The sequence below is a fragment of the Leptonychotes weddellii genome, chromosome 6 (genome assembly GCF_054177405.1).
Source record: "Leptonychotes weddellii isolate Sample4059 chromosome 6, ASM5417740v2, whole genome shotgun sequence".
Classification (NCBI taxonomy): Eukaryota; Metazoa; Chordata; class Mammalia; order Carnivora; family Phocidae; genus Leptonychotes; species Leptonychotes weddellii.
In genome coordinates this window covers 85,503,303-85,570,834 of record NC_138374.1, presented here as the reverse complement: position 1 = coordinate 85,570,834, position 67,532 = coordinate 85,503,303, and the positions used below count along the sequence as shown (strand labels likewise).

At 43.4% G+C, this 67,532-nt stretch overlaps 2 protein-coding genes and 1 non-coding gene across 4 annotated transcripts; 1 reads left to right on the top strand and 2 right to left on the bottom strand.

The window, feature by feature from the left end:
• Nucleotides 1–16,961: 16,961 nt before the first annotated feature.
• On the top strand, nt 16,962–33,709 carry TADA1 (transcriptional adaptor 1). The gene is made up of 8 exons (XM_006741115.3): nt 16,962–17,193; nt 21,929–22,020; nt 22,288–22,353; nt 26,498–26,595; nt 28,263–28,472; nt 29,737–29,888; nt 31,869–32,031; nt 32,481–33,709. The coding sequence occupies exons 1-8, from the start codon at nt 17,120–17,122 to the stop codon at nt 32,631–32,633; spliced, it is 1,008 nt and encodes a 335-aa protein (XP_006741178.1). The 5' UTR covers nt 16,962–17,119; the 3' UTR covers nt 32,634–33,709.
• Nucleotides 33,710–35,897: 2,188 nt separating this feature from the next.
• POGK (pogo transposable element derived with KRAB domain) lies at nt 35,898–50,855 on the bottom strand. Of its 2 annotated transcripts, none has more exons than XM_081824513.1 (6): nt 50,690–50,855; nt 49,119–49,252; nt 43,395–43,521; nt 42,296–42,394; nt 39,481–40,971; nt 35,898–37,704 (listed from the first exon to the last, which is right to left on the bottom strand). In XM_081824513.1, exons 2-5 carry the CDS (start codon nt 49,248–49,250, stop codon nt 39,500–39,502), a joined length of 1,830 nt encoding a protein of 609 aa, XP_081680639.1. In that variant the 5' UTR covers nt 49,251–49,252; nt 50,690–50,855; the 3' UTR covers nt 35,898–37,704; nt 39,481–39,499. The 2 variants fall into 2 exon arrangements, with proteins under 2 accessions (XP_081680639.1, XP_081680640.1); XM_081824514.1 differs by lacking the exon at nt 50,690–50,855 and adding an exon at nt 50,513–50,652.
• LOC115943552 (small nucleolar RNA SNORA52) lies at nt 47,996–48,113 on the bottom strand. Its single transcript, XR_004078131.2, has one exon. It is a non-coding gene; the product is annotated as a small nucleolar RNA SNORA52 (small nucleolar RNA).
• Nucleotides 50,856–67,532: the final 16,677 nt, after the last annotated feature.

Below are 67,532 nucleotides of genomic sequence, written 5' to 3'. Positions count from 1 at the left end.
ACTCCAGCAACCCTCAGTTTGTTTCCTGAGATTAAGAATTCCTCATATCAGTGAGATCATATGATACCTGTCTTTCTCTGATTGACTTATTTCGCTTAGCGTAATACGTCGTTGCAAATGGCAAGATTTCATTTTTTTCTGATGGCTGCATAATATTCCATTGTGTATATATATATATATATATATACCACTTCTTCTGTATCCATTCATCTGTCGATGGACATCTTGACTCTTTCCATAGTTTGACTATTGTGGACATTGCTGCTATAAACATTGGGGTGCACGTACCCCTTCGGATCCCTACATTTGTATCTTTGGGTAAACACCCAGTAGTGCAATTGCTAGGTCGTATGGTAGCTCTATTTTCAACTTTTTGAGGAAACTCCATACTGTTTTCCAGAGTGGCTGCACCAGCTTTCATTCCCACCAACAGTGTAGGAGGGTTCCCCTTTCTCCGCATCCCCGCCAACATCTGTCATTTCCTGACTTGTTAATTTTAGCCATTCTGGTTTCACCACTGAACTTTTGTGGTGTTTTTATTCCTCTGTTAGTGCACACCATGTTTTCTGCATCAAAGAGGGCAACACATGATTTGACACATCAACTGACAACTAAGGAGACTATTTGAAAATCAACGACAAATGGTTTTTGCAATTATAGTATTTATCATGTTGTATCGAAATTGCTTGTACATGCCTGGGTGGTGAGCTGCACAAGGACACAGACTGCCCCTCTTCACTGCTGTATCCCCCATTCTAGTCCAGTGCCTGGTGACTGTTAGCTCCTTCCCCACTTACTAAATAGGACAGATATCTCTCCCTGGATGCGGCAAACATTCCTAGGAGAGGAAGAATATGGACCAGTTATAGATACTGTTCTTTTCCCTTAACCTCCACTCCATTTTGCTTTATCAAAACTTTCAGAATGTTTATTCCTATTCAAGGTATATCTAATTGATGACAATGAAAATTGTCACCGATCATATAGGGTTTTGCATTTTGACAGAGTTCAAAGTCTCAAACTAAGAAGATGAAACATAAGGGCAGAGGGAGAGACATCTTCAGTTAGAGGGAAAACATTCATCAAGCAGGAAAGTTTTCTGGAGTCTCTGAAAGCATACCTCATATGGGTACTACTTAGGGTGAGACTAAGTTATTTCAAAAAAAACACTGTACTATACCACTTTTGAAGTTTGGTGGTTTCTTACGAAACTAAACATAATCTTACCATATAATCCAGCAATTGTACTCTTTGGTATTTACCCAAAGGAGTTGAAAACTTATGTTCACACAAAAATCTACACACACATATTTCCAGCAGCTTTATTCATAATTGTCAAAACTTGGAAACAGCCAAGATGTACTTCAGTAAGGGAATGGATAAATAAACCGTGGCACACCCAGACAATGGAGTATTATTCAGAGCTAAAAAAGAAATGAGCTATCAAGCCATGAAAAGACATTCAGGGAACTTAAATGTATATTTCTAAATGAAAGAAGCCAATCTAAAAAGGCTACATACTGTATATCCCAATTATATAACATTCTGGAAAAGGCAAAATTATGAAGACAGTAAAAAGATCAGTGGTTGCCGGGTATTAGGAGGTAGGGAGGGGATGAACTGGCAGCGCACAGAGGATTTTTAAGGCAGTGAAACTATTCTGTAGAGTACCATAATGATGGATACGTGTCATTATGCATTTCTCAAAACCCACAGAATGTACAACACTAAGAGTGAACCCTAATGTAAACTATGGACCTTGGCTGATAAGGGCAAGTACAATGATTGTTACAAATGTACCTCTCTAATGCAGGATGTTGATGGGGGGTGGGACATTATGTACATATGGGGGCAAGGGGTATTTGGAAACAGTATATTCTGCTTAGTTTTGCTGTGAAGTAAGACTGCTGTAATAAAGTCTACTTAAACAAACATACACACACTAGAATGAAGACAATTCTGTCCATGCACTTCTGAGGTGCTTGAGGGAAACACAGACCTCTACACTGTCCCAGGCTCAGAAGTCCCCTGAATACCAAGGTGGGTGAGGTATTGCACTCATTGCACTGATCACACTGACCACAGGCATTTACTCATTCATCTCCTCTGGGACTGTGTTTGGTTCAATGTTGCCTTCTCATTTGCCTGGCACAAGGCCTGGCATCTGTTTGCTGTTTAATGCACATGTGCTCAATCAATGAATCAGAGAGTGTGGGCAGCTACTTAGCTATGAAATTTTATGCAGTATGTCTTTACATGGAAGGATGTGAATGACATATAAATTAAGAAAAGCAAATTGCAGTACTATATAAATCCCATTTTTGTAAGAACAAAACACTGTAATTGTGCATATGCAAAAATGCATATTTGTATCCTTCTTGTCTGCATATAGAAAAAAAACTGAATGTAAAAAGTATCTCTGGGCATTGCGTTGGAGAAGTAGAGAAAAGGAAACTCCTGCTGTCAGTTTTTTAAATGTCATATATGAAACATGTATAAGATGGAAAATTTATCAAGTAAAATATATAAAATGAAAGTGAAAGTTTCTTTCCTTTTCTTCACACCAGCTCACATCCCACTGATAACTGTTTCCTGTAATTTATTGCCAAAAATATTTTAATGCACATAATTCATGTCATATATACATCTGTGTATTCTTGTAAAAATGTTACACACTGTCCTGCAACTTGCTGTTTTGACCCTTGAGGATATAGAACTATTTTATTCTTTTCTCAGGGCCATCCTTATTCATCATATGCGTTTACTGTAATTTAGTTAACTTGATGCCTATTTTTGAATACTGAATGTTTCCAATCATCTGCTGCTTCAAAACAATGTACCAATAAACATTCTAGTACATACATTTTCCTAAACATTTGCAACGATATATATTGGGTAAATTTAAAGCAGAGGGATTAATGGTAAAAGAAGATAGGCATTTTTAGTTCTGACAGATATTGTCAAATTATCCTCCAGAAAGAGTGCACCAATGTACACTTTCACCAACAATTTATGAGAGTGCTCATTTTCTCCTCAGTCTTGCAGAAGTAGTCATCAGTAAACATCGATACTTGCCAATCAGATCAGTGAAACATCTCATCTCTTTACTCACTGTAGCTTATTTGCATTTATTTAATTATGAGTGAGGTTGTACATCTTGTCATTTGCCTTCTGGACTATTGTTCCTTTTTTTCTGCAAACATTAGTTTCTTTTGACCATTTTCCTCCTGGCTTGGTCATCTTTTTCATACTGATTCATATAAACTCCTTGATAATTAAGGAAGTTCAACTTTTTACCATTTTCTTTGTAAATACATTCCCCAGTTTTTCATTAGTCTTTTGGCTTTATTTATGGCATTTTCCCCCATGCAGCTTTAGAAATGTTTACATGGTCAAGTATATTTATTTTGTTTCTTGATGGCTTCTGGAGTTTGCTCTTGAAATGATCTTGCTTATCACAGATTATAAATTCTTCTAGAACTTTTATAGTTTTTTTATGTTTAAATCATTGACCCAGCCAGAATTTATTTTGTAAGGAGAGGAATGTTTAACTTTGTAGGCATCTATATTGTTTGAGTGGTCTAAAATGAGGATGTGTTTGCTTTGGCAATTTAAACCTTCCAGTAAAGGGAAAAAAAAGAAGATAAAGCATAAAACCCCACAGGACAGAGCCTGGAGATGGAAATATCAGGTAAGAGCTATTTTAATACATTGACCACCTATTATTTGTCAGGCCCAGTGCTAGGTACTGAAGACATAGTAAGGGCCTGGATTGCAGAATTGACAACAGTAATAGGAAGAAAGGGAAGGATTGATGGAAGTGTTTAGCTCATAGAATGATCACCATGGCAACAGGAGCCTGAATCATCACTATGGAGACAAAGTGCTTGAAATTATGACTAGAGGGATAGTGTGACTCTGTTGGCAAGGATTTTGAAAAACGTAAATAGGTGGTATGTTACAGATGTTTCAAAATGACACTGTTTCTCTCAGTAGAGGTTATTGACTTCTTTTCCCCCAGTGTTTTATTTCAGGGAGGCTAGAGACAAAATATTCAAAGATAACATGGATTATGACAAGCACAAGCTTTATTTGGTCATTACTAGTCATGAATGCACCAGCCAGGGAACAGCCTTTTATTCAAAGAAGTTACTATCTAATATATGATGTTTTATATATAAAGTGTCCTGATGTCTTAGAGCTCTGGTCCCCAGGATACCTTGTTGGGAGAGAATGCTAATGCACTTTCTTCCCTGCAGCAACCAGAAAGATGTCTAGCCAACACTTAAGGCCAAAGAGACACTTACGTATGTATGGTTGGGAGCGGGGCTTTGTTTTAATGGGAAATTGGAGTAGGGCTTGAGGTATACTCCTGAATTATTGGATGATACCAATATGTGGCAGGCTTCACCTGCTCCTCAGTACAGGCTATTGTCAATCCCCAAATAATAATGCCTCTTTGCCCATCTCTCCGCCCCCGCCCCTTCATATAGAACTTCCAGCCTCACTTTCAGTGGTGATGGGGACTTGGGAAGTCTCCAGGGCAGAGGAATTCATGCGCCAGGTGCTAGTCAGTCTCTGACTCCACTATATCTCTGCCACTTCTGGCTCTGGACCCTGCTCCTTGCCCTGCCTGTGATCTTTGTTCATGCTAGTGCAGACTCTCCTGCAGTATCCAGCCACCTTATCATCCTAAACAAGGCTCTTGCTCATCTTCTACCAGTCCAGCCTTAGACTCTTCCCTGATCCCCATAGCACAGCCCAAAACAGATGTTCACTTTGGGTGTGCATTTACTTTTCTTTTCATTGTGTTATGTTAGTCACCATACATCATTAGTTTTTAATGTAGTGTTCCATGATTCATTGTTTGCGTATAACACCCAGTGTGTATTTTCTTAAAGTTCAAGGATAACCAAAAGGCAGCTTATAGCTGGTTATCAGATGAGACTACTTTTGGGGCCAAGGCCCAGGCTCAACCTCCATCATGTGACAGAAGCCAATTTACCTCCATCCTGGAATGCCCTCAACACGTCTATATTCCTCTGTATAAAGTGATCCTACAAAATTGATATCTGATTTGATCTGTAGCAAACATATTGGAACTTGCCTCTTTTAATTCAGTCAGATCAGCATACTCTCTCCAGAACATTTGAGGTTCCCAGCCCACCCTCTGCCCTAAGAGGTGCTGTAGGTGCCCTGTACTGTAAGTCACTTTTAAGAGGAAAACTATGAAGAATGGATGCACACTGACATTACCTGGTTGGGGGGGTGGTGAGGGGCTTTCAAAAATACTGATACCTGGGTTACATTTCCCAGACCTTCTAACTTAATCAGTCTGGAGTGTGGCTTGGGTGTGGAGTTATTGAAAATGTCCCCAGGTGGTTCTAACACCAAAGTTGAGAAACTACTTTTATCAAAGCTATATTGGGACAAATTAAACAGAAATAATTCTCTGTTAGAGAAAGCAAATTCCAGTAATCTTTGGCCATATCAGGTCCCAGAAATGGAGGGTAGATACCCTTCATGTCTTCCGTGGGCCCCCATTGGGCTCCCCAGAGTAATCAACTGGAATTAATTCCATTACCCTGGCCTGGTTGGTTCCTAGGAATCCCCTACATGACATGGAAGCCACTGGACTAGATTGGATATTAGAGTAATTTGTGTGGACATATTAAGTGCTTGGTAAATGTTTATTAACATTATTATCTGATCAGAAGCTGGCTGTGCTGGCCATGGAACACACAGATAGTGCCCTCCCGTCCTCCCGGCCGCCCAGCAATACAATAGGTACTTTGGGGTGTGAAGCTGCTCAGCAGTCCCTCATAGCTAGTAAAGAAGTGACCTCCAGTTACTGTCCATTTGGTATTAGACAGACATCCCTCAAAGTCACTGGCAGCCAAATTTTATGAATCTGGTTTACATTGGCTATAACCTTCTCCACACACAAATTTAAAGTCATAGGGTCCCTACAGATCATAATGATGGAGAAGTAGCAAAAGGCACACTTCTGGCATTTTTGTTTACTTGTTTTAGTTTTTGGTTTTTGGTTTTGAAGTCCCAAGCCTCAAGAACCCTACTGGGGAACAGTAAGAGTAAAGCCGGCTGGGTCAGGCTGTACCATACAGATTCAATACCACGATGTTTATTTCAAACAACACAGAGAAATGGTGGCAGTCCTACTTCCACGTGGGAGAAGCCTGGGTGGGACCTGCCTCATGTTCCCAGACTGAGTCAACCATTCAGATATTATTTTCTAGGTTCGGACTCTTCAGTACACTTGGTAACAGGGGTGGGAGGGTGTAGGCAATAAACTCAGGCATCAGACATTTGTGCAAAACAGAGAGAATGAAAAGACTATTCTGCCTAAATCTCTTAACCTAGCTGTGTGTGCATATGATGAGGCCAGTGCAGTGTGTAGAGGGGTCTCTTGTAACATGGATTCAGGACATGCATGACGTCTGTTCCCACAGTGCACAGGAATCATGGGGTTACAGGGAATTGTAGTATAATGTATAATGCAGATGGTTGAAAGGATGGCATCAGCTATAGTGGTTGGAGGGCATGAGGGCATCAGGAATTTTCACTCTTCCTTAGCTTATCTCAGATGAAATCCTTGGGAAGAGTTGGCCTGAGGCATCTGTAATAGGGTGAGCACTAGAACATGGTAGCTAGTTTATGTATGCACTTTGGTGTGGGACTCCCTGGGCTCAACTCCAACTATACCAGTGATTAGCCATGTAACCCTAAGCAAGTTTCTTTTTTTTTTTTTTTTTAAAGATTTTATTTATTTATTCATGAGAAACAGAGAGAGAGAGGCAGAGGGAGAAGCAGGCTCCCAAGGAGCAGGGAGCCCGATGCGGGACTCGATCCCAGGACCCTGGGATCATGACCTGAGCCGAAGGCAGATGCTTAACCACCTGAGCCACCCAGGCGCCCCACTCTAAGCAAGTTTCTTAGCCCTTTATGACAATTTATCTCCCTGTAAAATAACAGTGATGATAATAGCACCTACCTCACTAGTATCCAAAATCTATAAAGAACTTCTTAAACTCAACACCCAAAAAACAAAAAATTCAGACAAGAAATGGGCAGAAGACATGAACAGACACTTCTCTAAAGAAGATATCCAAATGACTAACAGATACATGAAAAAATGCTCAACATCACTCAGCATCAGGGAAATATAAATCAAAATCACAATGAGATACCACCTCACACCAGTCAGAATGGCTACAATCAACAAGTCAAGAAACAACAGATGTTGGTGAGGTTGTGGAGAAAGGGGAACCCTCCTACACTGTTGGTGGGAATGCAAGCTGGTGCAGCCACTCTGGAAAAATAGTATGGAGGTTTCTCAAAAAGTTAAAAATAGAGCTACCGTACAACGCAGCAATTGTATCACTAGGCATTTATCCAAAGGATACAAACATAGTGATCACAAGGGCTACCTGCATCCCAATGTTTATGGCAGTATTGCCCACGATAGCCAAACTATGGAAAGAGCCCAGATGTCCATCGACAGTGGAATGGATAAAGAAGATGTGGTATGTATATATATATATATATATATATACACACACACACACACACAATAGGATATTACTCAGCCATCAGAAAGAATGAAATCTTTTTTTTTTTTTTTATTTGAGAGAGAGAGAATGAGAGACAGAGAGCATGAGAGGGAGGAGGGTCAGAGGGAGAAGCAGACTCCCTGCTGAGCAGGGAGCCCAATGCAGGACTCGATCCCGGGACTCCAGGATCATGACCTGAGCCGAAGGCAGTCGCTTAAACCAACTGAGCCACCCAGGCGCCCGTCAGAAAGAATGAAATCTTGCCATTTGCAATGACATGGGTGGAACTAGAGGGTATTATGCTAAATGAAATAAGTCAGACAGAGAAGGACAAATACCACATGATTTTACTCATATGTGGAATTTCAGAAACAAAACAGATGAACATAGGGAAAGGGAAGGGAAAATAAGATAAAAACAGAGAGGAAGGCAAACCATAAGAGATGTGAACTCTAGGAAACAGACCGAGGAGAGGTTGGTGGGACGACATGGGGTAACTGGGTGATGGGCAGTAAGGAGGACACTTGACCTAATGAGCACTGGGTGTTCTATGCAACTGATGAATCATTGAGTTCTACCCCGAAACTAATAATACAGTGTGTGTTAATTAAATTGAATTTAAATAAAAGATTAAAAAAATAATAGCACCTACCTTATAGGGTTGTTGTGAGGATTAAATAAAGCATTACAAGGGGTGCCTGGGTGGCTCAGTGGATTAAGCGTCTGACTCTTGATTTCCGCTCTGGTCATGATGTCAGGGCGGAGAGATCGAGCTCATGCTGGCTCTGGGCTCAGTGGGGAATCTGCTTGAGATTCTCTCTCCCTCTACATCTGTGCCCCTCCAACTCTCTCCCTCTCACTAAATTAATCTTTAAACAAAAAAGCATTACAAACACATTCCACTCAGTGCTTGGCAGACATTAAATGCTCAGTGGAATTAACTTTTATTATGATTATCACAGCAAGGGGATAAGCACATGGACTAGTATCAGTCAGACTTTGGTTCCAATCTTAACTCTACTGCTTATTTTATATCCTAGGGCAACTTAACTTTCCTGGCCCTCAGTTTCCTCACCTATGACATGAAGAGACAGTAGCAGTTTGTACCTCACTGGGTTATGGTCCGGACTAAAGGGTGTAATGTCAGTAGCTTTGCCTGGCTCCTAGTAGGAGCTAGCTATCATTACTGATTAGGGTCTGATGAGAAAGGCATCTCAAATGGACTTTCTGCTCTCTCTCTCCTTCGGGGCCCAAGCTCTCAGGGTTGGGTAAGCTCTGCAGGCCTTCACCAGCCCAACTGCTCTAAGGCCCCTTTGGTCTTCGGCTCCCAGATTGCTCTTAAATGTGGCGATTCGATTTCTTCCTGTAGGTGGCCACCTTGTGTGGAATTTGGCAATGATTTTGAGCCCATCGCTGGCAGGGGCTTCCTAGTGGCCTGCTGCACACTGCCGACCATTAAACCTGAACATTCCAGCGGGCAGTGTCCTCCAACATTCTTGGAGCCCACCTTTGGACTGCCAAGATGTGTGAGTCGAAAGGCTTCTAAGCCGTAGGAGGAAAGCGGCCACCTTTCAAGTGGCCACCTGAGCCCCGCTAGTGGCCAATCGCAGCTTCCGGAGGGGCGGGGAGAGGGGTGCGGCGCTCTGGGCTGGGATCCCCCAAGACCCAAAGTCCTCGCTGGCCGCCGCGGCATCGGGGAGGAAGGATTAGGGCACATCACCCCCTCGTGGCCGGCCAGCAGACACCAGCCGGGCGAGGCTCCGGTGGGAAAGACAGGCTGAGCTGGGGCGGGACCCTCGGCCACGGCGGGGACCAGCTCTGAATCTTCGCTTTGCTTCTCGGAGCCAGGTGCTCTGATGCTGTGCCCAGCACTGCCCCGCCCGGACAGAAAGAGTCCCCCGCCCAAAGCCACCTACAGGTTCCACCCACACCTGCCGGAGGCGGGACTTGAAATCCGAGGGGCGTGTGCCCGGCGCAGGGACCCTGAGTTCGCCAACGGTCGCCCCCGGGAGTTGGGCGACTGCACAGTTGGGTTCCCGCGGGACTAGGGTCGCCCGCGCCGCCCCAGCAGGTGGATTTTTGAACTGGACAGAGCCCAGCACCCACCTGCGTGGCTGCCCGCGACATTCAACCTAGGTCAAGGGGACCGGGACCGAGGCCAGCAGGCGGGCCGGCCCGGGCGGAAGGCTGTTCACTGCTCTAGGCTACCCAAACCTGCGCGATGTCACTTCGCGTCCACGCGCCGTCTGGTCACCATTGGACCACCACCTCCTCGGGGAGAGGCAGGACCGGCCCGGACCTGGGAGGGGTTTCCGTTCCCTCCGCGCAGAAATTCTTTGAGGCTGCTCTAGGGCGGCCTCGGTGGGGTACCCTTGGGTGGGGCTAAACGAAGACTTCCCAGGCCAGCGATAGCTCCAATTGCCCGAAGGAGACAGAGCATCCAAATTAGGTTTGCAAATCCAAGAACCTAAACTACCTCGTTATAAAGATGTGGTGAAAAAACTGGGATCCCAAATTAGACAACCCACAGCCCGGGCTTTCCTTCATCACGTGACCCTCCTGAGTTTTCTTTGGAATAAAGTTTCCGTGAATGAGGCCGGAGGCGGGGCGATTCTTGGAGGCGTCAGGAAAATAGTAACAGTGTTATCTTGCATCCACTGATAGGCAAAGAAGGGTGATATGTTAATGGGATACCCATCCACCTTCCCCAGCCCATCCTGACTCCAGCAAAGTATCACTCTCGACACACTGCTCCTTTAAAAACTTAGAGGAAATGAAAAGTATACAGAAAAAAACCACATCAATTAACAAAAGCAACTCAAGAAAAAATGGGAAACCCCAAAAATCAGGGAATGGCATTGGACATTTTTAAACACCTGCCCTCCTCACCACCAAAGCAGCCTCCGATGATTTCACAGGGAAATTTTCTCAAACTTTCAAAGAACAGAGAAGCCCCTCTCCCTTTTTAAACATATTTCAGAAGACAGAAAAGTGGGAAAACTCCACAACTCATTTAATGATGCAATGTTCATACCCAAAGACAGTATTCAAAACGATATTAATATTACTCAGAAGTATTATCCATAGATGCAAAAATCCTAAACAAAATATTATGAAGTCAGATACCACAGTGTATTTTAAAAATGTATCACAGTCAAGGAGGATTTATCTCAGAAATACAAGAGTGGTTTTACATCAGAAAAAAATCAATCAGTATAAATCACCACACCAAAAAAGTAAAGGAGAAAAATAATACAATCCTTTGAATAGATGCAGAGACACACTTATGTGTTCAATGATAATGCATGGTAAAAACTTTCAGCAAACTAGGAATAAAGGGCATTTTTTTCCAAGCGTAGAGCAAATATCACAGCTACGGGTGAAATGTGAAGAGTGCCATGAAAGCCAGGTGCAAAGCAAAGACACCCACTATTAAAGCACGGGTTCCACACCGTAAGGGAGGGTCTGGCCTTGAGCTGTTCAATGACTACCACTAACCACAGGTGGTTTTTCAAATTTAAATGTAACAGATGAAAAAGATGTCTCTACAAAAGCAACAAAAATTTTTAAAGAAATTAGGCATGAAGCTAAGAAAAGGTATGCAAGCCTAAGCTCCTGACTTTGGAGGAAGCACTGACTCCCAGCAGGCTTATGGTTTCCCACAAAGAGAGTGGACTCAGGACTCCAGCAGGTGGATGGGATTGCCGCTAGAACTCGGGGCACCAAATCACCTCCTGGATTTCAAACAATAAGCACTGGCCAAATCTTCCAAAAATTTACTTATCAAGTTCCTTTCCTAGGGTCAGGCTTTTCAGGGCAACTGCAGACGACAATTCATCTTTCTGGGTCAGCCCCTGAGGCTGTTCTTCTTTCCAGAGGGTGAGGTGTATAGTCTGGTCTCCGTCCAGCATAGGCTGGATGTCATGAGCAAATCCATGCCAATGTGTCAGTTTGGAATCTCCCCAAGTGGCCCCAGTGCCAAAGATCTCTCTAATGTTTGACCTCCATCACTACACAAAAATATTTTTTAGCACCCGGAGAAGCTCTTATCCACATTCTGAGGGGTGGCCAAAGGCTTCAGCCACGTTTTCCAAATTTCAGTTTGGCTAGCCGCTGACAGAGGTTTGAAGGGGTGGTTTTCCAACACATGCAGTTTAATAATTTGTGTTTTAGAAAGTTTAAAGGATGGTCCCACAAATACCACTGATATGCCCAAATTAACTTCATCCCTAATGGGAGCTCTTTGAGCCATCTGCTGTCTCACTACAGTCTGTCTGTAGTGTTCTTACTATCATCACAGAAACAAAACCAAGGGAGTCTTGCTGTCAGGCTGTCAGAGTGAGAAAGGGCAAAAGAATGAAGAGCTGCTTCTGAGATTCCCTTCAAGGCACAGAAATGTCCTGGGGAGACCTAAGGGGCTATGCCCAAGGTTGGCTGCCTCTCTGTCCTCAGAAGCTAATCTGTGGTCCAGGTCTGCCCCCTATTCTGCCCTTTTAGCTGAATAATAAACTCTATTGGGCCTCTCTTCTCAGTTGATTGTCCTACCTCGAGCCATCACCACCTACAGTCCTCTGCTCTACCAACTGAGCTACAGAACGGCTCTCTGATTGTCCTAGTTCTAAATCTTCTTTCAGTCTTTTACAATACTTATATTTTTACTCACACTCCCCTAACTGGGGGAAGGAAAATTGTCACAGGATAATTTTAAAAATAGATTTTAAAAACTAGAGTAGGTAATGTTTGTAGAGTTATTTACATTTTATAATGTATAAGTATTGTACAGTTAGTTGACTGGCTCTTAATTATTGTCCATCTGTGTCACAGATCATGCTTCTTCCTTCTATCCCTTAACTTCTGAGACTATTCTGAGACTAACTCCAGCAAAAATGCTTTGATCAAGTCAACCATGATAGTATCAAAATATATGTAAAAACAGTGTTTACTTTTCAGTATTCTTAGGGTTGCTTAGGTGTCTTTCATTTACTAGAATCCCTAGATGTTTTCTGTTTCTCAGAGTCCTAGAACTTTAATCTCCAAGAACTTCTGAGAAAGAGAATGGAAAACTATTGTTCACTTCCTGTAGTACTGTTTTGGCATGGATATTTGCATCCCCCCTCAGATTCGTATTTTGAAGCCCTAACTCCCAGGGTGACTGTGTTTGGAGATGGAGCCTCTAAGGAGGTAATTAAGGTGAAGGGCGGTCATAAGGGTGGGGCCCTGACCCAATAGGATTAGTGTCCTTACAAGCAGAGACACCAGAGAGCTTCCATGCTTGTGCTCTCTCCCTCTCTCTCTCTCCCTACACACACACACACACACTCACTGAAGAAAGGCCTTATGACGATACAGAAAGATGATGGCCATCTACAAACCAGGAACAGAGCCCTCACAAGAAACCAAATTTGCTGGCACCTTAATCATGACTTCTAGCTTCCAGAACTGTGAGAAAATAAATTTCTGTTGTTTAAACCATCTAGTCTGTGATATTTTGTCATAGCAGCCTGAGCAAATTAAGTATCTGTAAAGCTTCAGAGGGTTTTAATCTGGGACTCAAGGATAGAACAGTTTCAATAAAACTGTTTAAAATATAACCCTATGTAGTTTATGCATTTAGAAAGATTATTCTGAGAACGGCTGCAAAGCCTTTTCCAGACTGCCAGTGAAGTCCATGGCATAAAAAAAAAAAAAAAAAGATTAAGAGCCTCTTCACCTCCTTCTGGCAGACATAAAATAAATATATGTGGTGTCAGGGTGACATGTCTAATTGTTTACAGCCATAAATTTAACTGGGACCTAATATATTCTAGTCTATAACTTTTAACTATATTAAAATCTGTACCTCAATATAGATATAGATTAGGAAGACCATTATATAGAATTTTCTAGAATATTTTATTCTGACAGACATATATGGTGAGTGTGCACCACTGGGTATCACTGTGTATAATATACATATTACACACCACATGTAGCATAGTGTACCACATAATAAGTATTGCAAATTACAGTGAATGTTATAATGGCTAATTCAACAGGGTGACTAAAAATATTATCAATAATATTTTAAGGCTGAACCGTACGAGTCCTTTCAGTAAAGCAGAGCTGCTGATGTCTGGATTGGAACAACAGCTCACACATTTGGTGGCGGTGCTCGGGGAAGAAGGTTAATGAGCCAATGTTAATGACTGGAGTAAGAAAGCCAATCAACAACTATTTGTAAAGAGGGAGTCTGTGGTTTATAAATAGATCTAAAAATCCTAAATATGGTATCTGTGAACAATAATAGCAACAATACCATGATTTCCAGAGCTGAGACATCTCACAACTCCATCAACATCAAATCCTACTGCCAAAAATTTGATGCTTTATAAAATACAGAATGGGGAAGAATTAAGCAAGCAGAGGGCAAGCTTTCATAGATACCTAAAGAAAATTGGTATGAAAATAAGCTTTTTGTGGGCTTTCCTTTGTACTGTATTTGTACACAGTTATATTTATATTTATATCAGATATTTATGATTATGTCATTGCATATTGAAAGAAGTTGCATAAAAACAGTCAATGTATAAATACTATCAACCTTTAACTTCATTTTAATTAAGTGGAAAAAAGATATGGATAATGTAACTAATAGAAACTCTTATTTTATATTGTTTGTTCCCAATATCCTATTGAGTTGACTTTACTAGTTACCCTAAAACTAGCCTGCAACTGGGGAAGAGAAAATTGCTATGGGAGAGTCCAAAAACTAGATTTTAAAAAACTAAAGTATTATTTGTAGAATTCTTTACACTTTATGAACTACTTTAACTTACATCCTCTGAAGCTATTTAAGAGTTGTCTGTATGTGTTATGCATTGTGTAACTATTGCTATCACTAAAAGAAGATTTAGAATTAGTTTCTTTAAAGTAAATTACCAGGGGCGACTGGGTGGCTCAGTCATTAAGCGTCTGCCTTCAGCTTGGGTCATATTATATATATACATATATATGTATATATATAACATGCCATATATATATGTATATATGTATATATATAATATGCCATATCTTCTTTATCCATTCATCTGTCAATGGACAACTGCGAAATTACAAATGTTTTTGATATTTATTTCTATTAAGTACATTGTTTGGTCAGACTTCTGTGTATGTTATATTGTCTAACGCTACAGTTTAAATGGACATTGAACAATTATACTGAAATTGGTGCTAATAGGTGTACAAAGTGATGAGAGAAAAAGAAATATTTAATTGAACTAGATGTAAAGCATTTCAGGTGTTATCAAGCACAGATATGAAGTGATAAGAGTCATATTCTTCTTAGTGGATAAGTAGTGATAGAGATGAGAAACAAGGACTGTTCCTGGAAGATATACCTAAACATTTCCTTGTACCCTTTCCTAGTGCTGTTGAATTGCCCCTTTAACAGGTTCTTATACTTGTTTGAACCTGCCTGTGAAAAATGTAGGTAGCCACCCATAGGTCTCAAAACCAGCAGAAGGGGAGATATGTGTAAAGGGTATGTACACATAAAGATATGTGTAAATCATGTGGTTTGTTATAGAAAGTCAAATAACTGGAATGCAAAGTACATTCTAAGGGGTGATGGGGACAGGCCAGGATGTGTGTGAGTTGGGCAGATAGGCAGAGTCCAGGTCATAAGAAAATTTGAAGGCCAGATTGAGGAGTCTAAAATTTGTTCAATACTCAATGGCATTTACTAAAACTGCAGTAGGTGACTGGTGTCAACCTTCTGTGACCATCTCAAGTGACCTCAAGGAGAAATCAAGAACAAGAAGAACTGGAAAACCAGTTAAATAGAGGCATTCAAACAATATTTTTGAACAATCAGACATGATAGAAACATAATGTATTAAGATGACTTAAGGGTCTTTCTCACATCTGTGTGGAAATCAGTAAACCTTCATTTTTAGAACTCTAAAAAATCATACCTTGTGACGCACAAGTATTTGGAGATCTGCTTGCAAGCACATGTACCCCTTTCCCCTTATGTACATATAATAATTTTATATACATAATTTGTATACATAATATATAACAAGCTTCAGAGCAGTTCTTTAGAGCAATTTGAAAGACTGTTGCTGGGCTATAGTCCTCAGTAAGACAATGAATAAAGCATTTACTAGCCTACTTGGTGGTTGACTTTCTTTCTTTCTTTCTTTCTGTCTACAGTGGGGAGCCATGAAAAAGCAGAAGTGGAAAACTACTTTTTAAAAAGTCAAGATTTCTCTGGAGTTTTATGACACAGATAGGAAGACTTTACCTGCCTTGTTCATCTTTGTAAATCCAGCACACAAGAGTTCCCTGCACATAATAGTAGCTGTCTATTCGCTGAACAAAGGAAGCAGCTTGAAGAGGCCTCTGTAGAGAAATTACACAAGATTTCAGAGCAACTAGGATTATTTTCAACCTTTGGGAAACAATTTGACAATATACACCAAGATTCTTATAAATATTCTTATAATTTAAACCAATAATTCTATTTGTGGGACTCCATCCTAAAGTAATAATCCAAAATGAAGAAAAGCTTTATGCATAAAGTTTATTACAGTATTGCTTTTAATAGAGAAAAAAAAATGGAACCAATCAGGCTAACAGTTAGGAAACAAGTTATTGTGTACATTTTATCTGTGGGGTATTTAAAAAGCTGTCATTAAAATGACTATAAAGACACTATAATACCAGAGGAAAATATTTATATTATCATATCAAGCTTTAAAAAACCCACCAAGATGCACAACTGAAGATAGAGCATGATTACAAATTATGGGGAGTGTGGCAGGCGGGGGAGAAATCTCAGTTAAAAATTTGTCCGGAGGTGGTGGTAAAACACTTTTTCTTTCTTTCTTTCTTTTTTTAATCCTTCTGTGTATTTTCCTTATTTTTCACAATTACTTCATTCACTCAGCAAATATTTACTGAGAGCCCAGTATGGGCCAAGCATTGCTCTAGGAACTGGGGGGGAAACAGTGACTAAAACACACAACCCGTTTCCATAGAACTTACATTTTAGCTGGAGGAGGCAGAAAATTAACGAGACGAATCTATTAAGTGGCATAGTACATGATTAGTGCTTGGCGAAAATTAAGGCAAGGAAAGAGAACCAAACTGATACAGTATTTACTTCTTGGTCTGCGGGGGAAGATACTCATCTAAGTGAAAGGCCGGATTTGGAATTTGCCCAGCAGGTAACAGACTGAAAGAGCTGGGAAGCACCCGCCCTGCAGGCGTCGCTGCAGGCCAGTTTGGCCTCGGGTTTAAGTTGGGCGCGGGAGGGCCCTACGAACCGAATCACGTGACTCGAAGGGGCGGGAGGAGGACGACTGAGAAAACAGCGAATTTGCCTCCCCACTTTCTCTTCAGGAAGGCGGGCGGAGCCGAAAACCAAATAAACGTCTTCTGAGCGACTGGGGGCGGGACAGACCAGAGCCGACCGAGCCTCCAGCGCCGACTCTCGCCGAATTGGTTTTTCGGTTGTTGGTCACTGTGGCAGAGCCGTCTGCGGTCGGGCTGAGACGTGGGGAGCAATGGCGACCTTTGTGAGCGAGCTGGAGGCGGCCAAGAAGAACCTGAGCGAGGCCCTGGGGGACAACGTGAAACAGTAAGAGCTGTTCTGGCGCAGCCTCCAGGTCTCCGCGCCGGTGCTCCCCTGGCTTCGGGCTGCCGACCCGCCCTGGAGACACCCCTCGCCGCCCCGAGGCCTGTGGTGCCTCGCGTCGCGGGCGGCGGGGCCTCCGGGTTTCTCGGGCCAGAGCCGGGCGTGCAACCCGTATTCGCCCAGCTGGAGGGGCCGGGCCTCCCTGGCTCCCTCGGGGCTCGGGCGGGCGCCTTCGCCCGGGACTCTCTGCCCGGGGTGGGGCGGGAGAGGCGCATTCCACGCCCAAGGGCCTACTGAACGGTTGCGGGCCCCTGCGCTGAGTTCGGGACGCGTGAGGCCTGCCCCGGGCCGAGTGACCGGGAGCCCGACGCGCCCCGGCTGGAGCGGGCACCCTGCGGGGCGGCCCGCCCCTGGAGGGCTTCTTGGAGGCGGAAGCTTATTGAGGTCGGGGGATGTGTAGACCCTGCGTTGTAGAGCACTGACAGCAATTTCGGAAGGCGGACAGACCCTCCGGTAACATGCCGAGCACCACTGCGGTTACAGTGATGATCTCAGTAGCGGACGTTATTTGAACACCTTTTAAGCGCTCTAAATGTACTGTCTCATCTAAGCCTCACAACAGAGATGTGAGGTAGGTACAGTCGTTGCTCCCGTTTGATGGATGTGAAGACTGAGATCCAGAGAGGTTATGGAACTCTTCCAAGAGTCGCTAGGCCTCTCGTGCCTGATTCCTGGCACTGAAACCTTACAAGGGGTTCCAAAGGAACCTGCACCCAGCCAGACCTGGGCTAGAGCGGGGGACCGAGTACGCAGGCAGGGCACACGCTGAATGGCGGGATGTACGAACAATATTCAGCCAAGGCCGAAGCCAAATAATGTATTTCTGAAGTACAAGGACGAGTTTGGAAGTTTTCAGAACATGAATCGTTATTACAATTTTATTTTTTAAAAATATAGGAAGCAGATTTTAAATGTTTAAAATTGTAATGCCTGCGTTGTTGCTGCTAGGTGGCTTCTGTGATATTCCTTCCATACATTTGCATTACACAGTAGATGGTCACTCAGAAATGTTGCTGAAGGAGCAAGGCATTTGGGGGACACTTTCTTCTCTTTTTTCTTTATATTCTTTGTTATAACTAGATTGAAGTTACTTGGATGTCATACATCATTTTGGAATTTTTCCTTTCTGTGAAGTTTTGAGGTGGTGGAGTTGACATTCTGCTTTTTATCCTGGCAAGATATGCAGAATTCCCATGTAAGACTTTTTGAAACACTCATGGCCTAAACAGAATAACTAGAAACAAAATATAATTTTTTTAAAGATTTATTTGTTTATTGGAGAGAGAGAGAGAGAGAGAGCACGAGCTGGAGGGGGAGAGAGAATGCTAAGCGGACTCCGTGCCTGAACGCTGATCCCGATCCTGTCCTGGGGCTCAGTGTCACCCTGAGATCATGACCTGAGCCGAAATCAAGAGTCTAACACTTAACCAACTATGCCACCCAGGCGCCCCAAACAAAATATAATTCTTAAAGATTATTTTAATATTATGAACGTTAAACTTCTACAGACACTAGCATTAAAATCCTAATCTATTATTTGGGCATCATTATTTAATTTTTCTGAACATTTATTGACTCCCAGAGATAAAGTATTCTACCTAAAATTACATTTTAATATTCATGTTTACTGTCAATTTCTTTGCTTAATTAATTGAAAATTAATTATTTTAATAGGTAAAATTAACAGTTTTCACAATTCATTAAATACTATACTTTGTTACTTTTGTAATACTGCTAAAATTTACATTTTTAAGCACAGTTGACTTTTTACTGTTATGTCTAGGATGCTTAAAGTATTTGAAAGTATTTCCATACTCTAATAAATTTGCAAGACCTGGCTGTTTGTGATTTACTGATTAGATGTGATGGTGACTTCTGTGATCCCACACATATCACACAGGGTTGCCAGAAATTTGAAGTTAGTATTTCCTATTTGGTCTTTAAAGGCCAATGCTGGTTATCAGATGTTGGTCAAATATAGGTGCTAAGGCTGAATTTGGTGCATCTGTAGCGTGAATCTCCACTAACAATGCAATCAAAATATGCTTCGGTGCCAGGAATAGTTAATGGCACAGTGTTGTTCTGTATTTTTCCATTCTCTCACTGTCTTTTCCCCCTGCTCCTTAAAAAGTGTCTCTTGGTTGAACACTCTATAATATTGCTATACAGTATTTTCTCATATTTCTTCCATGAGTAGTTTGCTTTGGTTTATATAACTTGGCTATTCAAACATGGTCCTTGGTGGTAGGTAGAACAGAGTGAGTGTATAAGGAATCCAGAGAAGAGTTGTTTTCTATTTATCTAGTGGTCCAAGTGCCTTTACGTCAGGTTGCATGCCCACATCAGCTTCTAGAAGGACATGGCCTTTGCCAATTTACTCACTTTGTGTGGTACCCAGGAGAGTGTCCTGTTTAGAGAGGTGTTGGATTTTTTGGTGACTTGATCACGTTATTTAGTTTTCTCTACGTATCTTCAGTGCTTCCTAGTCTGACCCACTTACATTTCTCTTCCATCATCCTCACCTTCATAGAGGTTGACTAATTTTTTCCCCAACTGTTGAGGAAAACAGTTATTTGTTCATAGCTATACAGCAAGGTAACACAGAGACCGGGATTGGGGAGCAGGTCTTCCAAATCTTGGAAGGGATGCTCGCTATTTGGGCTAGAAAGTTTGCCATTGGAGAAGATACGTAGTATCATGTTGGTAGAGCTTCCTGATAGAGCCTTGTTTTACTTACAAGTTCACACTCAAAATACAAATACATTTGCATCTTTCTTGTAAAATAGTGACACGGGGCTTTTAAGTAACGAAATTTGTCTCCTGTTACTATCTTTTGTTGGATAGAATGGGCTTGGAAAAGACTTGTTTTTTCTGTGGAGCTTTATTTCATTTCATAATTGTTCCTGTCTTTAAAAAAAAAAGCATTTAAGTGTCCATTGTTGGGAAGTTATTGACTAACGAGTGTAGGAGTATCAGGTGAAAAGTCGTGCCAAACTCTAAAACTAAACATATTTTGCTGTTGAGTGAAATGGGTCTTGGGCAACTTTGACTCCCTTAAAGCTTACGGTTTTCTCCTGGAAAAAAAGAATGCATGTGAACCCAAAGCTTTGCATGAGGTTACATGCATACATGGCCGGTTAGATACAGAGACACATACTAAGATGACTTGAAGCTAATCTGTGTTCAGGAGAAGCCCGGCCATGGGTGTAATAAGGCAGTGAGGGCATTAAACCATCTTTTTTTTTTCTTTTCTGTCAGGAACTCGAGCATCAGAAAGTAGCTAAGTGTGAATTGAAAGTGATTGTAAGACATGGACTGAGTAATTTTTAATTCTGTTTCATGAGCAGGGAGCAGCTTCCTTAAACACAGAATCAAAGGCTGTGGATGTGAAAAGTCGTATTTTACTCCTATTTCTAATATTAAGGTATAAAGGGTCAAATCTTTTTTTTTTTTTCCTGCTAGTTACCTGGTACCTTTTATGATTAGTGGTTGGTTTTCACTTTAAAAACCACTAAGTTTCTCATATCCACAGGTATTTTCTTTGTGGTGAGGTGTTTTAGGTACTCAATACTTCAGCCAGTTAGATTAAAACTTGAGTTCATTTGAAAGGAAGGAGGTTACCAGGATCAGTATTAATGACCACTTCCAAACCCATAAAACACATACACCTTTTAAAATATAATTTTTTCTTATTGGGGGATGATTGACATATAACATTATATTAGTTTCAGGTGTATAACAAATATTCTAAATATATTGCAAAATGATCATCACAGTAAGGAGTTAAAACCGTCATGATACATACTATGAAGTTTTTTTCTTATGAACTTTTAAGATCTCTCAGCAACTTCCAAATATACAATAGAGTATTATTAACTATAGTTAATAATTAGAAAATTAGTGTATTTGAAATTAATATTTAAAAGTTAATACTTTTAATAATAATACTTTTAAAATATAAATCTTAAATGTAGGGTTCTGGAGGGTAGGTCTTTTAGAAAGTTAACAGAGAGGAAGGAAAGGTACAGCTGTGGCTTTTGACTGATTGATTCATGAGCCCAATTATGGGCCTACCTGTCAGTCCCTTTTGGGAAAAACTTTTCTTCCTTCTCCTTCTGTTGGTATTCTGATTCCTAGGCGTATTGGTTTTCAAGGCTGCCATAACAAAATACCACAGATGGGGTGGCTTAAACAACAGAAATTTGTTTTCTCATCGTTCTGGAGGCTGAAGTCTGACATCAAGGTGTCATCAGGGTTGTTTTTTTCTGAGACCTCTCCCTTTAGCAGGTAGATGGCCACTGTCGTGTGTGTGTGTGTGTGTGTGTGTGTGTGTGTCCTAATCTCTGGCCACTGTCTGGTGTGTGTGTGTGTGTGTGTATGTGTGTGTGTCCATCCTAATCTCTTCTTACAAGGATACCCATCACATGGGCCTAGGGCCCATCCTGAAGACGCCATTTTAATTTAATTACCTCTTTAAAGGCTTTGTCTCCAAATACAGTCACTTCCTGGGTGCTGGGGGGACTAGGGCTTCAACATATGAATTTGGGGGGAGGAGCACAACTCAGCTCATTATTCAGTAGGGAATGCAAAATTTCCTTCCCTGGGTTTCGGAGCAGGTATGGTGAATTTGGGAAAGAAGCAGACCCCTTGGTTCTTAATACTGCCTCTGCCTTTGCAGATACTGGGCTAACTTAAAGTTGTGGTTCAAGCAGAAGATCAGCAAAGAAGAGTTTGACCTTGAAGCTCATAGACTTCTCACACAGGATAATGGTAAAATAATTATCTGGGGAGTTATTTTACTGTTCTGAAGTTTTCCCAGATTTGAATAAATGGCAAATAAGTAATTGCAATACATTTTGTAGTCTTCTCACTTAAAAAAATAAAATTGGGTATTTAGTGGTGTGTAAGATTATTTTAATAATATGGATATTTAAAGTGTAAAGAATGGCAGGATAGGGGATAATCCAAAGTTAAATAATGGTTTCCTTATGTTTTAAATATTTTGTATTTGATTTGTGACAATCTTCCCTTTTTCAGTCCATTCTCACAACGATTTCCTCCTGGCTATTCTTACGCGTTGTCAGATTTTGGTGTCTACACCAGGTAAGGGAGTGGAAATATTTCCAGGGATGTCAGTTAGCAAAGCCATGGAGCACTGGGCTTTAGCTTCCTTTAACAGACACATCTGTTGTTTGCAAATGAAATGGTCTTTGAACTGCTCAGAAGAAAACATTTATTATGTAGGTACAGATTGTTTTATAGAACCTTTGTGCAGGTGATTTCCCTGCGCTTATATTGACTTTTGGTCTTTACTGTCCACTCAGCTTGATTTTCAGTTACTTAAATGAAAGACGAGTGAGGAAGAGGGTGGGCGGTCAGGATGGAGAAGCTGAGGGCAGCCAGCGTTAGGAGAGAGTTTCCTCAATAGAGGGAAGGTGACGTAGGATTCGGTGGAGGGGCAACCACATGGTGAAAACCTGGACTTTCACTTGTATTCTCAAGTAAGGTAGTAGCACCTGGAAGGTTAGAGCTGCAGCTTGTGGGGGAGGTAGGTAGAAGCTAATTCTGCCACTTCACCCTGGATAGGTATAGAGAGAAACAGTGACTGCTTTGCCCCTAATTTTTTGGAGCTTAAGTGGTGCAAGTCACTTCTTTCAACCATCTTATTTTAATCAAGTAGTCAAAAATAATTAAATACATTAAAAATTTGCCTTACAATTAAACTTGTCCTGAGCTCTTGTTAAAAACTTGGATTTATAGGTACCTCCTGCTGTAGATTAAGTTGAATATTTTTGTTTTTAAAGGACCCATGGTGATTGTGACGGTCATCTTTATGTAGAAGTGACTACTAGTACTTTCTGTTGTTTCTCTCTGCTAAGCTCTACTGTGTGATAAAGAATTCAGACACAATCTCCTCAAGTCCAAGTCCTGCACACTCCAAGAAGTTGTCGTTGGTGTAGAGTGGTAAACAGTGAGCATTTGTTTATGGAGAGTGGGGTTAGTAGGGGCTGCTTCCCTTACCCCACACTGCCCCTTGCTGGACATTGTTACATGTGTCAGATTTCTGATGTGTTTTCTTTAGATAGAGGTGGACTTCAGCTAGTGAGATCAGAAAGATGGTCCACTCCTTTGTGTAAAATGTAATTTGATCAGGAAAGCCAACATTGTGAGAACTAGACCTTGCTTTTTACGTAGGTATATTCTAAAGGGGCATATGTGCAAAAGGTGAGTGGTATGATTGGGAGTAAAAACCCTGGTTGATAGGAGTCAAGAGATTTAGGTTCAAGTTTAGGTTTTACCGCTAGCTTAGGTGGTATAGTTAATTATTGGGTGTTCTTAGCTTTCACATTTATAAAATACAGTAACATTTGCCCTATAGATAGATATAAAAAAGCGGACGAAAGAACATGTGAAAAAGTGCCCTTGAAATTAAAAAGTGCCGAACAAATACGAAGTGGTGTTAGTAAATGTTAAGTGGCTGATTCTAACTAAATAAAGCCTTTGATATTCAGGAATGTTTGTTAGTGGTGATTTTAAAATAAATGATGAAACATTTGGAATTTGAGAGGTTATTTCTCTGTCCGACACCCAGAATATATTTCCTCAAAATGAAATTAATAGTTGCTGGCGACAAAGAGATGATTTCTATTAAAAGTGAAATAGAGAAATAGTTCTTTGTATGTATAATACTTAGGGATGGGTTTTCTGTTGTTCTAAGCTAGGCAGGAAGGATGATTTTAATAATATTGATTGAGTGACCGCAGTGCAACAGACACTGTGCGCTCTTTTTAAACTTTGCAACAACTCTTTAGGGTAAGGGTTAGCCTCTTTTTTTATGGACTAGGAAACAAACTTCAGAGAAGACAAAAAGAAATGAAAGCAAAACTTAACTGACACCTTATCCAGCCAGTAAGTGGAAGTGTTGGATTCCCACTGAAATCTGCCTGCCGCTGGAAAACTGTCCTTGTTGTCAGTCAGTCCTTCCTCACTGTGCTCTGCCTCCTCGCTTGGAATGTGAACACCTAACAGCCAGGCCATCCAGCACAAGTCGGTTTCTCTGGGAACCTTCTGTGATTGGCTGTCCTCATCAGTGAGACATTTGACGAGGTGGGGAGGAGGAACTTGACTTCCCAAGCACTTCTCCCCCCGCCCCTTCTAATTCCTGTCTAGTTTACATGCAGTGTTACATTAGTGTCCGGTGTACAATATAGTGATTCAACACTTCTGTACAGTACTCAAGTGCTCATCATGATAAGTGTCCAAACAGCCCTTTTTTTTAACTGACAAACTTGGAGTATTTTTTTTAAAGCTTTAAAGACTCATTCTTCAAAAAACATCAAGATGGAAATAATGTCATTGCTTAGATGATGAGTGGTTTTTTTTTTTTTTCTGTCTTATAAAAGTTTTGGGGGTAATTTTTTCAAGTGTCCTGTAATGAGCTTGGATTACTTTGATTTTTTTTTTTTTCTTTAAACTATATATACATACACTTAGGGTTAGAAAGAAATGATACAGAAGGTCTGATAATGAAAAGTTTCTTCCCACTCCTAGACTTGTTCTCAAAGACAACTACTTTGTTTCTTGTTCTTCTGGTAGGACTTTGATAGCTCCTCACTGGAGCTTAAATCTCTTTCTGGATTTACTGATTTTAGACATCTGTCTTAATGCTTTGTGTTTGTGAGATTTCCTCAACTCTTTCAATCTTTCTGTCCAATGCATTCTTTTTTAATTAATATTTTATTTATTTATTTGAAGGAGAGAGAGAGTACAAGCAGGGGGAGCAGCAGAAGGAGAGGGAAAGGGAGAAGCAGACTCCCTGATGAGCAGGGAGCCTGATGTGGGACTCAGTCCCAGGACTCTGGGATCATGACCTGAGCTGAAGGCAGACGCTTAACCGACTGAGCCACCGAGCCCACCCCCCCCCACTCCCTGCCAATGCATTCTTTAATTTGACAATTTTTATAATATCTTCTTTTTGTTTTATGGATATACATCTTTTCAAACTTCTCTGAAGATACCAGTTAGAAATTATTTGAGGTCCTTTTTGTTGCCTGAATTCTTTAATCTGGGACCTCTATTTTCTGTTTGTTTAGCTTGGTCTTTCTGATCATGTTACAGATTATCGTCAAATGTCTGCTGATCATGTTTAAGAATGAAGCATACAATGCCTGGGGATTTTGTTTTAGAGTGAGCTGATGGGAGGCCAGCTAAACTGGTGTCTCTCAAATGCCAGCACGCAGAGAGTTGTGCTCTAGGGTGCCAACATCCCTACCAACTACCTTAGTAAATCCCAGAAATTTTGTTCAGTTTAACTAGAGGAGAGTCTTCATTCTCTTGCCCCCTCTCCCCCTCCCCCCTGCTGTTATAAATACTGCACTATGTATGGACATGAGCAGGGCTAGCTTCGGGGCCTATGAACTGCCCATGAACTCAGAAGGACCCCATACTTGGCTTAGTGCTCTACTGTGGTTGTTTTAAAATTGTAAATATTTGAACAAAGGACCCTGCATTTTTATTTTGTACTGAGCCTACTGCTAGTGGTGAGGGAAGGGGTTTGTGTAGATGATTTTTAGTATAGCCCTTCCATTAATCTGTTTTTAGCTTTACTGATCCCTCCCTGGTTTCCACTGTACTTACCTTCTCCAAATCCAGATTTTTTGTGGGTTTCTGCTACACAGGTTGACTGGTTTCTGCATTTCCCAACCTTACCTAGCCTAGGTTCTGCTGGGTTACGGCTTCCATGTGTCTGCTTGTAATTCAGCACCTTTTTAGCTCATTGTTGAAATTTGTTGAGATCTCATCTTGTTTCACTCATCTTTCTTTTTGTCACCATTGTGGATATGTGCTGTTTACTTTCCACTATTATCATTTTTAGTGGGGTCTTGGAAGAGAGAGGAGATAAATTCATGTGCTCTGTTTGCCATTTTGAACTAGAAAATTCTGTCCTACTTTTTTGATACTACTGCTACTCATAAGCAAACAAAGCACCCAATAAACATTAATTAAAATATGGAAAACAAATTTGTCTTTATAAAGGAATAATTTTGGTAACAGCTGAAAAAGATGTGATTTGAGAGGATTCATACTTTTGTTTAGAAAGTAGAAAGAGAAGATCTGAATTTAAGCATTTATTATTTATTTTCATTACTTGAGCATTCCATACTTTTTTAGCCCAAAATGAAAACAAACTTGGCAGTTGACAACTGTCATTATTTTCTCTTATGGTTATGATTTTTCTCTCTCACAGAGGGTGCTGGATCTTTGCCCTGGACGGGGGGTTCTGCAGCTAAACCTGGAAAACCAAAGGGGAAGAAAAAGCTTTCTTCTGTTCGTCAGAAATTTGATGTAGGTTGTTACTCAATAGATCTTGATAACAACTGATTTAAATGCTGGTGTGATGAAACTGGCTTTAGTTTTTAAATAAATCGTAAAATACTGGTAGTAGAGTTGAAAAAAAGGGCATGATTCAAGGAGGAAAAATGTTACTGTATTTGAAGTTGATGAGAGTTTCAAAGACTGTGAGTCCCAAGTGTCTGAATTTTTATAATTCTAGTTTGTTATTACATAAATATTAATATGTTTTCATTAGTACCTAATGATTTTTTAGTGATTCAAAAAGTATGCCTGTATTCTTTCTCCTCTTAAATATTTTTCTGGAATGAATAATGTTTCTTACATTGAAGACTTCTGTTCCGTGGCTCCGGCATGCCTGGAGGCCTCCAGTAGGATCCTGGTGATGCCCAGCTAGGCCCTGAGCCTTTGGGGATCAGCAGAGAAGTCATGAAGGCGTTTGGCTATAAAATTTGTAAACATTTTAGAATAACTTGCTTTTTTGTTTGTATTTGGGGAAGGAAGTTTCTCAAAAGTATTCCTTTTATAGATTTGACTGGGTGTTGATAGGTTTATTGATTAACATCAACAAACATTTGTTTCTACCTTTGCTCTGTGCTTTCTATCAATCATATTCAATCTGGAGGGCATCAGTATCTCCAGAGAGGCATACCTTGGTTTAAAAAGGGATGTTTGCTATAAAATACAGTTTTATACTTGGAAAATGGAAAAACAGCCAGTGTTTCTTTTGTAATACAAACTTCAAACAGGGACAGGTCATGTTCGCTACCAACAGCACATCTCCCACTGATGAAGGAGAATACAGATGGGCTATCTGAGTCTACCCGAGGAAGGCAGAAGCTTTATGGGTGGGAAAAGATTGAGAAACACTGGTTTATTTTATTTTTTTTAAGATTGATTTATTTATTTTAGAGAGAGAGTGTGCACACATGCGCTCCTGCAAGCAGGGGGAGGGGCAGAGGGAGAGAGAATCTCAAGCGAATTCCCTGCTGAGCGCAGAGCCCTACTTGGGGCTCAATCTCATGACTCTGAGATCACGACCTGAACCGAAATCAGGAGTCAGACAGGCACTTAACCAACTGAGCCACCCGGGCGCCCTGAGAAAAACTATTTTAAATAATGAGAATGACTGTGTCTTAATGAGATTGTGTGTTGAGGATTTTAAGTAGAAGATGATATAAAGTAGTTACAGAGTCTGGTGTTCTCTTGGAATACCTGTTATTAGATTTGTCATGTTGGTTGGCTAGGCTTTTTAGAGCATAATTGGAGTATTACTATATATTTCTACTTTCAGAACTTGCTTACTTACGAGTATACTTAAAATGCTCTGACTTGTTTGAAAATAGTTTTATATCTTCTCCTTTCCCCTAATTGTAATTTTTAGCACAGAACCATATATTCTGTGATTACCAAGGTATTAATTGAATAGAATAAACTGTGCATACTACCATTATTCCCCTTAATTCATGTCTTCATTATTACTATGTAATGGGTGTGAATCTGTGATTATTTGTGCATGAGTTACTTTTTTTTTTAACCCCTGTGGTATGGCTTTGGTGGCATTAATTTGTGGGATCTCAAGTCCAATAAATTGGTTACTTTTGTTTGTCTTACTACTTGCCACTGTGATGAATAATTTTGAAAAGTTTTCTTACCCATAGCATAGATTCCAGCCTCAAAATCCCCTCTCGGGAGCCCAGCAGTTTGTGGCAAAGGATCCCCAAGATGATGATGACTTGAAACTTTGTTCCCACACAATGATGCTTCCCACTCGGGGTCAGCTTGAAGGGAGGATGATAGTGACTGCTTACGAGCACGGGTTGGACAACGTCACCGAGGAGGCGGTCTCAGCGGTTGTCTATGCGGTGGAGGTTGGTTTGCTGGTGGCGGAAACAATCTTACAGGTTGGATGTAACGAGCTTGTGTGTGTTGTTGAAAGTTGGGACTGCAAGAAAAGAACCAAAATGTCGCCATCTCAGAATTGTCATCCTGAAATTATTTTCTTTTGGGGAGAGAAACACCTCATGGTCCAGGCGGTTGCCTTCAGTGAACAGACTAAGCTCTTCAGAGAGGTTAATTATGGCATAACACTTCTGCTTAACTTGGTGTTTAATTTAACAGGGGAACAGTTTTTAAGGGGGAAAAAAAAAAGATTGAGAATCCTAAAGATTAAAATCACTGATGTTTGCTGTGGCACGGCATTTAAAGAGCATTAGATTTCGTGCCTAAACAGTGGGATTCTTGCCTCAGCACACTGTTTGATCCATTCACTTTATTCATTTAGTTATTTGACAGAATATATTGGGTTCTATAGTGTACAGGTATGCCAGGTGGTACTGGGTAATTCCCAATACTTGGGGCCTCCAGTTCCTCACATGTACCTCGAAGATCATAATAGCTATAGATCATGAAGTTGTAAACATTGGATGAATTCTGTGTGGAAATGACAGAGTATATCATTAAGTCCTCATCATATGAGATGATCTTACTGGTATAGTTTAAAACTCCCCTGTTACTACTAGTGGACTGGGACCAGCTCTGTCTCTTTATTTTCACAGACATTTTCCATTCCTCTCTTACGTACTTGGCTCTCATAAGAGATATTAAATACCTAATTTTTTGCTTATTTCCTGTATATCTGCTGTATATGTGGCTTTTGAGAGAGCCAACGTTCTTTTCATGCAAGGATTTTAGTAGATTGGGTATTATAACCAATAAATCTTAGATCTTGAAACTTTTTTCCTATTTTAAACCAGATTTCAAGGTAGTTTGCCTCCTTTTAAAAATTTCATGTATTTATTTTTGTACTTCTATTTAAAGCTATCTGAAAATTCTGTTTTGAGAGAGGAGCCAATTTAGAGATATAAATAACTTTTTTAATAAATTTCATGTAGAGCAAGCCCATATTAACTAGAACTAAAGAAAAATAGCACACCTCCCTCTTTCCTATACCCTCCTACTCTGGTGTGGCTCTGTGGCTCTTTGGTAAACCTTCAGTTGGTTCCATCATATGCTAGCCTGTCTCATATCTCCATCCACTAAATGCGAGTAAACATTTTTTGGTCAATGGAAGTTTTATGATTTGCTTTTAAACAGGAGTTCATGCTATTTTTCTTTTCTTTCTTGTTTTTACAGAATCACCTTAAAGATATATTGACATCAGTTGTGTCAAGAAGGAAAGCTTATCGGTTACGTGATGGTCATTTTAAATATGCCTTTGGTAGTAATGTAACCCCACAGCCATACCTGAAGAATAGTGTAGTAGCTTACAACAACTTAATAGAAAGGTATATGAAGTTTCTTGTGATTTCGCAACCATTCTTTCTAGTTGCTACACTATTACGTGTTAGACCCCTGTTAAATAATTGGTTATTATGTTTCTGTAAAGTCTAAAGTACCTTTGAGAGCAGTGCAGTTTTATTTTCTTGAGTTGCATCCTTGCATGATAACTAGTGAATTATTTGGTGCTGTTTATCCGAAGTGACATTGCAGAGGCTGCCACATGTGGTTTAATGTGAGTGCCCCCCATTTTCTGAGGTGGAATGGAATGGTTCTCTGAGGCGGTGCGTTTTGATGGCTCCTAAGGGGCAGCACCTGCCTGGTGGTAGAAGTGGGCCAGCCCTCAGTCAGAAGCATGGCCTGTGATTGTTGGGTCAACGTTGGGTATCTTGATGGCGGGAGGAGGGGTGGGAGGTGTTTCTCTACGTCCTTACGTGGCTTCTGTAGCTGTAGCTCAAGAGAGTGGCCTGTGCTGAGTGTCATCAGATCGCTCTTGGCAGACCCGGTCTCGGCCCCAGGCTCTGGGATTCTTCTGTCCACCTTCCACGGAGGGCTCCCAGGACTTGTAATGTCCTGAGTCATCACTTTATGAGATGACCTGGATTACCTTTCTTCTCATCCATGTGTTGTCTCTTTTCACCCCTCCACCTTCCTTTCTTCCTTCCCTGCAAATAGTTTAGTCCAAATTTTAAGGCTTTGGGAAAGAAAAAGCAATGATGTAATTTTTCTTGTGGTAACTGAAGTGACTGAATTTCTTTGAGTGCCAGTTATCTGGTTGGTTAGGGAGATGACAGGGAGGTACAAGTTCAGAGAGAAAAGTGTAACTGGGAAGGCTGGTGGGAGTGATGAGGGTGCAGAACTAACAGGAAGGGAAGGTAGGAGATGTGGTAGGAAAGCGTGAAGGCTGGGAAAGCCGAGAAGAGATTTGAATATAGCAAAGGTGTTGACGGCACGCGGAGGGGTTGTACCAGGGCCTCCTTCATGGCCAAAGACCTTTCCGTGGCTCACAAGGCCCAGTTGGAAGAGCACCGTCTTAAATTAGGCTCACTACTTATATTTAGGTTGCCAAATATGAAGATTTCCATTCTCAGTCTCATTCGGGCCTATCTGTGTAGGGGTATTTGTTTTCTTTTGTCATTCTTTTTTAGAAAAAATAAAACCAAAAAGAGCACGGAGGGGCGCTCCTTTTAGTGGCTGAATGCTGGGAGCAATGTCTCTGACCCTGCCTGGCCTCTGGAGCTGCCCTCTCTCCCCCACTGGCCAGTCCTGGGAGGGCTTCTGCCTCGCTGGCGGCTGCTTGTTTCCCCAACAGGGCTGCCTTTGTCTGATGCCCATACCCACGCTCATACCCCGCCTGGGCTTTTGTCTGAGGTATCTCCTCACTGTTGTTTTACCTCCTGGAAGTTCTTCAGAATTGTATAGGTCATCTCCTACAGTGTTAGGACTTAAAAATTATGCCTGACTTCCCTGCTGATACTATATCTGGGTCCTGTTTTGGGAAATTGGCAAGATTTGGATTTTCTCCATCCTCCATTTTTGCCTGTTGCTTATTCTGTGCTCTATCTTCTTTCCTTGCATGTTATTTTTCAATCCTGTTGTCTCCAGTTACATTTTATCTTCCTCTCCCAAGTCAGTTTTTCAATTTCGTTTTCCTTTAATTCAGGTCTATTTTTTTTCCCCCCAGACTAGAAGCACTTTAAGGGCAGGAGACCATTTTGGCTCAGTATCCTTAGCTTAGTAAATATTTTTAACATTGTAGAGAGAGGAGTGTAAGTGTAGTTGCTGTACATTTTGTTTCCGGCCTGACAGATGGGCTGCCTTTGAAAATTAAAATTACAGGCTACTCATGTATATACTAGCTAAAAAATAATTGGGTTTGTAGTTGGGTTTCTCTTTCATTTTAAGATATTTTTAATAAGATGTATTAAAGCCCATTTCTATTCTAGTTGCTCAGTTGTCTCCTTCCTAGTTCCTGGCTTTGTTTTCAGTCCTCCAGCCTTCTCTGCTCCGTGTGCTGGTCTGAACCCAGCTTCTTACCCGCCCCCGGACGACGCGGAGCAGCAAGCCGCGCTCCTGCTGGCCTGCTCGGGGGACACTCTCCCCGCATCGGTGCCTCCAGTCAACATGTATGACCTGTTCGAAGCTTTGCAGGTAACTCTTGGCCCCTTAAGGCTGACCTAGATTTATGGGTAGGTGCAGAGTTTCTTCGAGTTTACAAAGATATTCAGTAGCTTTTCCTCTTCCTGGTTTTGGTTTTCAGTTTTTAGTTTGTCATTAAAACGATTAATACTACCCTCATTTTTCAAATCCAGAGCCCAGGCCTCCTTCCTAACTTACCTGTCCCAGCCCCCATGTCCCCCGTGAAAGAAAGAAAAGGAAAAACATCCTTTTGTTCCCTTACTCCTATTTCAGAAGCTTGTTCTTTCTTTGTTTTCTTGTTATCTAGTTGGAGCTTCATTAGGCTCTGGCTCATAGTTGATAGGCTTGTGCATCTTTTGTGTGAGTGTTTTGTTGATATAACCCTTACTTCTTAATTTTGTATGTTGGAAAAATAAATATACTGACATGTAATTGGACACATGCGAATATTCTAATCACAGGTACACAGGGAAGTCATTCCTACACATACTGTATATGCTCTCAACATTGAAAGGATCATCATGAAACTGTGGCATCCCAGTCATGAAGAACTGCAGCAAGACAAAGTCCACCGCCAGCGCCTGGCGGCCAAGGAAGGCCTGTTGCTCTGCTGAATTAGGGTGATTTGAGGGTATGGGACCCTCAGCAAATTCATTGGTTATTGAGAATTGAATGTTTTTTGGGCCTGCATTTCAAGACTGAAGTGTATAGTGTAAATATAAATTTTCCTATGGAAATGTGACACTGAGTACATTTTGTGTTGCTACTGTGAAGCCATTAATAGAAATCTGACTTTGATAATGACCCATATCTCTGTATGTATATATGTGTTCCCAGTTACGGGAGTAAGCACTGATAAAATTCTGTGCCCGGAATGGAGATGTTTTTAGGCATCTGAGGCTTAGTATCCTGTGGTCTGCATGTGAGGTAGATGACCTCCTAGAACAAAGAAGCTGTTATAACTTAGTCTCCATGATCAGCAGGACATCTGTGTGTTCAGTGACAGCATATATTCTGTATCCAGCAAGCCTAAAATTTCTGCCTTTCTTCTAAATAACTGTGCTCTTGCATTTTGGTTAAAATAATCCACACAGTGTTAAAAATCATATACCTCCTTTAGTGACCAGTTTAATTTTTAACAGATAGAGGTATCTCCCCCAAAGTTCATTACAACTCCATAGAAAATAGGACCTAGAAATGCTGTGCTGTTAGACAAAATAAAGTCCTTTCTTTGCATTAAAAACCAAAATAAAAACCCTGGAATGTAATTAATTAACCTTACAAAGTTTTTTTCTCATATCTTAAAGTTTCTTTTATAGTTAATATGCCCAAAGACTTTGATTGGCAAGTTCATCTGTTGATTATTCCTATAGAACATGTTTTAAAAAGCCCATGTAGACATACTGGATTTATACTTAGAAATTCCCCAATTCCTATGCAATATCTGTTTCTCTCCTTTATCAAATGATAAAGTGAAAATAATTTACATTTGGCAGTGTTACTAATAACAAAGTTTTTTTCGAGGTGATGCTTTTTACTCAAAAGATAGTATTGGTGGTTATATTAGAATGTACAGATGGGTTGTGTAGGTCTAAGTGGTTTATGTATATATATGTATACATGGCTCAGTATTTGGGTCTGTATTTGATTTTGTACTTTAAATGTGACAAATAAACCTTTTGGGAGAAAACTTTCCTTTTGTGTATTTATTAAAGTAAACATATAAGGAATACTGCCTCCTACAGAAGTTTGAAAAGCCCTGCTCTATGAGATCTTAGCAGACTTTTCAGAGGAATGTGCTAGATGAGAAACATTAAAGAACGGGTTCCAACTTAGGTATGTCATTTCTTCCTTTTGTGATGTGTAGACTAAAGAGAAAAATTGAACACCTTAGTTTCAGTTCTTGGCACAAGTCTGAAAAGTCCTTCAGAGTTTTAGATCATTTTTCAGATTTAGAAGAATTTGGACTGATACCTAGCTGAATGTAGTGGTTTTGTTTTGGGCTATTTGTACATCCGGGGACTTAATGCTAAGTGTGTGTGTGAGATTTCAGGGGTTCTTCCATGGAGAGCAGCTGGGAGCCTCAGCCATGTCCTGCTGCCTCTTGCAGTGATAGCTTCCGGGGAAGTCCAGACCCTTGCTGCTCTCTAGCACGTGGCCTACATCTGTACAGTCACCTACTCTGGTGGGACCGCAGGATACCAGAGGACTCCCTTTGCCTCATGTTTTGGGCCTTCATGGAAATCTGCTTTCCATGCCGGTTTTCCTCAAGAATCATTTTGTAAAGTGGAAAGATGGGGTTGAAGGTAGAGGGATACTTAGGATTTTTCAAGAGAGCCCCTGAAAGATTTGAACACCTCTGTTCCACCAAAGGTTGGCTCCAACTCTGTTGCCAACTGTGAGATCCTGAGTGAAGTCTTGACTGCTTATTACCAAGCATTTAGAAAAATAACTCTCCTCATGAGGAAAAAGCTGTTAGAAACCAGGTAATTTCAGACTCAGAAGAAAGCGGATTTTTCCTGCAGGAGTGTCAGTAATTGTCTTTTAGCTCCAGGTGTTACCACTATGTAAAACCAGGTTTGATAAGGCCCACCTTACTTTATACCAGGCACCCAGAGTGCTGGCTCAGCACACATCCTCATCGCTTTGACCGCCCCCTGCTGTGATCAACCAAGCAGCCCGTCCTCAGACACCACCACCCCCACCATCACCTGAAGCCATCAGGACTCCACGATTAACTTTTTTTTTTTTTTAAGATTTCATTTATTTATTTGACAGAGAGAGAGAGGGAACACAAGCATGGCGGAGCTGGAGAGGGAAAAGCAGGCTCCCCGCTGAGCAGGGAGCCCGATGCGGGGCTCGATCCCAGGACCCCAAGATCATGACCTGAGCCGGAGGCAGACGCTTAACCGACTGAGCCACCCAGGTGCCCCGCCACAATTAACTTCTAAAGGATTACTCTGACCATTAGATAAATGCCTGTGTTCTATCATATTTTTGGCTCTTGCTAAAAGGCCTCCAGGATGTAGAATAAGGGTAAGGAAGCTTGGTTTTAGGGGTCAGACTTAATGTGCTGTGGCCAACAAATGGGTTCAGCACTTGATTCTGATGGCTTAAAAAAAGGAAAAATGTCTGGATTATTCTTGGATAGTAGACTACTTACTTAATTGAATCTATGGGCACAGTAAATTGTCAGGACTAATTTGACTAAAAGCACACCATGAAAGGGCATGTAGGTTCTTCATGCTTTCATTTTTAAAGAAATTTATGAAAACAGGATACTAAGTTTTCTTCTCTGTTCATCAACTTGCTAGCATGCCTTCACTCATTTAAGAGATTAATATCCCTTTATGGATTTCCTTCATGTGATTGGTAACGTACCATCCCTGAGAGCATCTGAAACATGACTGAGTGAGGAAAAAAGCTATTCATGGGGCACCTCGGTGGCTCAGTGGTTAAGTGTCTGCCTTTGGCTCAGGTCTTGATCTCAGTCCTGGGATTGAGCCCTGTGTCAGGCTCCCAGCTCAGTGGGGAGTCTGTTTCTCCCTCTCCTTCTCCCTTTGCTTGTGCTCTCTCTCTCTCCCAAATAAATAAAATTGTTAAAAGAAAGAAAAAAGCTATGCATGCCAGGCCTCCCCACAGCCCCTCACCCCGGACTTTTAATTCAGTTTAAAACCACGTATGTAATTTTTCTTTCCTTTGTCTTCAGACACCAACATTTATATTGCCATCCCATGAACACTTTTTTGATTCAAGGATATTACATACAGACACACACACACACCCCCCAACGTGAATGGAGAATAAAGCGTAAATCACAGTTTGAGGTGTGACCTTTCACAATGCTAGCAGGTAAAAAATAAAACCACCATAGCCTATTGTCTTTATTATCAAAGTTTATTGTTGGGGTCAATTTCTATCTACTAGGGAGTACAACTATGTCTCAATATGTGCTATAGTAACTCTAGGGTAATAGCCGTTCTGCAAAATAGTTGTACTGGGACTCTGTTAAGCATAGCTCATAATTAAGTCAGTGGAAGAATGAGCCCAGAAAAACCCTGACAGGACAGCCATTACTCTAGGAAAGTTCCAGTGCTATTGCAACCTGTAAGGCATCATCTATCAGCTGATGATGAGACTCAAGATGTTGCTGGAATGAAATAGGAGTTGAACCCATTTTCTACTCTTCTCTGTAAGAAAACTATGGCTCCAATGCAGGAACCCAAAATTAGGTCTTATAAAATCATTTAAGCTCCCAAAACAAGTAAAACAGGACATGAAGAGGAAGGGCCAGGAACCAGGACAGTGGAGGACAAATTAAATCCAAGTGGAGGGGATAGAAACTTCTGGAATGAAAGGTAGCTGGATTTGGATGCCATTTGAGATAACAAAGAATTAGTACAGGTGAAAGCAAATGGGGAAACAATTCAAATACCGAAAAGTTATTCAGATACCAGAAACTAAGTGCAATATCCGCCCCCTGCTTAGAGGAAAACTGGTTTTAAGGTGAATCACTAATAGGAAAATGAGTACCTGAGTAGAAACAGGTGTTTCAAGAGGCCAAGAACAGTATAATATATAAATGAGCTGAGTCTACAGGGAGGAAAAGTGGTTACGGTAGCCTGTTACTCAGATATGACATTGGAATGACATTTTTAGCAATGGCCTTGTCTATAAGGTCCTGGCATATTTTTTCGTAGTACAGATAGCTTGGAAGGAATGTTTTCATAACAACTTATGTGGGAATGCAAATTACTATAATGTAAAAATTCAAAGACCTTCCATTTATTCCTGCAGGGTAGAAGGAGATTAGAAGTCTTGAAACGGCTGTGGCTAAAGGCCCATGTCCTCTCATACCCTTGTGATAAAAATACTAAAGAAATCAACAAAACAAGTATCAGATGAGTCAATGAGCCTTGTACCATGTAGACAGCAGATAATTCATGGTGACTTGTGCAGGCAGCCTGAGAAAAAGCTCGTGTACTAAATGCTGCCCTGTCATTAAGTATAATGACAAATAGGGCCCTTAAAGAAGGCCCTGAAAAATTCTAGCTGCCAACCAGATTGGGAAGATAAATAAAACAGCAGTTTATTTTAACCTGTATCTTACTGTAACCTAGTCTGTAGAAAAGCCATCTGCCGGCACCAGGCCAGTCTATCTGAATCTTGTTATCATTAGTATCTCATTTTTCCAAAAGAGGAAATACGTAAGTAGCAGGTACACATAAATGACTCATTTCCACACAGCCTTCTCTGCAGTCCTGTCCTGTGTGGGCACAGGTTCTACTCTTGGAAGCATTTTTAAAGGCAAAAGAAAACATTTACTTGAGGTTTGCTCCACAGAAAGGACACAGTGGAGTTGGGCCCATCTGAGTCTCTTGTTGGTGTTGAACAAACGGTCTCTTCTCCAGGAAATACCTTTGTTCATTCATATTTACATGGATTAATCTCCAAAACAAAAAATGGGGCAGAAGCAGTTTCTTCCCTAATCATGTCTCTGCTGAAATCAAGGGTCCCAGACACCTTTTCTGACGCTTTGTGGATGTGGGGCGGGGTTGGGCTATGTCGCAGGATGGGGTACACAGGCGGCTGTCCAGACGTGGGCTTGTTCCGAGCCCTGTGGCCTTTTGCGGCTCCCTGTGCATCCACACTTTGAGGAATCTTCTTGAGGGTTTTCCTCCCCACCTGTTTCAAAAACAGAGAGAACCTAAGTGTGAATTAACACTTGGATTTTAGAAATCGTACACATTTTAACAAAATTATTCCATTAGTCAGATTTCCAAATAGATGAGGAGAGGCAGTTTTATGCCCATCTGTCCCCTCCTAAGTCTCCTGTTTACTGAGCATCCCTAACTACTTCTATCACTTCTTCCGTTCACAAAAGGGCAGCTATTGTATAGGGAACTGGTGGTCATGATGAGCAAAAGGTCACGGTTGATAGACGTAAATGCCCACCTTCACAGCTGCAGCCTAGCCCTTGTCTTTTTTTCCCCTTTCCTCTCTCTCCTGGTAGCAAAGAGCTTAGAAAATAAAAAATGTATAAAGAGGGGGGGGACAAAAAGGTAAAATGAGAAAAGAATGAAAAACTATAATCCAAAGTTTGCTTTCCAACGGAATCAGTATAATGGTTAGCAGAAAAGGGAGGCTGAGTTCGTGGAGGGACAGGGTAGGGGACATGAGGGGCAGGGAAGCAGTTTCGGTGATTTGAATGTAACAGTAAGAACTCCTCCTTGGCGCCACTGTTATCCAGGGGTCTCAGAATTACACTGGAGTCCAGCAGTATGAGTCCACTTTGACTTGGGGGCAGGGAAAGAGACAGAAGTCACTCCTGCACTTACACAGCGAGGAGAGGGATGAAAGACTTCAGTTAGCATTTCCTTTGGAGAAAAAAAGCAAGTAGGACGGAACCATGGAGTTATGCTACAAAAGGAAGAAGAGATGTCAAGATAGTTTTAGGTCCTCTGTAAAGGAAGGAATGACCTTTCATATTAAACACTGTGTCTCTGGGAAACAAATTAACTGACAATTAGGGAAAGGAGAGCGAGAGGGTAAGATGAATTGTTTGCTCCCCCACTGTACCTGGTTGGCTGTTCTCCCATCTCAAGGTGTGTATGTGTGTGTGTGGGGGGGGGGAGTAAGGTGGGGGGGGAGTAGGCTCGCCTCCACTGGTGTTGCTGGTTAGTCCCCACTCCCCGCTTCCTCTTGAAGCTGCTCCCCTTCTATAGTCAACTCCGAAAATTCCAGGCCTATTGTCCTAGTCCTCACTGTAGTCCTAGATATGTGCCCTGTTTTCTTTTTTTGGTGCATTCAATTTAGAAATCCCTTCAGACCTCAGTGGACTACAAGAAACTATTGCAATTGCTCACTCCACCCATGTGAAGGTCATTATGAGACGAAGAGGATGTTCTAAAGCACTTCTGAATTCCTAGGGAAAAGCCAGCCTAAGCTGCAGTTCTCACGTCCTAGCGGGCTTCTGCGACCGCTCAAGGACTGAGCTGAGGCACGTAGCACACGGTGCTCTCGAGACATCACTGCGTTCTCCCTACAGGCCAGTGAAAGGGAGCACCGTGCACCTGGCCCTAAATGTTCAACATGATTTGTAAGGGAAAGAAGAAAGTTGGCTTTTGGGCAAAACTCTGTTTAACTGAGCAATGTCAGGCCCAAATAATTTGAGCATGACGGCTCTCAGATTAAATGTTCCGGTAGCTCACTCTTTGTTCGTTTTATGTCCTATACAAGCACTCCCGGGGCCAGGCCTCAGAGCAAAACCCCCACAAGCAAGCCAAGCGACACCAGACTGACGTCCAGGAGCAGCCGAGGGCCTGTTACCTGTGGTACTGTACCATAGGCTTGAGAGTTCTTGGAACCGAAGGAAAGGATGGTAAGAGGGCGGGTGTTTGTGGAACACAAACAGGGCTGTCAGTGAAGGCGCCAAGCGTGCACCTGGGCCTGCCTGGTTACCTTAGTTCTCCCCCGGGTGTCAGTTGCCCTCCCGCGCAGTCTCAGTATCGCAATCTCTGGGGGCCTCCCCTCCCCCTGGAAGCTCGCTCTCAATCTCCCACAGGACATCATCTTCGTCTTCCAGATTGCTGGAGATGTGGCACTTCTTGAAGCCCTGCACGATGGACTCACTGGAGATGCTATTCCAGGCAACCATGACCCACTCCAGGAAGAGGCCCAGGGGCGGCTTCTTGGCGTTGCCGGTGGGGCTGAGCGCCAGGTTGCCGGCCAGAAGCCAGTTGGAGTACTGGGCCCGCACGCTGTCGTTGAGTGGCTTGTAGACCACCACATCCAACACCTGCAGCTGCGAGGTCAGGCCCCCCGGGATGATGACCATATCGGTGTTCATGCTCTCCATGGAGCTCTTCACCGAGTCAGTGGCGTGGCCGCGGAAGCCGTTCAGGATCAGCATCCCGCGCTGCTTGGGCGCCCCGCCCGTCCGCCGCCGCCACACCACTTCCAACCAGTCCTGCATCAAGTCCTCCGTCATCCATCCGTAGCGGTGGCAGCGGATCTCCATGCCGCTGGGGAACTTCCCGGGGGGGATGTACGTGCCCCTCAAAATGATGTACGGCGGCAGTTTCCTCCCGTCTGCCAGGACACCCAGCATTGCTGTAATTTTTAGCTTCTCCCTGCCCGGCGTCTTGACCAAGACTGGCTTCTCGCCCTGGTTGTCCACCGTCACCCGTGACGGCACCTCAAGGCAAATGGGCGTCTCGTCGGCGTTGCCCATCTGGGCCACCTGGTAGTCGTGCGCCCTGCGCAGGGCCAGCACGCTGCGCTGGTACGTGACGAGCTTCTCGGTCAGGTCCTCGGGCAGCTGCTGGGGCACGGGCACTTTGTGCCTCAGGGACAAGTCGTACCTTCGCATCATCCTTCGACACCAGCCCAAGCTAGCCTTGAACCCTTTCTCCGGAATGTTCATTTCCTGGGCGATCTCGAGCGCTTTCAGCTGCATCGCCTCCCGGGTGATGGGGTCCCCTTTGGCCTGCATGTACCTGACATACTCGGCCACACGCTGGTCCACCAGGGCAAAGCGCCCGTTCTTGGGGCCGCGGAATGCCCGCCGCATGGCGTGGGCGTTCTGGAGCTGTGGCTTCACTTTGCGCCAGTCTCGAACGTTCTTTTCCAGCACTCCAAACTGCTTGGCAGCCTGGCAGTTGTTGGTGCTCTCGGCATATTCCACCACCATTAACTTGAACCCCGCGTCATAACTGCGCCGCATGCCCCTGCTGAACGGAAACTTCCCCGCAATCTCGTCCGCGGAGAGGTCATACCCCGGGAAGCCCATGGCCATGTAGAAGGGGTACCCCTCGCTCCACTCGGGGAGCTCTGTGAGGTCCCGGGGCAGGCGGAGGCCAAACCCGTCCAGGTGCTGGGGCTGAGCAAACTGCGGGGTGGCGTTCATCGGACCCACCCAATCTGGGGGCTTGACATCAGACTCTTCATTTTCTGGGAGACAAACAGGGAGGGGCAAAGAGGTCAGTACTTAAAATGACTTCTGGCCTATTCCCTGATTTGCTGGGTCGAAATGCTAAGAATATCTTAATCTGAGGGTCCACCCAAAGCCGTAACCTTAATAACAGAAAGCATTTCCTAAGAGTCCTTACTCCTGTGCCAATTCCTCTGGATCACCGCGTCTAATTCCCGTAACACCTATGTATCATTACTCCTGCTTTGCAGATAAAGCTACAGAAGTGAAGTGAGGCATCAAGGTAGGTGAGCTAGAAAGTGCCAGAGCTGGAAACTGAACACAGGTACCTGACTCGGATCACACGATTGTTTTGTGGGCCACGTTTGGGTCAAAATATTGTTATGTGGGTGGAAAACCAAATATAACCCATACTACCATATAATAGTACAGAATTTAGATACACCATGGCCCGGATCACATTCCTTAAACCAAGAAAATCTACCGCAAAACCATACTTAGCACAGTTAAGCCTGTAATGCAGAACACTAGTTCCTTCACACCAATGTCAGAACTGGGTTTCACTGTACGTGTGTATTTAGAAGGTGGTCACAGAAACTGAGTAGTACTTGGAGAAATTATCCTTTCTCACCAAAACTAAGATGCCATCAGCTGCAAGATACACCATTAAAAAAAGAAAAAAAAAATGCCATTAATTCTAAGAGGTGTTCTTAACTTCAAAGATGTTAACAAGGTGGGGGGAAAATGTCTTAGAATCAATAAAATATGGCATTTTAAACTCTTAGCTCTAGAGAGAAGGTGAGTAAAACCACTGGCTGCTTGAAACCTGTATTTAGCCAACTGTTATCCTCCTAACTATGATGCTTGATAAAGGACCATGTGCTTCTCAGACATATCTGCTCACATACGTACTACATCTGTTCTTGCTTTTTCTATCCAAGATGAAATGGACAAGAAACCAGGGTAAATAACCCTGGCCACATGCTTCGTCACATTATTTTCCTTGGTTTTCAGAGGTACATGCTGCACTATGGAGGTGGCCTCCTTCACCCACTGGACCAAATGCCATACAAGCTTCAAAGTGCTTCATGCACATCTCAAGGTTGCACCTTGAGATGTATTACCCACAGCTGACAGAGGAAGAAAAGGGGGCTCAGAGAGGTGAATGAAATGGCCTAAGGTCACGGAGCACTGGAAAGAAGATTCTGAAATTCCAAAGCCCATCATCTTTCCGCCTCATAACCCTGCCTTACTCTTAAATACCCCACACAATGTATAGGGAAACTTAAAATCCAGCTTCCCCATGCTCCCCAGTGGATGGATGCTGGAGTGGTTTAATTGTACCTGCAAAGGTTCCTCCTTGGAGCTGCCATTCATCAGAATTCTGGGACTCCTCGTCCCCTTCCAACCGAGTGATCATGTCTGGCTTAGGGAATGGGAATTCTGTTTGTAGGAAATAGAACAGGTTACAGCTGTGCGTTACTGGCTTAGAGCACTGCCAAAATGAGTATTTTATAATACTTCAGGAATACCCTCCCGCACACAAGCTACTCTCAATGTGGAGATATACAGAAGACGGGGGAAAGGGCTCAGGGATACTTAAAAGAAAAAATATGATAGGAAATAAGTCTGTCCAGCGGAATTTATGGACCTCTGCTAATGAGGGCTGGTACTAGCAACAACAACAAAAAAGAACTGCATGTAGTAGGCAAGTGGGTAGATGCAGTGACTACCTATTGAACATTCTGAACATTCATATATGAGCAAACTAGGAAATGCCTCCAAATGGTTACATTGTAATTACGTGGCTTATCAATGCTGGGAGGGAAGAAAGGATTCTTTCGGGTTATGTTCCCAAGTGTCTGAGGCTTGACAGGGTAATAATGAGGCCTGCCTTCCCTCCTAAGGAACGTATGAAACATAGGCCCAGACCTGTGTTGACATTTCTCAGGTTATGTCTTTTTTTTTTTTTTTTTAAGATTTATTTATTTGAGAGAGAGGGAGTGCATGCGCATGTGGTGCATAGGGGCAGAGGGACAGGGGGAGAGAGAGAGAGAGAGAACATTCTAAGCAGATAACCACACTGAGCGCAGAGCGTGACATGGGGCTCTGATCTCACGACACTGAGATCACGACCTGAGCTGAAATCAAGAGTCGGTTGCTTCACCGACTGAGCCCCCTAGGTGCCCCAAGTTATGACTTTTTTTATGTGAATGCCTGGGTTGAATAGGGATAGTTCGGAGAACTGGCACAAGTTGCCGGGTAGAAGGACACAATATTTATATCCTGCCTACATCAAAAACAGGAAATTAAATGGGCACAGGCATGGAGGGGACAGAGTCCAAGTTCAGGAGAAAGGGATGTTGGACACACCAGAGAAGAGACATGGAAACAATTCTCTGGGCTCAGAGCTTCCAGGAGACAAAGGAAAACAAAGCTTTACCCAGGGACAGGACAGTTTCATAATTCATCCTCATGACTTCCCGGTACAGGGCCTTTTGTTGCTCCGTCAAAACTTCCCACTCCTCATCGGAAAAATATATGGCCACCTCATCGAATAGGGCGGGCACCTGAAACAGTGAACAGGCCTTTCTCAACGACTAATAGGCACATGCAGACACAGACTCACACATCTTCATTTCACAGGGAAGGGGCCTTGACCGGGTGGACATGCTCTGTCCACATCACTAGGCCACTAGAGGCGAAACGAGCACACAGCGCAGGTCTCACGTGCCCTGCTGAGTGTCTATCACTGCACCTTGAGAAGGGAAACTCCCCAGCACTGATCACCAGATCACCAGGCTGGGACACACACTGCAGGGACAGCTGATCTCAGCTCAGCCCCCACTGTAGAGCCAGGAGCAACCACACCCAAGGAAACACCCTAAGACAATCCCCCTACCAATACAACCCGCCCAACCATCCCCTGCCTTCCCAAGTTGGCAGATCTCTGGCCCAGGAGGAGGCGGGGGGTGGGGGGGTGGGGTTCCTGGGCACCGTTCTCCATTTCCAGGGGCACCAGCCCTAGTGTTTGACTCAGAACCCAACACCCAGGGAGGAGCCAGTGAGAGAGAGGGCCTCATTTGGCTTTTTCTAATCTACAAGAGCGTGCGTAGGAGGAGAGAAGAGCTAATTAGAGCTTAAATTTATGTAATGAGATACTGGAGCAAACTAGTTTGCTTTCATGCCTAGACCTTCGGCAGAAAGCCCTAAGGACAGAGAAGGCAGCTCTACTCCTCTCTCCCCACCGCCCCCACGCCCCCCACCCCTGTGGGAATGGCCACTGACAGCTAGAGACAGCCAGGCCACCCAAACCATCCTCCTCTTGTTTACTCAACTATGTGCTTTTCTCTTTACCATGTTGTTTCTTTCGGTCATTAAAAATCCTCCTCCAAAGTTCATCATATTCAGCGGTAAGAAATCACTGGGCGAGGGTTTCAGGCTGGTTCCTTTGTATTGTCACTTTCGAAGCTATTCCCCAAGGCTGAATCCAGAGCCTGGGTAGTTATGAGACCATTTTTCATCAGCTTAGAAAATTAGTGTCTGCACAGCCTGTAGCTTCTTCAGGTGTCCAGCCATCAGTCATTTGGACATTGGCATTTCTCCTTATTCCCGAAGTCCATGTCCTCCCTTCCAACTCTCACTCTCCCACTTCCCTCACTCCCAGTCTCACATCTCCCTATATGTAGGGAGCACTTCCTAGGAGAGGCCCTATAACTGCTTCATCTGCTTTCTCCAACAACCCCATTTAATCAAGGAGGAAATGGGTTCAGAGAGGCCATTAAATGGCAGCACTGAGGTCTGGACCTAGCACTCTTTGGGTTGAAGGCTCCAGGCCCTACAAAGCAAAGTGGCCTCCCTGGTGACCAGCCCTCCACTCTCCCCCACCTCCATGCACAGCTATACTCAATGCCTGCAGGTCCCCAAGCAAACCTCATGTCCCCGCACATGGCTCTCCCACAGCCTCAGAGGTTGTTCCCATTTCTGGCCTGGCTGACACCCATCCACCTTCCAAGGCTTAGCCTAGATGTCCTGTTCCCTGGGAAGCCCACCCTAACCTGGGTCGTGTGCCCACCTGCATGTTCCCACGGTACCCGGAGGCCAACACTATGGTGGTACTTATCGCAATGCAGTATTCTTTTGGTTTACTTGTCTGCTTCTTCCACTGAAATACAGGCTCACTGAGTGCAAAACCTATGCTTACTCCATTTTCCCTAAGCTTAGGACACTTCTTGTAGATAGTAATCACCTAACAATGTGTTTTTGATTTAAGCAAACAATATCCGAATTTCCCTTCTCTTGTTCCACTTAGAATGGCTTCAAATAATCATTAAACCATTGTCTGGCACAAAACCAAGCCTCCTCTTTGAAATACGGTGAGATACTAGGAGGTAAAAAGGGATGGATCTCTAGGTTTTCTTCAGGCTTCATCAATCTGGAAAGCCAGGCAGCCAGGAATTTTCCACCCCACCCCTTCCCACTTTCCAGGCTTTTGAACAACTCTCTCTTTGGCCTCTTCTCTCCCTAGGAAATTCCAGATCTAGGCCATACCTATTTATAGTCCTTTTCCCTTTGCTGATAAAATGGGACACAGGCCTGCCTAGGCCTGTCATTTCAGAGGGTCTATCGATACTCACAAAAGTAATGTATCCTAGGCCTGGTAAAAATATCAGGAGCCCCGAAGTTATAAGAAGGGTGGCTAGAGGCTGGCTGGTGCCAGATTCATCTCCTCGTATTTATGACTGATCCACAGAGGATCTTCAAACAAGCCCACATTATGCTCCAGAGACACACAGTGCCGTGGCTTAGAAATTCTCTTCACAGCAACCCTCTGTGAGGATCCAGCAAGCCTTCAGCCAGACCCCGTGGTGCAGGCCTCCCCTCTCTCCACAGAAGCTTTGTATCTGGCTAAGCACAGCAGTAAGGTAAACAGGGCGAGCCCTGGGCAAAACTCCAAAGTCAGGCAGCCTGTGTTCAATCCCCCCAGACACCCTTTCTCGGCCTCCCAGGTAGGGAGGACCCTCAATCTTCGTCCTCTTCCCTTTCCTCAGAAGATCCAGGGCACATCAGAGAGGTGTTCTTCCCTTCAGCTGTGTGTGGCCTTGCTCTGCCGGCAGGCCGGCATCCGGTGGATCTCCGAGGGAAGTACCCAGACACCTACAGCCTCACTGAGGACGCGGCACGACCACCCAGAGAAGCTGGTAGGGCTCCTGGGGCCAAGGGCTGTGCCCCGCATCCGCAGGGGGCGCCTGCTGGCTGCCAGGCACTGGGCAGGGCAGTCCCTCTTACACGTTTAAAGAGATGATCTTGCAGAATCCTTTCAACAATGTAAAGAAATGGGAGTCACTACCCTACTTTTATGCGTGAGGAAACAGCTGCTAAGTAACTTGCCCACAGTCACCGAGTTAGGGAGTCTGACTCCAAAGCCCGTGCTTTTTCAGCAGGGCCACTTGGCTACGGGAGCTGCTCCTAACCCCGCACACAAGCTTTCCTCTCGGGGGCTCTTGCTTATGCTTTCCTCGTGTCTGGAGCGCAAGCCCCCTCCCTTCCCTTGGCCAGTGCCACTCGTGAATGAGACTCAGTTCAAGACACATTTTTCCTTTTCTCTCCTCGAAACTCTTATTTCTACTCCAATTCTCCTATGGAGTATTATCCTAATATATGGCACGGTTCTTACGTCGGAAAGGCTTTTATTGATCACCCTAACACAATTCTCTTACAACCAAAATACCTATTTGAGGAACAGATTCATTTCTTTTCTTTCCCTGGTTCAATACCCTAAAGCAGGGTTTTTCAACCTCAGCACTAATGACGTTTTGAGCCAGATAATCCTTTGCTGTGGAGGCTGTCCTGTGCATTGTAGATGTTTAGCAGTGTCCCTGGCCTCTCCCCAGGAGATGCCTACTAGGATCTCCCACTCCCCAACCCCCACCCAAGTCATGAGAGCCAAACATGTCTTCAGATATTGCCAAACGTCCCCAGGAGTCAACCTACCCACTGCTCAAGACCAGGTCCTTCTGCCCGAAGCCTCTCGAGCTCTCCAGCCTGAATGAGACCCCACTCCTGAGCTACCGCCCCCCACTGCACTCCGAATGACGTACTATGAAGTATGTCCACTTCCCTACCTTCCTCACAAGACTGGCAACTCCAGGGGACTAGGGATCTTGTCTTGAACACCACCGCTGTGCTCAATAACTGCAGATGGGTGGCAGACTGCGTGGAGGCCCCCAAAGCCAGCCCCCCCGCCCCAACCCCTGCAGCTACCTCCTTCTTTCCCAGCCAGGCATGGTCTTCGCCTTGCTCTCTCCTCGCTGTCCTGCTGCCACATTGCCTGCCACACTGAAGGTCCACCTTCACTCTGCCCATTGTCCAAGGTTTTCCACGCTATCTAGATGTTCTGGGTTGGCCAATACAGCCTTAGAGCCCAAGGTTTCTACTGCCTTGAGGTCTCGTTCCAGGCCAGATGGGACTGACTCCTGTCCTCCAAGGTCTCCCCAGCCATGGGGGAGCCGAATTGGGGAGGAGGCTGGGATGGCAGAGAACACAGAAACAAAAGGGCCGTGCAGCCTACAGAGCCAGACTGCGGACCCAGAGCCTGGTGGTGTATTGTTTTTCTTTTCTTCGTCTTCTTTTTTTTTTTTATTGAGGTATATACACAACAAACTGCACTACTTTTAAGGGTCCAGCTCAATAGGCATTTTTCAGAACAAATATCAGTGAACATGCATATCCTTGGGGCAAAGTAGATAACCTCTCTGCTCCCCGATTCCCTCGTGTGGGAGGGGAGCTGGACTGGACATCTGGGAGGACCAGGATTCTATGAATACAGATCTCCTATTGGAAACAAAGAATATAATGGGTACTGATAACGTTCACATATAAAACTAAGCAGAGAAAAGGAATGTCAGTTTGTTGCATGTTTAAGATTTTCACCATTCGTGCCCAAATGTCACGATGTCCAGTATGTACTGTGAATAATTATACACAATTATAACGATAAATATCTATTACACAGATATCTATAAATACCTATTTTCCCCCCTGGAGTGTCCAGAAGCGCCCTTGGCACAAGCCCTGCTCACTTCTCGGGGTGAGGCTTCTAGGGAGCTCTGGTCCACATGAGACCTGCCACAGGCGGACCGGCAGGGATTTGGATGGACCATGTTGCATTTACATTCTCATAAGTTTACTCTGTCACACTCTTCTGTCTGGATATGTCCCACAGTCTCTGCTGCCTACCACCCCAATCCTTCAATTCAGGCCAGCAGGGAATGCTGCTCTCCTATGTGTGCGCGATCCCGAGACGTGTTCACAAAGAACTGGCCTCGTGTCCTGAAGCTCTCCTCGTGTCAGCTCAATGCCCCAAGTCTTATTTAAAATGGGGTCCCTCCAACCAGCAGCAGACCCTCTCCTTCCCAAACTCAGCCAGGCTCCTTGAGCCCTCCTCTCTGCCAGGCCACCCTGTGGGCTCCCCTCCTGTCCTCAGCCTGCCCAGCCCCGTCTTAGCAAGAATCCTGCTAAGTCCGTTTAGAAAGACTCCCCCACTCTTGACATTTGATCACCCTAGCCTGCCTTGAGCAAGAATCTTATTCAGTCAGTTTAGCGAGAATCCCCCCTATTCTTGATGTCTCCACTTAGTAACTTTCCCTCCACGGACCCCTCCGCTCTGGCTCCTTGGTTAGAAATCCCCACGGGTCTCACTGTATTCAGTGCTGAGCCCCAACTCTCCCCTACCACAACAGTCTTGACACCTGTCTCAACAGTCCTGAACACTCTTCCTTACCACCTTCACAAGCATCAGAACTTTTTTTCTTTAACATAGGTCAGCAAACCCTATAGTTTGGTAGTTGGTGTCTGCAACACGCCGGACACAGAGCAGGGTGTAGGGGACTCAGGGGAACAGCGTAGAGATAAGCTCTCCGCCTCCGGAATTTCCAACCTGAATGCTGATCAGCACCATGGCTGAAGAGACTGTTCCTAGAACCAGCTCTTCCATTCTTCACAGTGCCTTTTAAAGCCACAGGACTGTTTTCTCAGGAATGCAAACATACAGGGCTGGGCTATTTTTACTTCCTATGTCTGCCTGAGGAGGAGACTTAAAACAAGCCTGGCTCCCAGGCCTGCTTCTCTCCTCATAGCTGTGTGGACCCCACATCTTCTTACTTACCCATCCACCCTCTGAGCAGATCCGGACTCTCTGCATATCCGTGGGGCCATCTTCCAGTTCCCGGCTCTGAATCTCTTCCTCCTCTTCTTCCTCTTTTAGGGTCAAATTGAGAGTGTAGGCTGTGGACTCCATCTCTGCAAGCAAGATTCAGTTGAGAAAAATCAGGCGCTAGTGTGAACACTTCAAAGCCTGGGATGGGGGTGGCTTAGCTTGCACAAACCTCTTAGTTCTGAGCACTGTTCAGACTGGAATAAGGGAAGGAACGGAGTCGGGCCTGGGGAGGAAGGGATTTAGGAAAAGCACCAGGAAGCTGGAAGGTGACATATTTAATTATGATAAGAGGGGGTGCAGGCAGATAACATACCTGACTGCCTTCAAATATTTAAAAAACTACCTGTGGAAGAGCCCAGACTGGTTCTGTAGAGATCCAGGGGCAGAACAGGCCGGTGGGTAAACATTCCTGGAAGAGGTTCTAAAGAGTGCAGTGAAAGACAGAACTTGCTCCCAGTCAGTGCCACTCAAACATGAAATCTGTGGCAGGAAAGGGGTGTTGGCTTCCTATCATTGAAGGTGTTTGGATACAGATAGGACACTTGCTCAACTGGGTTGTCCCTACAGGCCAGTTAAGCATCAGGAGGTTGGTAGGACCAGAATAACCATCACCTGGATTTTCCAAAGTCAAAGATTCTGTCCATGAGCTGGTTCAGAAAATAGTCATTCTGCCTTAAGGGATTTTTCCAAACCCGAGACTCAGTGATACATAGTGAGGTGTATGCCTGGATACCCAAGAAGGTGCAGAAATCTGCTAGGGCCCACCCCCGCCGGGAAAGGCCTCTGGGCCGCAAATACTCTTCTGCCTGAGCAGTAGGCCCGTACAAAGGGCCGCGTTCCTGCCCTCTAGGGGCGCGGGCAATTACTAGGTGTGAGTGAGTGTGCATCTTGTGGGCCGCAACCGACCGGGCTTCCAAAGAAAAGATCCCTCCAGAGTTCAAAGTGTGCTTTTTCTAGATTTCCAAAAAGGACTGGCGAATGCGACGGGTCTGGGACGAGCGGAACAGGCTTCAGATCCCTGGGAGCTGGGGCCCGAACTTGGCCGCCGCCTCCCCCGCCCGCTCCTGGGCAAGAGGTGGGGGCAGAGGTGACACCGCCCGGCAGCGATGGTGTCCCCGGCAAGGTGCCCGCAACCACGGCCGCCGCCGCCCACCCGCCCACGGCCCCGCGCCCCGCCCGCGGCCGCCGCGCCCCCGGGCGCGCTCGGGTTTCTCCAGCCATCTTGTCCCATTTCCCTTTCTCCCGGGTCCCGCGCCGGGAGCGCTCCCGCCGCCCCCGCCTGCCCCCCGCCCCCAGCGGCCCAGCCCTCCTCCCCGCCGGGCCCCCTCCCCGCCCCGGCGCACCTGCCGGGCGGCGGGAGCCGGCACCGCCTGCCACCCGGGCGGGCCCGCAACAAAGGCGGTGGCGGCCGCTGCAGCTGCAGCCTCGCGCCCCCGCCCCCGCCGCCGCCGAGCCGCCCCGGAGCGGCGGGAAGGGCCACGCCACCTCGGGCCTCCGGCTCGCCGCCCGCGCGCACTCACCGAGCGGCCGGGGCGCGGGCCGGGGCCGCGGGGGGAGACGCCGAGGGCTCCGGCCCGGCTGTCACAGCGCCATCCCCGCCGCCTCTCCGGCTCTCCCGTGCGCGCGGCCCCTCGGGAGGGAGCGGGCAGGACACGTGGTGGGAGGAGGAGGGTCCGGCCGTGAGCTGAGGGTGTTGGGAGGCGAGGGGGAGGAGCGCGGCTGATGTCAGCGGGCCTCGGCGGCGCCGGGGGACGGCCCCGCTCCAGCTCCGGACCCTCCTCCCGGCGCAGTTTCCGGCAGGTCGGCTCGTCACGTTCCTCCCCGCGGAGCTCCCGACCCTCCTCGCGTCTCCTTCGCACCGGCCTGCGCCGCGGTGCCCTCCGCCTTCTCGGTTCCCCTCCCTACCCTGCCCCCTCCCGGGGGCCGTCAGCTTCCGATGCGCTGTGTGTGCCCTCGGCGGGCCGGAGGCAGGAAGAGCCCGGATTTACGCTTTAACGGAGTGTGACCTGGGTGCACTTATCCCTGTGCTCGTTTGCATTCACCAGTGGTTTGCATTTGCTTGGAGGAGCACCCGAGGCACCCTGTCGAAGCTTCAAGGAATGCGTTATGAAGGGTAGACCAGCAACGGAGTGTGGAGGGGCCTAAGGAGGGGTCCAGGATCTTTGGGGAAGCATCCTCGGATGCTGGCAAGCATAGGTCCAGAACTTCGGGTTCGTAGTATACATGGGGAAGGAACTTCCTGGCACGCGTAGTTGTTACCTGTTAAAGCTCGAGCATGTAATCTCGTGGAGGAAGTAACTGTATAGAGGGATCTACTCCGAAACGTTCAAAGGACAGCTCTTTGGACAATGAGCAGACAAGCCCCGAAGCCTTTCTCCTTCCAGAAAAAGATTCTGGGTTTGGGTTTTTGTTGGGAAGTCGTTCAAGGAAAAAAAAAAAAAAATTCTGGCACTTGTGTTAAAATGCAAAGGAAGACTTTATTCAGTAATATGGAAGTAGGCGTCGAGACTATCACACTAGGGGAGAGATACGGACTCAGCTCTGAATACAGCAAAGACAGGTTGGGGAAGTACAGCCCACAGGCAGAGTAAGGGAATCAGTGGGTAGACATTCCGAGGTGACAGTAGGGGGAGAGGAATTCTTGCTGATGACAGGCCAGGCTGATCAGATATCCAGGGTGGGGGCGAGTTCTCTCTAAACTGACTCAGCAGGATTCTTGCTAGAAGTGGGCTAAGGCTGTGGACTGGAAGGGGGATGTGTGCGTGCCCAAGATAGAGGCCTCGTAGAGAAGAGGGTTCAGAGGAGACTGACTAAAATTTGGTCAAGGAGAGCGTTTTGTCAAACTTCTTAGACTGTCCCTGAGATCTAAGTAGCTGCTGGGAAAGATCTCTCCAAATTTTTGTGGCCATTTCAATTTATTGATAATGTGAATGTTACTTCTCTATGCCGTGGAGAGGCTACTGTGGAGCTGTGTAGGTCTTAATGCATAACATAATAGTATGAAAAACACATGTTTGAAGTGTAATTATGGTGGACAACCCAAGAGCAAAGCAGGTCTAACTGATGGAAGAAGAACACTATTCAAATATCAGGAGAGGTGAGGATGTTAGCCTTTCTTGTTTGTTTTAATGAACAGTTCTTTTTATTTATTAATTTTATTTATTTTTTACTTAAATTCAATTTAGTTAACATGTAGTGTATTATTAGTTTCAAGGGTATTATTAGTTTCAGTTGTATATAATAACACCCAGCGCTCATTACATCAAGTGCCCTCTCCTGATGCCCATCACCCAGTTATGGCATCCCCCCACCCACTGCCCCTCCAGCAAAACTCAGTTTGTTTCCTAGAGTTAAAAGTCTCATGGTTTGCCTCCCTTTCATGAACAGTTCTTTCTGTGTGTAAAGTTAGCATTTTTAGAGCAGGAGTGATGTCTTAGCTCAAGTTGATTGACATTTCCATCTTAACTTTTCTGAGAAATGACTACTGTAAATGGGAAAGTGAGGAGAGTGTCAGGAAAGAGAAGGATACTGGGACATCATTGGCAATTCCCCTGCTTACAAAAAAAATATATATATATATTAACACAGGTTATGAGATAACTGAAGAGGAATATTATGTTAGGGTTTTTGACTCTGAGAGCCCTAAAGTTCTTAAGCAGCTCTGATTGGGTTTTTCCTGGGAAGAGGCCAACCAAATGGGCCACCATTATCTTTTTTAAGAAAGATTTTCTTTATTTGAGAGAAGGAGAGCACGAATGGGGGAGGGGCAGAGGGCGATGGAGAAGGAGAACACACTCCCCACTGAGCAGGGAGCCCGAAGTGGGGCTCAATCCCAGCACTCTGGGATCATGACCTGAGCCAAAGGCAGATGCTGAACCGATGGAGCCACCCAGGCTCCCCTACTCACCCGAATTCTTGACTTTGAGCCCACAGCCCCATGATCACAATTATTGTCATGGGGCCCACCTTAGTACAAGTTCGTAACTGCTAACAAAACTTTCTCACAGGAACAAAGTGCTGGGGAAGGCACAAGACACTGCAGACATTTGTATTTAAGTGGCTCATAAGTCATGCTCCTTGTCTCTGCCTGCGTTTCCTCATCTTCAGAAAGAGGGAATTGGACCAGCCAGATATTGTCAGAGCTTCCCCTCAGCTCCATCATTCAGCAATTCCGTTCCTGTTAAGACTTCATCTTAGTCTGCATGAGCAGTGACTGAAGCTAGTCTTTGAGGCAGTGCATGGCTTTAATGATTGATAGAATGGGTTTCTATCAGTAGGTACTTAAATGTGAGCAGAACACCTATGAAATCAACATAATAGTTCTTTAATTATGCTCTTGGTCTGACTTCGTATTTCCTCCTATTGAATTATTGCAGTACATAAGTCCTAGGGATTCTAAAGAGCCCAAGTCCCACAAAATATTCATACTGAGCTGTAGTGTCTCCTGGTGAATACACATTTCTGACCTCCTTCAGTAGATGCCCCATGGACCTTAGGTAAGCATACTACAACTCCTGTGGCTGTATTTTTCAGGGACTGTGGTAGACTGAATTAATGCATCCCTATGGTAGTACACCCTGCTGTTACATCGCAGAACTGCTGAGGCCTCATGTGTGCAGAATGGACTTTGACGCCCCTTTACTTGGCCTGGCCATATGACATGCTTTGGCCAATCGAATGTGACTATGTGTGAAGTCCTGAGCATAGATACAAAAAGGTCTCACATGTTTCCATCCGCACCTCTGGGAACTTTTGTCCTCTGCCATGATAAAACCATGCCTAGGTAGTCACTGTCCCTCCAGCCTAGGCTCCAGAACGAGACCTTTTCTACACAGGCATCCTGTGAAAATGAGAAGAGATCTTTGTTTTGTCTTAAGCTATTGAGTCCTGGGGTGGCTTGTTATGTAGGATGTTTGTGGCGATGGCTAATTGAGACAGTGTCAATGGGCAACCTTGGACTTAGAGTTCCCAACGTTGGCTTTCATAGGCTTCTCTGACGGAGAGGAAAGGAGAGTTGCCATTTCATGGTGGAAATCTTCGGCTATTTGGACATGGAAATGCTGGATTGGGAGAGGGAACGGTGTGTCACTGCCAACTGTATCTTTCTCTTCCCTGGGATTGTGGAACCTCAGAAGATCAAGATATGACCTCAACATTAGATATTTCCCAGTAAAGCCTCAAAATATTCCTGAGAGATCTTGATAAATGGTCAGGGAAACCCTGATTTGGACAATTCCTAAAAGGGCTTAGAAAGTTCCTGGACAAGAAGCATGTGGCTAAAGCACCTCAAAGGGTTAAGGAACACTCAGAGGTTTCTCTAGAAAAAGAAGAAAGAGAATTGTAATACCTAGTGTAGTTCTAGCTGCTGTAACAAACAGATCCCAAAGGTATAAAGGCTCAAACAATAGAAATTTATTTTTTTTATGTAACAGTTCTTTGTGGGTATTCTTGGTTTACAGGTGACTTTCTTTCATGCTGCAATTTAGGGACCCAGGATCCTTCCGTCTTGTGGCTCAGCCACACCCTTGGGACCTTGTGGTTTTCTTCATCTACCAGAGTGAAGGGGAAAGAGAAGATGGAGAAGGCATACCCTTTTCTTGGCCTTAAAGTGACACACGTGTTTTTTGCTTACATTCCATTTGTTAGAACCAGTTATATGGTGACATTTACATGAGAAGGGACAGGGAGATGTAGAGCATGTCTGAGCAGTCACTTTCCACTCATAGCTCCACACGCGGAAAAGGAGAGCTTCGATTTTTGTCTTTACCACAGGGATGCTTTTTCTTTCAACACTTTAAATATTTCACTCTAGTTTCTTCTTGTTGGCAAGGTTTCTGGAAAGAAGTCCAATGTAATTCTTATCCTTGTTTCTCTATAGGAAAGGTGTTTTTATTCCTCTGGCTTCTTTTAAGATTTTCTGTTTGTTTTTGATCTTATAGAGCTTGATATGATATTCCTGGGCATAGATTTTTTTGGTGTTTTCTGAGCTTCAGGGTTCTGTGATTTGGTATCAGTCATTAATTTTGGGAAATTCTCAGCTATTATTACTTCAATATTTCTTCTGTTCTTTTCTCTGTCTCTTCTGGTATTTCCATTATGCTGTATTACACCTTTTGTAATTTTCTCATAGTTCCGTGTTTGTTTGTTTCCCTGTTTTTTTTTTTTTTCTTCTTTGTATTTTAGTCTGGGAAGTTTTACTGACATATTTTCAAGTTCATTGATTCTTTCCTTGGCTGTGTCCAATCTACTGATGAGCCCACCAGAAGCAATCTTCATTTCTTTTTTTTTTTTTTTTAAAGATTTATTTATTCATTTGAGAGAGCGAGAATGAGAGAGAGAGAGTACATGAGAGGGGGTAGGGTCAGAGGGAGAAGCAGGCTCCCTGCTGAACAGGGAGCCCGATGTGGGACTCAAGCCAGGGACTCCAGGATCATGACCTGAGCTGAAGGCAGTCGCTTAACCAACTGAGCCACCCAGGCGCCCCTGCAATCTTCATTTCTATTGCAGTGTTTTTGATTTGTAGAATTTCCTTTTGATTCTTTCTTAGCGTTTCCCTCTCTTTGTTGACATTATCCATCCATTCTTGCGTATTATACACATTTTCCATTAAGGCCCTCAGCATAATAATCATAGTTATTTTAACTTCCAATTTGATAATTATAAAATCTCTACCATATCTGAGTCTGACTCTAATACTTATTTTGTCTCTTCAAACTGGGCTTTTTGCCTTTTAGCATACCTTATAATTTTTGTTGGAAGCCAGACATAAGCTACTGGGTAAAAGGAATGTTTTTTGGGCTAGGAATTGGACTGTGTTTACTCTTTGCTATAGGTGAGGCTAGAATTTTTTCCAATGTCCTTGGATTTCCCTAGAGACTCTTTCTCAAATAAGGTCTGAGGCTTGCAGTTCTTTTAGCTCTAAGTCCCTCTTATTATACAGGAGCCACATCAATAGGTTGGCAAACTATTGGGGGAGGAGAAACATCCTATAATCTATGACTAGGTTTCAGTGTTTTAGTGAACGTGTGTCCCTGATTCTCAGCTTCCTCCTCCTTCCCCATTAAATGAGATAGGAAGAGGGGGCCAGAATTGGGTATTTCCCTTTCCCCAGGTCAACTAGGTTTTGGGAAACCAAGTTTGCTTAAGCTCTGGTAGAACAGTTTCCCTCAAAGGCAGACCTTTTTCAAGAACAGAGCACTCTGGGCTTATTTTTAAATCGTTACTTTCCCCTGCCCCTGCAGAATGTACAAGGGAGTTTTTCTTCCATATTCACCCTGAGAACTTGGTGGGGCTCCTGGACATAAAACCCAGTAAAGTGTGTGTGGGTGGGGTGGGGTGGGATCGGGGGCCTACACATGTTTATCTCTCAAGCTAGACTAGGCTCAGTATCCAGTAATTAGTCAATTGTCCTTCATGTGTTCCTACCAGGCTCCAACTGCAGCTTCTGCTCCTGGTAAAATATGATTCTTTGTATGTGCCTGACTCTCCAGTTTTTTGGGTGACAATGTTTCCTGTAACTTCAATTTCCTAATGTATCTAAGACTTGATGATTTGGGGCTTTTTTGTTTGTTTGTTTTGTTTTGTTTTTTTTTGGCTTTTTTTCTTTTTGTGAGGCTAGGAATGATGACTTCCAAGCTCTTTACAAGTCAGACCGCCAGAGAGACTTTAAACAGAGTTGGGGGTAAGGCTCTGGAAACTCTCCTACTTTACCTTCCTTCTCAGGCCTGGCCCAGGTCAAGAGCTCATTTTCATTTACACTGGATTTGGGGATAGCTCAGTAGAGCCCATTCATACTGGTTTTTCCTAATCTCTCAGTTTATTGTCATGCCTAAAACTCTATTCTTTCTTTTTTTTTTTTTGATTGAAAATGACTGTATTTCTCATTTGCTATTAAGTGAAAGTCTACAAATCCAATTAGATGTATAACAAACTTTACTGTTCACATTTCTTAAGCACTTCCATTTCTTTATATTACACCAATGTAATTTCATTTTTTCTTTGTATTAGTTTCAGAGGTAGAATTTAGTGATTCACCAGTGGCAAATAACACCCAGTGCTCATTACAAAAAGAGACCCTCTTTAATACCCATAACCCAGGTATCCCTTCCCTGACCCACCTCGCCTCCAACAATCCTCAGTTTGTTTCCTAGACTTCAGAGTCTCTTATGGTTTGCCTTCCTTTCTGTTTTTATTTTATTTTCCCTTCCCTTCCCCCATGTTTATCTGTTTATTTCTTAAATTCAAAATATGAGTAAAATCACATGGTATTTATCTTTCTCCTGACTGACTTGTTTTGCTTAGCATAATACCCTCCAGTTCTATCTATGATGTGGAAAATGGTAAGAATTAATTCTGTCGAGGGACAGCTGGGCTCATTTCATAGTTTGGCTACTGTGGACAGTGCTGCTATAAACATTGGGGTGCAGGTGCCCCTTGTGATCGCTATGTTTGTATCCTTTGGGTAAATACTTAGGAGTACAATTGCTGGGTCATAGGGCAGCTCTATTTTCAATTTCCAGAGTGGCTGTACCAGCTTGCATTCCCACCAGCAGTATAAGAGGTACCCATTCTCCCCATCTTTGCCAATATTTGTTGTTTCCTGACTTGTTAATTTTAGCCATTCTGACTGGTGTGAGGTGGTATCTCATTGTGGTTTTGATTTGTGTTTCCCTGATGCCGAGTGATGTTGAGCATTTTTTTCATGTGTCTGTTGGCCATTTGTAAGTCTTTGGAGAAAAAACTGTTCATGTCTTCTGCCCATTTCTTGACTGGATTTTTTGTTTTTTTGGGTGTTGAGTTTGAGAAGTTCTTTAGTACTAGTCCTTTATCTGATATGTCATTTGCAAATACCCTCTCCCATTCCATAGTTTGCCTTTTAGTTTTGTTGTTTCCTTTGCTGTGCAGAAGCTTTTTAACTTGATGAAGTCCCAAGAGTTCATTTTTGCTTTTGTTTCCCTTCCCTTTGGAGACGTGTCTAGCAAGAAGTTGTTATGCCTGAGGTTGAAAACGTTGCTGCCTATGTTCTCCTCTAGGATTTTGATAGATTTCTATCTCACATTTAGATCTTTCATCCATTTTGAGTCTATTTTTGTGTATGGTATAAAAAAATGGTCCAGTTTCATTCTTCTACGTGTGGCTGTCCAATTTTCTCAGAACCATTTATTGAAGAAACTGTCCTTTTTCCATTGGATATTCTTTCCTGATTTGTCAAAGATGAATTGACCTTAGAGTTGAGGGTCCATTTCTGGGTTCTCTATTCTATTCCACTTATCTATGTGTCAGTTTTTGTGCCAGTACATACTGTCTTGATGATTACAGCTTTGTAATAGAGCTTGAAGTCTGGCATTGTGATGCCTCCACCTTTGGTTTTCTCTTTCAACATTCCTCTGGCTATTCGGGGTCCTTTCTTGTTCCATACAAATTTTAAGATTGTTTGTTTCAGCTCTGTGAAAAATGTTGATGGTATTTTAATAGGGGTTGCTCTGGGTAGCATAGACATTTTAACAATATTTCTTCCTCCAATCCATGAGCATGGGATGTTTTTCCATTTCTTCGTGTCTTCCTCAATTTCTTTCATGAGTATTCTATAGTTTTCAGAGTACAAATCCTTTACCTTTCCATGAGGTTTATTCCTAGGTATCTTATGGTTTTGGGTGCAATTGTAAATGGGATTGACTCCTTAATTTCTCTTTCTGATGTCTCATTTTTATGTACAGAGATGCAACTGATTTCTATGCATTGATTTTATATCCTGCCACATTGCTAAATTCCTGTACGAATTCTTGCAATTTTGTGGTGGAGTTTTTGGGTTTTCCACATAAAGTATCATGTCATCTGCAAGAGTGAGAGTTTGACTTCTTTGTTGCCAATTTGAATGCCTTTTATTTCTTTTTGTTGTCTGACTGCTGAGGCTAGGACTTCCAGTAGTATGTTGAACAACAGTGGTGAGAGTGGACATCCCTATTGTGGTCCTGACATTAGAGGAAAAGCTCTCAGGTTTTCCCTGTTGAGAATGATATTCCCTATGGGTTTTTCATAGATGGCTTTTATGATATTGAGGTATGTACCCTCTATCCCTACACTGTGAGGAGTTTTAATCAAGAAAAGATGTGGTACTTTGTCAAATGCTTTTTCTATATCTATTGAGAAGATCATATGATTCTTGTCCTTTCTCTTATTTATGTAGTGTATCACATTGATTGATTTGCGGTGTTGAACCAGCCTTGCAGCCCAGGAATAAATCTCACTTGGTCGTGGTGAATAATCCTTTTAATGTACTGTTGGATCCTATTGGCTAGTATTTTGGTGAGAATTTTGGCATCCATCTTCATCAGGGATACTGGTCTGTAATTCTCCTTTTTGGTGGGGTCTTTGTCTGGTTTTGGGACCAAGGTAATTCTGGCCTCACAGAAAGAGTTTGGAAGGTTTCCTTCCATTTTGATTTTTTGAAACAGCTTCAGAAGAATAGGTGTTAATTCTTCTTTAAATGTTTGGTAGAATTCCCCTGGAAAGCCATCTGGCCTGGGCTCTTGTTTGTGGGGAGATTTTTGATTACTGCTTCAATTTCCTTGCTGGTTATGGGTCAGTTCAGGTTTTCTATTTCTCCCTAGTTCAGTTTCGGTAGTTTATACGTCTCTAGGAATGCATCCATTTCTTCCAGACTGCCTAATTTGTTGGCATATAGTTGCTCATAATATGTTCTTAAAACTGTTTATATTTCTTTGGTGTTGGTTGTGACCTCTCCTGTTTCATTAATGATTTTATTCAGTTTGGTCCTTTCTCTTTTCCTTTTGATAAGTCTGGCTAGGGGTTTATTGATCTTATTAATTCTTCCAAATAACTAGCTTCTAGTTTTGTTGATCTGTTCCACTGTTCTTTTGATTTCTGCTCTAATCTTTATTATTTCACGTCTCTTGCTTGGTTTAGGCTTTATTTACTGTTCTTTCTCCAGCTCCTTTAGATGTAAGGTTAGTTTGTGTATTTGAGACCTTACTTGTTTCTTGAGAAAGGCTTGTGGTGCTATATACTACCCTCTTAGGACCGCCTTTGCTGCATCCCAAAGACTTTGAACAGTTGTGTTTTCATTTTCATTTCTTTCCATGAATTTTTAAATTCTTCCTTAATTTCCTGGTTGACCCATTCATTCTTTATGTTTTTTTTTTTTAATTTTATTTATTTATTCATGAGAGACAGAGAGAGAGAGAGGCAGAGGGAGAAGCAGGCTCCCAAGGAGCAGGGAGCCCGATGCGGGACTCGATCCCAGGACCCTGAGATCATGACCTGAGCCGAAGGCAGACGCTTAACCATCTGAGCCACCCAGGCGCCCCCATTCATTCTTTAGTAGGATGCTCTTTAGCCTCCATGTATTTGAATTCTTTCCAAATTTCCTCTTGTGATTGAGTTCCAAAGTATTGTGGTCTGAAGATATGCAGGGAATGATCCCAGTTTTTTGGTACCAGTTGAGACCTGATTTGTGATGCAGTATGTGATCTATTCTGAAGAATGTTTCATGTGCACTTGAGAAGAATGTGTATTCTGTTGTTTTGGGATGGAATGTTCTGAATATGTCTGTGAAGTCCATCTCATCCACTGTGTCATTCAAAGCCCTTATTTCCTTATTGACCCTCTACTTAGATGATCCTCTCCTTAGATGATCTACTTAGGGGGGTGTTAAAGTCACCTACTGTTATGTATTATTATCAATGTGTTTCTTTAATTTTGTTATTAATTGGCTTATATAATTGGCTGCTCCCATGTTAGGGGCATAAATATTTACAATTGTTAGATCTTCTTATTGGATAGACTAATTATAATATAGTGTCCTTCCTCATCTCTTATTACAGTCTTTGGTTTATTTATTTTTATTTGTTTTTTATTATGTTCAATTAGCCAACATAAGGTACATCATTAGTTTTTGATGTAGTGTTCAATGATTCATTAGTTGCGTTTAAAACTCAGTGCTCATCACAACACGTACCTTCCTTGATACCCCTTACTCTGTTACCCATTCCCCTCCCTTCTGTAACCCTCAGTTTGTTCCCCAGACTGATATAAGGATTGCCACCACAGCTTTCTTTTGATGTCCATTAGCATGATGAATGGCTTTCCACCCCCTCACTTTAAATCTGGAGGTGGCTTTGGGTCTAAAATGAGCCTCTTGCAGACAGTATATTGATGGATCTTGCTTTTTTATCCAATCTGATACCCTGTGTCTTTTGATTGGGGTATTTAGCCCATTTACATTCCGAGTAACTATTGAAAGATATGTATGTAGTGCCATTGTATTGCCTGTAAAGTGACTGTTACTGTATATTGTCTCTTTTTCCTTTCTGGTCTATGTTACTTTTGGGCTCTCTCTTTGCTTAGAGGACCCCTTTTAATATTTATTGTAGGGCTGGTTTGTTGATCACAAATTCTTTTAGTTTTTGTTTGTCCTGGAAGCTTTATATCACTCCTTCTATTTTGAATGACATCCTAGCTGGATAGAGTATTCTTGGCTGCATATTTTTCTCATTTAGCACCCTGAATATATCATGCCAGTCCTTTCTGGCCTGCCAGGTCTCCATGGATAGGTCTGCTGCCAATCTAATGTTTCTACCCTTGTAGGTTACAGACCTCTTGTCCCACGCTGCTTTCAGGATTTTCTCTTTGTCTCTGAGATTTGTAAGTTTCACTATTGTATTGGGTGTTGACCAACTTTTATTGATTTTGAGGGGGGTTCTCTTTGCTTCCTGGATTTTGATGCCTGTTTCCTTCCCCAGATTAGGGAAGTTCTCTGCTATAATTTGCTCCAGTATACCTTCTGCCCCCTCTCTCTTTCCTTTTCTTCTGGTATACCAATTATTCTAATATTGTTCCACTTTATGGTATCACTTATCTCTTGAATTCTTCCCTCATGATCCAGTAGTTGTTTACCTCTCTTTTTCTCAGCCTCTTTATTCTCCATCTTGGTCTTCTATATCACTTATCCTCTCTTCTGCCTCACTTATTCTAGCAGTTAGAACCTCCATTTTTTATTACATCTCATGAATAGCCTTTTTTTAAATTTCAACTTGGTTAGATTTTAGTCCAGAAAGGGATTCTCTAGTGTTTTCTATGCTTTTTGCAAGCCCAGCTAGTATCTTTATAATTGTTATTCTGAACTCTAGTTCCAACATCTTACTAATTTCCATATTGATTAGGTCCCTGGCAGTCAGTACTGCCTCTTATTCTCTTTTTTGAGGTGAGTTTTTCCATCTTGTCATTCTGTCCAGAGAAGAATAGACAAATGAGAGAACAAAATACTAAAATGGCCACAGTGACCCCAGAGAAATATACACTAAACAAGTCAGAAGAGACCTGAAACTGGGGGAAAAAAAGAGAAAAAAAAGAAAAAGAAAAAGAAAGAGAATATAATCAGAAAGGTGAGCAGAATAGAGCAATACACAGAATTCTGTGTGTAATTGGTCTGTTTGTAGAAAAATAGATCCCAAAATTGTAAAGAAAGAAAAACTTACATATGTACAAAAATAAAATTAAATACAATGAAAGGATAGTATGTAACTGTAAAAATGGAAATTAAAAGACAAGAAAAGACAAAAGAGAAAGGAAAAACAACAACAACAACAACAACAAAAAGGAAGGGTTATAAACAGATAAGTGAACAGAACAGAGCAATAAACTATCTCCTGAGTGTATTTTGGTCAGTTTATTAGAGGAAGTCTCAAAAGTGTAAAGAAAGAAAAACTTATATGTACAAAAATAAAATTAAATACATTGAAAGGATAGAATGTAACTGTAAAGTCAAAAATTTTAAAAGGCTTTAACAAAACAAAAAAAACAAAACAAAACAAAAAAGGAAGAAGAAGAAGAAAATAAAGAATATGATCATACAGGTGAATAGAAAAGAGTCATACACTAGATTTGGGGGGTATTTTGGTCTGTTAGAAGAAACTGCATCCCAAAATTCTAAAGAAAGAAAAACATATGTATGTATATATATACAAAAATAGGAGTAACTACAATGAAGGGATAGAATGTAACTGTAAAATGAAAATTAAAAAAATATTTTAAAAAGGAGTTGATAAAATAAGAAATTGATTGAAAAAGGAAAGGAAAAAAATTTTTTGAAAAAGAAAAAATAAAGAAAATTAAAAAAATTAAAGTTGAAAAACTAAAGAATCATGGGGAAAAAGCCATGAGTTTTATGTGCTGTATTCCCTAGGGCTGGAGTTTCGCAGTTCTCATTGATCAGTAAACTTGGTCTTGGCTGGCTGTTCTTGCTGATCTTCTGCGGGAGGGGCCTGTCACGTGGATTCTCAAGTATATTCGCCCCAGGCAGAATTGTACTGCCTCTCGCCAGGGGGCCAGGCTAAGTAATCTGCTCTGGTTTGCTCTATGTGGCTTTTTGTTCCCTGAAGGCTTTCCACACAGCTTTAGAAGATGAGAATGAAAAGGGTGGCCTCCCAGTCTCCTGCCCTGGAGCCAAAAGCTCGGTGGTCCCACTCCTCATTGAGCCCTCAGAGAAAAGCAGTCAATCACTCTTGTCTCCCTGGTCTCCCACCACACTCCACACTCCATGCTCAGCTGGCCTGCAACCAAGCATTTCTATTGCAGGCACACGATACCATTTCGAGTCTCCAAACCCTGTAGACTCCTGTGGCTCCTGCACTGCTCATCCTGGGGAAGGAAGGGGGTTCTTGCTGGTTCTGTTGCTTGGCAGTGGCCCTATTGTGTCCCTACTCCTGGGCTCACTGATTGCATCCAGCTTCCCCGCTCCGATGCCTGGGAGCTCTGCCACACTCAGGCACCCCTGGTCTTCCTGTGACCCCGAGGGTCCTGAGACCACACTGTCCCAGTGAGGGTTTTGTCCCCGCTGAGCAGTCTGAGCAATGTGCCTCAGCGGAGCAGACTTCTAAAAGTTCTGATTTTATGCTCCACTGCTCTATCACATGCTGATATCACTGGCTGATGGAGGCTCCCTCCCCCCGCGGCCTATCTCCCGAATATCGCCTCGGATTTACTTCTCTGCATGTCCTACCTTCCAGAAAGTGGTCACTTTTCTATTCATAGAGTTGCAGCTTTCTTTTCTTTGATCTCTGGTTGAGTTTGCAGGCATTCAGAATGATTTAGTAGCTATTTAGCTGAATTCCTGGACCAGACAAAATTAAGGTCTCCTACTCCTCTGCCATCTTGGACTCCTAATCCTGTTTGTATCTTTTGGGTAAATACCCAGTAGTGCAATTGCTGGATTAGAAGGTAGCTCTACTTTTAACTTTTTAAGGAACCTCTATACTGTTTTCCAGAGTAAGGGTACCAGCTTGCATTCTCACCAGCACTGTAAGAGGGTTCCCCTTTCTCTGCATCCTTGTCATCATCTGTTGTTTCCTGGCTTGTTAATTTTAGCCATTCTGATTGGTGTGAGGTGGTATCTCACCATGGTTTTGATTTGTATTTCCCTGATGCTGAGTGATGTTGAGCATTTTTTCATGTGTCTGTTGGCCATTTGTATGTCTTCTTTGGAGAAATAACTGTTCATATCTTCTGCCCGTTTCTTGACTGGATTTTTTGTTTTTTGGGTGTTGAGTTTGAGAAGTTCTTTATAGATCTTAGATACTAGCCCTTTATCTGTAATGTCATTTGCAAATATCTTCTCCCATTCAGTAGGTTGCCTTTTAGTTTTGTTGATTGTTTCCTTTGCTACGCAGAAGCTTTTTACCTTGATTAAGTCCCAAGAGTTCATTTTTGCTTTTGTTTCCCTTGCCTTTGGAGATGTGTCTAGCAAGAAGTTGCTGCGGCTGAGGTTGAAGAGGTTGCTGCCTATGTTCTCCTCTAGGATTTTGATGGATTCCTGTCTCACATTTAGATCTTTCATCCATTTTGAGTTTATCTTTGTATATGGTATAAGAGAATGATCCAGTTTAATTCTTCTACATGTGGCTGTCTAATTTTCCCAACACCATTTGTTGAAGAGACTGTTTTTTTTCCATTGGATATTCTTTCCTGATTTGTCAAAGATTAGTTGACCTTAGAGTTGAAGGTCCATTTCTGGGTTTTCTATTCTGTTCCATTGATCTATGTGTCTGTTTTTGTGCCAGTACCATGCTGTCTTGATGATCACAGCTTTGTAATAGAGCTTGAAGTCTGGCATTGTGATGCCTCCACCTTTGGTTTTGGCCATAGATCTCATGAAATTCAGCTCGAGATCTCATGAGATTTGGCCCAAGAACCTGCAAGAATTACCATGTGCTTTCCTGAGATATGGCAAAGGGAAGAGGTGGCTTGTTTCTGTGAATGGTGAGTCTCAAACGAACTGTCCTGAATTGTTAAAGTTGGGGAAAACACCCAGGGAGCCTTCCCATGTGTTCAGATAGGCAGCTCCCATGCTGGTTGCCTCTTCCTGCACCTACTGCCCTCCTGTCCCTATCGCCTTGAACAGAGTGTCAATAAGGGGCCTAGAGGCCCATTCATCCCTATTTCAGTGCTCTGTTTTGATCCCCACATCACCTAGGATGCTGAATATGGTGAACATATAAACAAGACACCTGTGTCTTTGTGCTGCTGGCATCTGGGGGTATTTGTAGAATGACAGGTGTCCCCAGGGGTCCCCAATCCAGGAATGTCTCAGCACTACCTATTATGTTGTGTGGGATTTGAGGCTAGGTAGTTCCCATCCCTGCTGAGTTCCCATGAGATTTCTCCCCAGGTCTCCAGAGATCAGCCGAGATTGGCCTGACCTCTCAGGAGATTTTGGCTGATTTCCAGGGGTGGCCATTGATCTTGAGAGATTTGTCCTGAAATCTTGTGAAATTTGGTCTGAGATTTCTCCAGGGGTGTCCTGAGAATTCATGATTTTTACCCCCAAATTACATGAGATCTGGCTAGGGCAAGAGGTGGCTTATCTTTTGGGGGGGTGGGAGAGACACACACATAGACAGCCTTACCATGTTGAAAGCCTGGGAAAGTCCCCAGGGAGTCTGCCTGTGTGTTCAGATGTACAGTTCCTGGGAATGTGGCATCTTCTTTCTCCTCCTACCCCCATTTCTAAAAGCCAGAGGGGCCATTCATCCTGAATTCAGTGCTACTTTGTTACCACCTCTTCACCCATGATGCTGAAACACCAGGGATATAAGAGTGAGACTCCTTGTGTCTTTCGGCAGGTCACTTCTGGGAGCATTTATAAAACTACAAATATTGGCAGTTGTACCCAATCCTGAATATGCCATGCCTACCCACCTAACCAGCACAAAGGAGGCTCAACTAGGGACTGCCAGGTCCTCCTGATGGCTCAGGAGGTTTGGCCAGAGATCTCATGAGGTTTGGCCCTAGACCTGGCTGACTGGGCCTGATATCTCATGAGATTTGGATGAGATCTCCCGAGATTTGGACTTAGATCATGTGAGATTTGCCCCCAAGATCACGTGAGATTTGGCAAAGGGAAGAGGTGGCTTATTTCTGCGGGGGACAAATCTCAAACAGACTGTCCTGAAATGCTGACAACCTGGGAAAGCATCCAGGGAGCCTTCCTGTGTGTTGAGATGAGCCAGCTCCCAGCCTCATTGCCACTTCCTACACGTAATGCCTTTCTGTGCCTATCACTTCTAATGTAGTGAAAACAAGGTATCTGGAGGCCCATTCATCCCTATTTCAATCCTCCCTCTTGACCCCCACATCACATTGGCATCTGGGGATGTTTGTGGTTGCCAGGTGTTCCCAGGGATCTCAAATACAGGAATGTCCCAGTGCTACATATAATGCTGCATAGGAGTCGACTCTAGGAAGGTCCCAACCCTTTGGAGTTCTCGAGAGATTTCTCCCTGGGTCCCTCGAGAGTTGTCCATAGATTTTGTGAGATTCAGCCTGACCTCTCAGAAGATTTTGGCCGAGTTCCAACCACTGGCCTTTGATCTCTTGAGATTTGTCTAGAGATACTGTGAGATTTGTTCTGAGGTGTTGTGAGAGGGAGCCTGGGAATTCACGAGATTTGCCCCAAGATTACATGAGATCTGGCTAAGGAAAGAGGTGCCTTATCTCTTTTTACTGGGAGGGGGATGGGGCGACAAACAGAGAGAACCTTATCATGTTGAAAGCCCCCATGGAGCCTGCCTGTGTGCTCATATGTCTAGCAGGGGTGGCAAACTGCTTCTGTCTTCTCCTCTTGCCCTCCTGGTTCTATTACTTCCATTTCATGTGAAGAAGAGGCTCCAGGACTATTCATCCTGAATTCAGTGCTACCTTTTTACGCCCACTTCAAAGAAGATGCTGAAACACCAGGGATATAGGAGTGAGACACCTTGTACCTTCCTGCAGGTTTTGTCTGGGGGAATTTGTGCAAATATTGGAAGTTGTGCCAGTTCCAGAAGGTGCCATCCCTAGCTACTTAAG

Coding starts and splice junctions, on each gene's coding strand:
- TADA1 (XM_006741115.3), top strand. CDS start 17,120: ATGGCGACCTTTGTGAGCGAGCTGGAGGCGGCCAAGAAGAACCTGAGC. Junction 17,194..21,928: donor CTGGGGGACAACGTGAAACA/GTAAGAGCTGTT, acceptor CTGCCTTTGCAG/ATACTGGGCTAACTTAAAGT. Junction 28,473..29,736: donor CGGTTGTCTATGCGGTGGAG/GTTGGTTTGCTG, acceptor TTGTTTTTACAG/AATCACCTTAAAGATATATT.
- POGK (XM_081824513.1), bottom strand. CDS start 49,250: ATGGAGTCCACAGCCTACACTCTCAATTTGACCCTAAAAGAGGAAGAA. Junction 43,522..49,118: donor TCTGCTCAGAGGGTGGATGG/GTAAGTAAGAAG, acceptor TCACTGTTTCAG/GTGCCCGCCCTATTCGATGA. Junction 42,395..43,394: donor TGAAACTGTCCTGTCCCTGG/GTAAAGCTTTGT, acceptor TCCTACAAACAG/AATTCCCATTCCCTAAGCCA.